This window comes from Physcomitrium patens, chromosome 16 (genome assembly GCF_059467195.1).
Source record: "Physcomitrium patens ecotype Gransden chromosome 16, ASM5946719v1, whole genome shotgun sequence".
NCBI lineage: Eukaryota > Viridiplantae > Streptophyta > Bryopsida > Funariales > Funariaceae > Physcomitrium > Physcomitrium patens.
This window is the reverse complement of record NC_143425.1, coordinates 5,767,274-5,839,362: the sequence shown is the minus strand read 5'-3', so window position 1 is coordinate 5,839,362 and position 72,089 is coordinate 5,767,274. Positions and strand designations below refer to the sequence as shown.

The following is a 72,089-nucleotide window of genomic DNA, read 5'->3' as shown; positions in this document are numbered from 1 at the left end:
TATGTCCTCAGACCCTCTTGTTCATGATATCGAGAATAATTCTTCCAAGTCTCATGATCCTTCTAAGTTCGAGTTCAAGAATAATCTATTATATTTTGAAGGACGCCTATATGTTCCAGAAGGAGAAGCACGTTTACGTGTTCTTCAAGCACGTCATGACTTTCCAGCAGCAGGGCACTTTGGATATAATAAGACTTTAGAACTCATATCAAGAGATTTTTGGTGGCCACAAATGTGAAAGTCAATCAAAGACTTTGTACAATCATGTGATATTTGTTCAAGATCAAAAATTCCTCGTCATCGACCTTACGGACTTCTTCAGCCATTACCTATATCAGAACAACCATGGTCTTCTGTTTCTATGGATTTCATCACAGATCTTCCAAGCTCAAGATCTTATGATTCTATATTTGTGATAGTAGATCGTTTCACCAAGATGGCACACTTTGTGCCATGTACAAAATCTATCACAGGTGAAGAAACAACTAAGCTTTTCATTGATAATATCTATCGCTATCATGGATTACCTAAAGATATCATATCGGATAGGGGAACTCAATTTGTGTCGAGATTCTGGAGGACCCTTTTCAAGATTTTAAAAGTGGACATAAAGCTATCTTCGGCTTTCCATCCTCAAACTGATGGACAAACAGAGCGTGTAAACTAAGTCTTGGAGCAGTATTTAAGGTGTACTATCAACTACCAACAAGATGATTGGATAACCCTTCTGCCATTGGCAGAGTTTGCTTATAATAATACGGTACATTCTTCCACGCAACAAATACCTTTCTTTGTCAATTATGGCTATCATCCATGACTTGATACTTTTGATTTTTCAAAAGTTGATAATCCTGCAGCAGAAGATATGGCAAATCGGTTGTCAGAGTTACATGCAATAATGAAGACACAATTGAAGGAAGCTCAAGAACGACAAAAAATAAACGCAGATCTATATTGTAAGGAGCAACCACAACTCAACGTGGGTGATAAGGTATGGCTACTTCGTCGCAATATCAAGACTACTCGACCTTGTGACAAGTTGGACTATCGTAGGCTTGGCCCCTTTTCTGTTTCTGAATAGATCAACCTAGTTGCATATCGGTTACATCTACTGGAGTCAATGAAGATCGATCTTGTATTCCACGTGTCTCTTCTTAAACCATATAAGACAGTGGATATACAAGGAAGAAGACAAATGCCACCGCCTCCTATAGAAGTAGATAATAATGAAGAATTTGAGGTGGAAGAGATATTAGACTCAAGGCGGTGCCGAAATAAGCTGGAATATCTTGTTCATTGGCGCGGATATGATATTAGTGAACGCACATGAGAGCCATTCAGGAATCTAGCAAATGCATCAGCTAAAGTCAAAGTTTTTCATCAACGACATCTATCGAAACTAAGATGAAAATCTCTCTTATAAAAGAGACAAGATTGAGGTAAGATAACATTCAATTTCCTATCCTTGTTTGTAACTTCTTTGCATTTGTGACGCTAATTAGATGGAGAGCCAACAACCAGCGGATGCAACTCAAGAACCTTCGTTTGCTGACCTGCCGGATGAGACATTACGATTGTCACAACCTTCAAGACGACGCAATCGAGATGAAGATCTTCAAGAACGACATGTTCTTCCTCGAATAGATGGTGAGATACAACGCGTTTGGTATCACGATTTGGGAAGGGACTTCCGATGTTTGGTAATTTTGCTAGAGGTAGGAACAACTCCTGATGGTGTTCCAAATATTCTATTCGAAGAAAGTTACGAAGGCCTCAACAATGATCAAATAACTGGGTGGTCTTCCCGCCCTGGTATGGGACACTACCGATGGTTGAGAGGCCCTATCAATCATCTTCGAAGAGAATAGAGATCAGAGTATGTGGCGAATACAATTCGTCGCATCATAAATTTCCTCAACATATGATGATCGCTCTTCGTGGAACTCATCTCTAAAAGGGGGGTAATGTCACGGCCATAATCATGTAAGCTAATAATTACATATAGAAATAGGTAGAAGTAAGTAAAAGTAGATAAAAGTAAGTTAATTCTATAATATTTAATATAGAAGCTTCCTAGAAACTTCCTAGACGCTACTTTGACCTCATAGGTGTCTTTAATTGACTTTTTGGATTAGAAACGTGGTCAACAAGTTGGCCATGTGCCACACATGTTGTTAGCTTGAAGATCAAGTTAACTATGTGGCCCACACGTAGAAAAACTTGCCTTGTAAGTCAAGGCATGTGTCCTACAAAGTCAACACATATTGGAGGTCCTATAGAACGTCGCCATGTAGCCCCTAGTTAGATAGTATATATAGAGACAAGAGTGAAGGCTTCTTCACTCTTGTCAACTCCTTTCTTGCTTCTAGTCCAGATTCAAGAGTCTTTAGTTTCTTGTCTTGTGGCAATAGCCATTCTAGTTTCTTTTTAATATACCTACTTGTTTATATTTTGACTTATTATATCGAGATAGCCTTTTTGTGTATATTTTCCCTCATTGAGTCTTTGTCCTTGACAGTAATCTCAAATAGACAAAATTGTTTCTTTTGATAAATTAGATTTTATTCTCTTTTTACTTCAATAATAATTCAATAAGTTATTAAAATATATTTTAATAAAATATATGTATGTATATATAAAGTTGTTTTTGTTTTTGTTTTTTGTTTTTTGTTTTGTTTTGTTTTTTTTTTTTTTTATGATTAACAATACAAAAAGTTGTTAGTATCTATTATATCTACATGAATTGATTCAAGGTTTGAACTAATAAAATTCTAAATTACTTTTAAAGATATAGAAATTATAGAAACATAAAAATATTACACGATTGAAATATATGTATATCTACATATACATATTTATATATATTAGACTGAATTTTTATAAAATAAAATATTAATTTTTTACAAAATACCTAAAGCCATTTTTATTGAAAATACAACATAAAATTTTGTTAAGCTTTAGTCAAACAAGGATCTTTGATAAAAATATAAAAATCTTCAGAAATGCAATAAAATATAGATTCTAAGGTTTATATAAGGTTTTAAAAATAATGAATTTATATAAAGAAGTACATATATAGGCATTTATATGCTTTTTTACTACAAAAAATTAAAATTAAAATTAAAATTAAAAATCCCATCTAGTACAACTAATTCTTAATCAACTATTCTTGTTGCTTTGTAGATTATGTATTTATAATTTTCAGAAGAATTTTTGCTAGAAATTAAAAAATTAAAAATAATTTATTTAAATTCATCATATATATATATATATATATATATATATACATATAAAAGTTACGTATTAAAATTACATTTTCATATTTTGATTCAAAATTCTTGACTGAAAAATGTCTAAAATTATTGCATATGTTAATAAACTTTATAAAGTATTTAATTTTACTTGTTATATTTATTTCATTTTATTTTATTTTCTTTTCTTTAAAAAAACTAAAATCTTGCCATACCTTGCAAAACGAATTTGTCATAAAATTTATATTAAACTCTGTTTACAAACACTGCATTTGACCATTTTATTTGAAAATATCATAAAGGGGTCTTTATTCTTAGGAGAAAAGATGGAAGGCCACAATTTTTTGAATCCATTGCTTCGTTAGTGTTAAGAAGCATCACTTAGTTGACTTCACACCTAGAAAAATTAATCCATGGGTCCAAAAAGAAAAGAGATGGAATACATTTTATTTCTTAGATGGCAACTAGTAGTATTATCTCCTAAAATCTGCTTATCTCAAAAGCTCATGAGTACAAAAATTAAAGATTTTTTCAAATTTTATTTAAAACAACCATTAAAAAGTAAAACTTCTACAAAACTTATGCTTCTCAGAATTATTTGAATATAAATAAGCAATGCCGTTTGAAAACTTAAAATAGAAGAATAATTTGGTCAACAGTCAAGCCCAGACTCACTAATTTCTCATGGTGATTGTCTTCTTTCCACAATAGAAAGTGCAACTGAATCCCACAAATGAAGAAAGACAACTGCGACTTGACTAGGTATGTGTTTTCTTTTCTCTTCTTTGCTGTGGTAAAACATTACACCAAATTCTATCCACTTGTAGTCCACGAAGGACAAAGGTGTGCTGCGGTGAAAGGTTACGGCCACTGTTCAGCGTTTTATGATCACACTGCACAGAGCTGCAGAGTTCTGACGTAAGTGCATCTTGGAATCAACAACATTATTCAATTCCAAAAGTAAAAAATAAAATAAAAAACAATAAAGCTGCAGACTTCGTCCTGCCAGCTTCACCTTTGGACCGAGTCTAAGTTGGCATGCCAGCACCGAATAATGCTGGCTTGTGCTATTTTTTCAAAGAGCTCTCAATCATGCATCCCTCCAGTGATTGTGGACATCTTCAGACGCGGACTAAAACTTTGGGGGTCAGGAGCGGATCACATCTAAATTCTGACCGCATCCATTGCATCACTCAGACCTAGCCCATTTGTGCCGGAGTGATGTTGGTGCAGCTTCTTGTTGGTTCTTGCAGCCCATTGCAGATCTCAACGTCCTAAGGCACAATCCATATCTGCTGTAGGAGATAAATCATTTTGCTGCGTTTGTATTCAAGCTATAATATTGTTTTGGGAGGTTTGTTTGTAGTGCAAGCGTATTTGAGACGTATTCGGCGGTACCTTTGCTGAGAGGGAGGAGCAACAGCAGCAGCAGCTAAACGAATGGCGATGTTCAGGACTTTTCTACTGGTTTTCATCTTGTTGTCGCTGTTTGTTGCTTGCAGTTCCCAAACTATTAGCAACACTGCATTGAGTGCAGATTCAACCCTTTGCGGAGTATCAGGTGGTTCATATGCCACGTGCGGTTCGAGCTCTGTATACTCTGCTGGATGCTACACTGGCTGTGCAAGAACATAATGGCGCTTCCACATGGAACTGGGTGGTCTGTAGGTGTTTGGTCTGTAGAGATGCAGGAATGCAAGTTACTAGACCCGAGAGAGACACTTGCGTGATAGTTCTTGAAACTCAAGATGTGATTGTGTAAGCACATGCTGCTGCTCCTCGTCACCTGAGGATGCTGTTATCGCAGTCCTTGGCTACAGGCGATTGTGCCGAAGGTGTGAGCTCCTCTGGAATGCCTAAAGCCAACTTGTTATGTTCAAATAAACATCGGGATGGAACTTGTGATGGAAACGCGGCGTTTGTACTTGGTGCCTTGAACCGATTTCTGAGACGATAATAAACTTTCTCGTTGATTCCCCTGTTTTATCGAGCTTCCACCCTGTCTTGGGATGCGCTGGTTTTATGGGTTGTTGCCATTCGTCTGCCGTTTAGACTTGCAACATGTAGCGCGGACCCAGGGTATGGTCAGCTTCTGGATCGCAACTTACCAATCTGAGATATGGCAGGCTTGATTGGTTCAACGCCAGCATCGTGTTCAGATCGTCCAAAACCCTACTTAGCCGGGGCATAGAAAGCATTCAGTAACGTGTACAGCCGAGTGGGCTGGAACGAACCAGCATCACCGAGTAGATAACGATCTCCCAAGCCCGTCCTTGATTCTTTCTCTTAAGGTTGATGTAATGCTCTTGATCAATATGCAAAAAAGATAGTGATCATAGAAATCGAACAACTGCTTCAACAGGTTGTATCAATGCGCAAACGATGGTCAGTCATGGTCGCGTGTAAGCAGTGGTGCAGGAGTTACAGCATGAATGAGGGCGATGTCATGAAGTGGTCTCAGAAGGGTTCCGTCATGTGATTGCTGGTCGTGGGGACTCGCTCGCTGAAGCTGCGTGAGTGTAGTGACGATGCGTTGTTTCTCGCATGCGCTGATGCAGCGTTGATGGCCGCTTTGAGAATGACACAGAACAGAAATTGGGGTAGCATGGAGGTCCTTCACAGCACGACTTGAGACGCAAAAGGCAACTCATTCCAATAGCTCATGAAACAAAGTACTTCACTCATGCCTTTTCATGCTCTTGAGTCTAATTCGAACACTATCCGGGAGGAAAATTGTATGATACATACAAGGTGTGTGTTTATATGTATACTAGTGGAAACTCGTGCATGTTTATATGTATATCAGTGGAAACTTGTGCAGTTCGGCATGAACTGCACTGCAATCGAAGGCATTGCCATCCATGTATTTTAACGTTCCTTTGTTAACATGTTTGAGAAGGCTTCTTTGTCTTCTATCCCGAGCCGTTACATAGAAAAGACACTTTTACATATGTTTTCTAACCAATTTTTAACTTTGGCAAAAATTTGGTTTTTTGAACGTTTCCTGCCATAGTTTAGGGTTTAGGTTTTAGGATTTACATGAACTCGTTTTTTTATAAAACCTTGTTTTTTAAGAATTGCTATAATATTTTCTGAAAATGGGTATTTGTAATTTAAGAAAATGCTTTTTAAACTAATTTATGTGTTTTTAACTTCATTTTTGCAATATTGGGCACTTTATTTGTTTACTTCATTCTTTATTTGTTTGCTTGTATAACTACCTTTCATAGATCTTGTACCAAATTTTAAATCTTTAGATTTGTTATTTGAAAGTTGATGGAATCCTTCATTTGGATTGTTGTTCATAATGTCTAATTATGTTCTTTTTGTTCTTATTTATTTTCCATAAATATTGTGGTTTGTACCATATTATTGAGTCTTATGATGATTCTTTTAGTTTTATTTTTAATATTATTATTATTTTTTAAATTTAAGAAATCTGGTTGAATTTTGATAGTGGGTATATTTAACTAGGATTAGAGACAATTACACATTAATAATATTTTGTTTCTTTACAAATTGGCATATGCAAATTGTATAGGAATAAATTTGCTTTAAAGACTAGAAATAATATTTCTTATTTAAGGATGAAAACCATGGTTATCTTCAAGTTTTTGACACGTGATCAAATTAGACATTGATAACTTGTAATGTATTAATTAATTTTTGGATGATTTAATTAGATATTGGTAGTTTGTAATGTGTTAATTAATTTTTGGGTGATCTAATTAGACATTGGTAGTTTATAATGTGTTCATTAATTTTTGGATGATCTAATTAGACATTGGTAGTTTGTAATATGTTAATTAATTTTTGGGTGTTGCTTATACTACCACAATTTTTCTTATTGCCACCACAACTTGCCATCTACTATACATCATTATAATATTTGTTAGTGCCACTACAAATTGCCCTAAGTTTGCATTGCATACCTCAATGTACTATATAGAATACTAAAATAAACATCCATAAAGAATGTGCATTTTATCCATTTTGATGTACATCATCAATATTATATATTGTACATTGCAATGTGCAACACAAGTTTAGAGAAGTTTGTGGTGGTATTAGTAAAAACTGTGATGGTATATGAAAGATAGCAAGTTGTGGTGTGAGTGATAAAAATTGTGGTTGCATTAGAAATATTCTAATTTTTGGATCAAATTAGTTTATATTGGTTTTTATCAAGTCGTACAAAAATATTACCTAAATTGGTCTTATCTATGTATTTTGTATCATATATTGCTTTTACATCTTCAAAATATCTATTGGTATAAATGAGATTTTCTTAATTTATTGTAGTAGATACTCTACATTTATTGCTTGTCATATTTGTATAAATGGAATATTTATAATTCTTATATAAGAAAAATCATTGTTGTTGACTAGTTGATATTTGACAAAGAATTTGGAATTTACAAAGAAAGATAAATTACATATAAAATAATAGCTAACACATCATATTAAACAAATTGTTTGAGTGTTTGATAGTAAAAAACTCATCTCAACTTTCAAAGATGTATCATATGGCAAGGTTGTTCTACATCATAGAAATTTTCTATTAGATTTTACATTCATATGGTGATTCATTGATAAATTATAAATCTTCAAGTAATTTTTAGAAACTAATTAAAAATATTAGATACTATAAATAATCAAAGAATTAATAAAAATTAAATAAAGTATAGAAAAGATGGTTTTAAATAAGTTTATTAATTATTTAAAAGATCAAAGATAACTTTTAGAAATTAAAGGATATTTTAATAAAATAATAGATTGTTATACTTTTATAATAATTTATAGACTGATATCTATTTTTGATGTTGATATTATTTCTATTCTTGCATCATTATGTTTGTTAATATAATTGCCACTTGAACTTATTCTCTTATATGTCCTTGGTTAATGGAATTAAAATTTGTAGTAATGGTGCCATGATTATAATCTATATTTATGCAACTTGACAGATGACCAAAAATCACATAAGAATCAAGTTAAATATGTAGTTTTTTTGACATTAAAATGCTATGAAGATATTAAATCTAAGTTAATTTTAGTATTATTAAATAATATTTTAAAAATTGATAGAAGCACAAATTCCAACACAATATGAGCCACACTTAAGATAAAGTTAGTTAAGTATCATAATAAGTATTAGATTTAAATCCAATATGACTTCTTTTGTCATCTTAACTTCAATTTTATTATATCCAAAAGTAAAATAAAATTATAAGAAATTCTAATTATAATCAATAAATAAGAATTAAACATATATTTTTATTTAATATTAAATTAAATATGAATTAATTTGTAAAATATTTAAAAAATAAACATATATAGAAACTAAATTAGAAGAATTTTTTTTGGTTATTTTCTTATTATGAATGTTATTATGTAATAGCTTTAATATATATATATATATATATATATATACAATGCTTTAAATAAATAGAAAATATAAATTTTTTTAAAGATAAGATTATTTTTTGAAATATAATTTATTATTTATATATATAATAAAAAATTCTTTTTTTAGATAAATAAATATATGTATATATATTTATAAGGACTTTATTAAAAATATGTTAAAAATAATAATTAATCACTTTATTTTAAAAATAAAATTTTTGTAGTGTCTATTAAAGAAATAGAACTTTGAAGTCGCAAAATCATGGCAAAGATACAAAGAATTATAGAAGGTCCATACTAATAGAATTAGTGGTTTTTGAAGAATCAAGTCTCAATGGATTTGCACAAATATTCAAGAAGTTTTTAAAAATCCTAAAAATTTCTTGTTACTTATTTAGATTTTTAATTTAATCTTATTTATTAGAAATAAATTATTGTGATTAATTAAATTTAGATTTTTTTAGGAATCAAGATATCTTTATAATAAGAAATATCACAATAATAGTTTGAATGTCATCATGGTTTTAAATGTCTAAGACCATAAAAGCTACAATCTTTCTATTTGGTCCAAATCTAAGGCCTTCAATGTTATCCAATGCCTTCACCTTCATTGTAAAAGATGCAAATGTACTTTTATGTTTAGCGTTGTCATATCACAAGGTGTTTGGCTTGAAATGTACTGGGCACTTAATTGTGGAAGATAAAAGGAAAATTGCAACAATAAGTCCTAACAACTCTAATAGATTCTTAAAAAAATTACAATTAAAGATTAGTAAATAAAATCAAATTTTAATCAAATTCAATCAAAATTTCAAAAGAATTATATAATAAATAAAAATTATTTCTAAAGATTGTTTAAAGAAATCATAAATAAATAATATAGAATTCAAAAATATATTAAAATAAAAATCTTAATAAAATATTAAAATAGAAACCTTAATTAAATCTTAGTCAAAACCTAATCAAATCCTAAATAAATCCTAGTCAAATCCTAACAAATCCTAATTAAATCCTAATCAAACTCTAAACAAATCCTAATCAAATCCTAGTCAAAATCTAAATAAATCCTAACCAAATCTTAAACAAATCTTAACCAAATTCTAAATAAATCCTAGTCAAATCCTAAACAAATCCTAACCAAATTCTAATCAAATCCTAGTCAAATCCTAAACAAATCCTAACCAAATTCTAATCAAATCTTAACCAAATCCTAAACAAACCCTAAAAAAACTCTAACCAAATCCTAAATAAATCCTAGTAATTCCTATAGCAAATATAAATCTCAATAACTAATGAATGAACTATTTATTTTCACTTAAATTTTACAAACTTCTTGAAAATTAAATTGAAAACAAGCACAAAATTTTTGAAGAAGATCAAACTCACCAAAATAAAGATCAACCCTAATGTTTGCTTGGATGTTGCCCAACGTCCTTCTCCAATCTAAATGTTGAATTTCCAGTACCAATATCTCCTTATTGAACTATTTAATTTATCTCAAATTTCTTGCATACTTAAGAAAGCAAGTCTTCTACCTACATACTTAATTTTTATTTCAATCCAACTAATAGATTGCAAGAAAACTTAAAAATCCTCACTAGACCTAAAACTCTATTTTTTGAGACTTTGACTCACTTAAATCTCAATAATCCTTGATCCAACCCTTCAATCAAGCTCAAACTCATAGCATATATTGAACACATATAAATCCACAAACCTTCAAAATTTCACCCATGCATCTACTACCAAATTTATAACATTCTCCAAAACGTATCTCCTCTTTTATTTCACAAATCCAAAGTCATCCAAAACAAACCTTAACTTTGCAAAGCTCTTACAAAGTCAATAAAAATCTAAATCACCCCAAATAAATGCTCATTGAAATCTTACCAATTTTTCTCTCTAATCCTACTCTTTAATCTGCCAAAGAACTCCAAAATCATCATGGAGGTTTGGTTTTGTGCCTTGGGGACTGATTTCAATCCTAGTTCATAACCAATCTTTTTTGGATATTATTATCTAGTTTTTTTAGCTAATTTTTGCTATAATTTTTTCTTAACTTCTTTCTAAATATGCTTATATCATTTAATTTTCAAATCTATTTTTTTTGCCTTATTTATGGCCCTACAAAGTAAGAAGAAGTCAATTTTCTAAAAAGGTAGTATTACTACTAAAAGTTTTACTATCTTCCTATCTTTTATTCATATTTTTTTACTTTATCTTTTAACATGATTCTTCTATAATAAGATCCATATTATCATCTTTTATCATATAGTTGTATTATAACATGACAAAGCTTATTGGTTTTGTAGCAAATAAGTGTCTATTAAAGATTGAACTTTAAGACTAGGTTAACATCAACTTGATTAATCTTATAAGATCCGTCATTTAAATTTTAATGTTAAAAAGATAATACTTTGTCTTGAAATTTGTATTAAAATTTAGTACTAAAGTAGCTTTTATAAAAAGTTTTCTATTACTTGATTCATATTTTTTATACTTATAATTATAATTGTTATAATTTGATTCCCAATTGTCACAGATATACAATTGAAGAAGGTTCAAGAAGGTTCTAGAAGGTTTTAGAAGGTTCAAGAAGGTTCTAAAAGATTTTAGAAGGTTCTAAGAAGGTTCTTATAGATCCTAGAAGATTCTAAAAGGTTTTAATAGGCTCTAAGAAGATTCCAAAAGATTCCAGTAGATTCTAAGAAAGTTCTAGAAGGTCATAGGAGATCCAGGAGGTTCTAGGATGCTTTAGATGATTTAAGAAGTTGCCAAAGAAAGATCTTAGGTTTTTTTTGTTTCCATAAAGCCATGATGACATTCAAACATGTTAAAAATGTTATCATGGTTTAAGCTTCATCAAAACTTCTCAAGAAGCTTCTTAGGACCTAGTATATATAGGAGTTGAGGTTGGATGGATCCTTAGTCTCGACAACTCACTTCTTATAGTTTAGACAAGATCTTCTTGCCTAGTATTTAATTATTATTTTTAATATCGAGCTAACTCCATTTCTTGATCTTGAATCCTTCTCTTGTACATAGCCCCTAATAATTTTACGAGCATCTTGACGATTTTGTTATGATCTATTTGGGTGAATTTTTTTAGTCTTTTCCAAGAATCTACAAGACTACAAAAAATATGTCGGCTTTGTATTGGAAAAGCTACAAAAAATTGGATTATATGTAAAATTGAAAAAGTATGTATTTCATGCACCTCAAGTCGAATTTTTTGGATATATTATTTCCAACAAAGGCCTTTTTATGGATCCAAAGAAGATACAAGCAATCATCGATTGGACAAAGTCAAAAACTATACATGATGTCTAATGATTTCTTGGATTTGTAAACTTCCATAAGATTTTTATTAGGAATTATTCTAAGATTGTTGCTCCAGTTATGCAATTGACATGCAAGGACAAGTTGGGTTGGGACTGCAAAGTAGAGAAAGCTTTTCAAAGCTAAAAAGATGCTTATACAATAGCTCTAATTTTGATACATTCAAATTTCAACATGTCCTATTTTATGGAGATCAATGCCTTAGACTTTGCATTGGAAGCAGTCTTGTTGCAATATGGAAAAGATGACAAACTTTATCTAATTACATTCCATTCTAGAAAATTCTCAGCAAGAAAAATCAACTAAAAAATCCATGATAAAGAGTTCTTTGCCATTGTAGATTCTTTCTAAGAATGGCCTCACTTTCTTGAAGGTACCTTTCAATAGGTGATTGTATATATAAATCACAAGAATCTTGAATACTTTATGTTAGTCCAAGTCTTAAATCACCACCAATTACATTAGAATATATCTTTATCACAATTTGATTTTTGCATCATGTATCAATCCGGGAGCCAACAAGGGTTATCAAATGCATTATCAAGACGTTCTTACCCTGAACCAAAAGAAGGTAAGGCAATATATGATCAATAATGGACAATCTTATTAAAACCTGAAATCTTGATTAATTGAATAAGATGGCACATTTTATACCTTGCAAGAAATTAATTACTGGTGATGAGATAGCAAGCCTCTATATTGACAATGTCTATTATTACCACAAGTTGCCAAATGACATTGTGTCAGATCAAGGATCACAATTTGTGTCAAGGTTTTGAAAGGGACTCTTCAAGATTCTTAAAGTTGACATGAACCTTTCTTCTACCTTCCACCTTCAAATTGTTGGCCAAAAAAAGAAGGTCAAGCAAATTCTTAAGCAATATTTGAGGTGTGCTATCAACTATCAATAAGATGATTGAACTTCCTACTTTGGTGCAACATAAAAACCAATAGGCCATATGATAAGTTGGACTACTAAAAGTTGGAACCATTTGTGATTTAGAAACAAATTAATAATGTAACTTATCACTTGGAATTAGCTTCATTCATGAAAATTCATCTAATCTTTCATGTTTCACTTTTGAAAAGATATAAAGAAATGAACATACTAGGTTGAATACAATTACCACCTCATATGGTTGAAATCAATAATCATATTGAATTTGAGGTAGAAGGGATATTAGATTCAAGGATAAGATATAGAAGGCTTGAATATTTGGTCCATTGGCGCAAATATGATATCAACAATCGCACGTGGGAACCAACTTACAACCTTATAAATGCATAAATGAAGGTTCAAAAGTTCTATCAATGACATCTATCTAGACCAAAAGTAACAAAATGAATAATAGTAGCTTGGTAAGATGGCTTCACTATAAAGATTTTTAATTCTTAGCCTTATAAAGAAGGAAAAGAGGCAATCTCTGAAGAGGTAGTTTTTTCAAATGTTTAGAAAAATATAAGTCAATAGTTTGAGTTCACGACCATAGTCTGTTTATATTCTTTTGATCTTATCTACTTTATGTAATATGGATAGTCAAAAAATAGATACCCTATCAATCATACCATCTCAACTAAGTAGCTCATGAAAACAATCCCAAGATAAAGAGCCACTTGAACTACAAAGATATCAAAGGATATTTAGTAATAGGTCATTGTTAATTGTGTTTGAGGTAAAATCTATCTATGAAGGACATCCAAAAAGAGTGTTTGCAGGAAAATTCCATAAAAAAGATACTGAAGTTCATGCTTAGTGATAAGTAGAAGGCTTGGGGTACTATCAATGCCTATAAGGGCCTATAAATCATTTGCCTCTCAAAAAACAATTAGAATATATAGTGGACACCATGTGATAGATCTTCAACTTCTTGTGCATATATTGACTTGAGCAATATTATTTCTTGGAGACCTCAAAGCTAGAAAAAGAGGTGATGTCATGGACATATAATTGAAGAAGATTTGAGAAGTTTCTAGAAGGTTTTAAAAAGGTTCTTGTAGATCCTAGAAGATTCTAAAAGATTCTAATAGATTCTAAGAAAATTCTAGAATGTCAAAGGAGATCCTAGAAGTTTTTAAGAGGCTTTAGATGATTTAGGAAGTTGCAAAAGAAGGATCTTAGGCTTGCTTTGTTCTCAAGTTTCATGGAAATATTTTCAAGAAGCTTCCTAAGACCTAGTATATATAGGAGTCAAGGCTGAGGGGATCCTCAATCTTGACAAGTCAATTCTTCTGGTTTAGTCAAGATCTTCTTACCTTGTATCCAATTATTGTTCTAATATCGAACTAACTTCATTACTTGGTCTTGAATCCTTGTCTTGTACATGGTCTCTAACACCAATAATTGAAAGATATTAAAATATCCTATTAGATTTATTTTTTAAAACTCGATAATATTTTTTATAAGATATTTTTAGAAGTTTGTTAAATAATTGTCAAAGTAATATAAATAGATAAATATAAAAAATACTTAAAAAATCTTCTATTCCATAGCTATACTTTTAGTTTTAGATGTAAAAATCATTCTTTCATCTATTATCTTACTAATATCCTTCATTAATGAAGAAAAAGATGTATCATTGGAATATAAAGAAATACCTCAATAAAATAGTTTTTGTCTTAAATTAAAAGACAATATTGATGACTAGCTACAAAAATCTAAGTCAAAAACTTAAAAAAAAAGAAATTTGGAAAAAAGTTGAACATATTAGAAGCCCATCTCCCTACATACTCAGCACCTTCAAAGCAAAGCTCTAATTTCCATACAATGTAAGTTCTAGAGATTGTGTTTAAGCTAAATCAAATTACTTTGGTAGCATAAGATTTATAGGAGCAAATTTCATATAATCCATCTTGGATCTCCTCTTGTCATATACCATGCTACCTTTCAATAAGTAAAAATAGCAAAATATTAGCAAAAAAAACTTAGACAAAGAAGTCAGCAACAAGATTTGTAAGCCTCTTTTTTAGAAAGAAGCACCATATTTCATCAAGTCTCTTTGAAGCGTTAGTGTAGGATCTTATCCAATTCTCCTCAATTCTAATAAATGTTGAAAAGTAACTTCTAACTTGGACCAATTATATGTAAGCATACATCAAATCAATAACAATATTATCTTAGTATCCTCTCAAGCAAGGTCCAAAGTACTATGATCACTCTACCTATCAGTATTATTTAAAGAATTAAGAGCATATAGCAAAGCTCTTGGGATTAGCTTCAAACTCATCTTGCATACATCTTTGGACCTGATAGTAAAGCTCTTTTAGCAAAGAATTTTAATTCTATTTTATAGATTAATTAATACTAGAATCTCTATACTAAAAGTATTATTTGCCATGACTTAGCTATTATAGAGATTTTTTATAATAATAGCACTTTTTATTCTGACAAATTATAATATCAATAGACAAAAATAGAAGATTTCAAAGTCAAGGTTTATCCAAAATAAGAAATGATTCTAGAGGAAAAATACATGTTTTTAGTGTAATTGCTTCAATCTCAAAGGTAGTAACTTAAATCCAATTTAAATTGACATTGTACTAGACTTTGGTCCAATTTTCCATTCAATAAATATGATTTTTTCAAATCAATCATCAATAAAAAAATAAAAAATAAAAAAAATATTAAAGAAGAAAATATATTTTCTACTAATATCTTTGAATCAAACTATAAAATAGAAGTATTTCTATTAAAAAAAATTAAAAGTCTATATACTCCACTAAATCCAATTTTATACAAGAATTTAATTAACTTACTTCTATGATTATTGTTCTTAATTCCCTTTATTGTTGTCATTTTTTTTTTTTTTTTTTTTTTTTGTTTTGTTTTGTTTTATTTTGTTTTGTTTTGTTTTGTTTTTTTTTTTCTGACAAGAATCTTAATAAACTTAATACTTAAATGAGCACCAAAATAAATCTTAAAATATATACATATAAATAAGGAAAAAATTAAAATAATATGCCTATTATAGCTATCTTGACAATTAATTAGATCCAATCTGGATTGTTGTCATGGACATATATATTTACCTAGATAAGAAGTACTAGATAGAAGATAAATATAGATAGATTTAATATTATCTTATTGTCAAGCTTCTTAAAAGCTATATAGATACGTATTTGATTTTATACATGTTTATAATTGATTGATAGGTTAGAAACTTGGTCAACAAGTTAACCATTTATTGTACGTATGGATAGCTTGTGTTACAAGTTAATGATGTGATGTGTATATAGAAAAATTAATTTGCAAGTTAAGACATGTGTTTCATAAATTAGACATATATTGGAGGTCCTATAAGATGTTACTACAAAGCTTCTAGTTGGATAGTATATATAGAGGCAAAAATAAAGCCTTCTTTATTCTTCTCAATGCCTTTCTAGTCCTTAGTCTTATTTCAAGACTTTTTAGTCTTCTTATCTTTGGCAATAGCCATCTTAATTCAATATAGTACCATCTTTGAGTAATTTTATAGTCTTTTCAAGTGATATAAGAATATATTGATCTTTTAGTTGTCTTAGACTCATATCCTTGATAATTTGAAAAGAATGTTAACTTTTTGCCTTTGCTTTGTTTTAGAAGTAAGTGGATTATTTCACTTCTATTATTGTATTTTGAAGGTTGTGGAGTATTTACCTTCAAACTTACTTTTAGTCTTTTAACATTGATTTTTTTTCTTAAAGAGAGTAGACTATCTCTCTTTGTAGAAAATTTTATTTGATATTAGAGGTTGCAAATTGCATTCTTTTAATCTTCAAATTTTTTTGAATTGCCTATAAAAGAAAAAATTATGGATACTACTCTTGGAGGAAGTAAGAATAGATTTATAACTATTACAAATCTTTACAAGCTTATTAATACTTTAATAGTAGAAATTTCACATATTTCTAATATTAATCATGGAAGTAATATTTTGGCATCTATAGAAGGGATCAAAAATAAATTTTGAAGTTTATACTAAGAAATTGTATAATTTAGAGAAGCAAATGGATCAAGCTTAAAATTAAATCTAAGAAGTATTTTTATTCCAAATATGAGAGAAAAAAGGATAAATATGCTCTAAAATTTCAATGGAATAAGATCAAAATTTTAAGGATTTTTACAACAAATAAAGCTTTATCTAAGCTTGCATCTTTTTCAATACCTTAATGGATTTACTGAAGTTGGACTCATAAGTGTACTTTTTTCTAGAAGTACTCTTTTTTAATTTGCACCTTTAATAAAAAAAGATTCGTGTCTCTTCTATGATTTGAATTTATTTTTAAAAGTATTTATGTCTATTTTTAGAAAAAATTATCAAAAAAGATAGTAGAGACCAAATTTATATCTTAACAACAAGGATTATGTTGTTGTATTGTGGTTTGGCTACTATGTGAAAATAATGTATATGTATATTTAATGTATAATTTACTATACAATGTGATGAGAACCACGTTGTTAAATTCTAGTTGGTTACAAAATATGGTTAGATTGCTACTTTAAAGAAGTTAGTTCAAAAGAACTATTATTGAAGTTGATTTTATATTGATAATAGTTTTTATATATTTAGAGCCATCTTTATTACATATTAGAGATTCTTGAAATCTTTTTTTATTTCTTTTATTTGGTGTTTAAGACACATTTTATATAAAACTTATTAGAAAAGAGATTAAAAAAAGGTTTTTGTATAAAAAGAGGTAATTAGATCAATCATATGGATGAATGGAGATGGATGATACAAATCTCAATTCCTATTGGCCAATAGTCATGCCCAATAGGCTTCATGGACACTGCCTAAGGCCTTATTAGGAATTAGGATTATTCTTTTGAAGACATTTGAACATCAAAGGTTAAGGTCATCAAGTCTAGGATTTTGGATATGGTTTTGGTAAATTTTTTGTATGATTTGGAGCTTTTGTGAAGGAGATATAGGTGCTCAAAGTCAAGATATTGATTTTGTACTTACTGTCACTTTTTAGAGCATAACATATATAACTAAGTCTTTTGAGGATCAAATTATGTAATTAATTTTTTTATTTAAAGGGCTATATTTTTCATATTAAAAATAAAAGTTTTAAAGTTTATTTAAAGAAGCAACGATTGTTTAAAGACAACACTTTTAAATTAAGGTTTGTTAATAAATCAATTTTATGAGAGATTTGGTTTTACCCTTATCTCAGGTATTTAGATGAATCTTTAGCTAAAATTTTCTACAAATATGTATTACTATATTTTAAAGCTATATACCAAATTTTGTGGCACTTGAATTTTGGATTTTTGAAATATGATAAAAATAGTATTTAGGTGCTTATACAAAATCTTTTAAGTATAAAAAGATTTTATTAATAGAATTTCTTTTGATATTATTGTATTTATTTGTCTTTTATAATAAGAATAAATAATTTATTGAAACTTGGTTAATAAATTAAAGCTAAATTCTCTATAATTAGGTACCTAGTATATTTTCAGATAAAAAATCATGCCATACAACAATGTTCAATCACCATATATATTGCAAAATTTCAAATTCGTACTTATGATGTAGATTGGAATGATAAAGATTTTATTGATTTATCAATTTTAATATAGATTAAAAAATATCATCAAAGATTTATTATTAATGATGCCAAAAATAAGCTCATTATGATAATTTATTGTTCAAAATATTAAATGCAACAATAAACTTTTTAAAAGACTCCAAGATTTGATTGGAGAGGTATAATTCAAGCCATGGCAATAACTTCTAAATTCACATAAGCTTATTTATCAAGACCAAAATCTAATAAAATTATGACGATATAATTCAAGCTTCTTATTAAGCAAAAATGAATTCAATGCCATCAAAAAGATTTATGCTTATATTATAGAAAATCTAAATACATTTCTCAATATTATCTAAAGAAAAAATATAATGATAAAATAAAGAGCACAATTGCCAAAAAGGATGATGTTTTAAAAAACAAATTTTTCTAGCTATAATAAAGACCATGCAGTCCAAATCTTGCATAATATTTAGTAAAGGTCCTATTTTCTCTTTAGATCCTTCATCTTGTTTTATAATAGAAGTTTGTTTAGGATCAAAAAATCATAAAGTCTTTACTTTATTAGATTAAAGGGCCTTAGCTTGTTTCATAAAGAAAGCTTTTTTTTAAAAATAAAAAACATCTTTAGTCAAGAAATATATATATATATATATATATATATATATATATATATATATAAATAGAAGTATAAGTATTTCAAATATGCCTTTTGGACTCAAGAATGTACTTACTACATTTTAACATTTAATTAATAATATCTTTTGTAAGTTTCTTGATGATTTTATTATTTATTATCTAGACGACATTTTATCTATTCTAAGAACATAAAAGAGCATTAATTTCATGTTTTTTATGTGCTACAAAAACTTAAAGATGTAGGATTATATGCCAAGATAGAAAAATATATATTTTACATTACTTAAGTTGACTTTTTAAAATATATCATTTCAAAATAATGATCTTTTTTAAGCAAGCTAAATCAAATATATCCTATAACCTTCTTATTTATGATATTAAAAATAATTCTTTTAAGTCTCATGTGATATTTGTTTAAAATCAAAAACTTCTCATCATTAATCTTATAGATTTTTTCAGCCATTACCTATTCTAGAACAATCATAGTCTTTTGTTTCTATGGATTTTATTATGGATCTTTCTATCTCAGATTTGTATGATTTTATATTTATAATAATAAATTATTACATCAAGATGGCATATTTTGTATCATATAAAAAATTTATTATTGATAAAAAAATAATTAAGTTTTTTTTTGATAATATCTATTACTATCGTAGATTATTCAAAGATATTATATTAGATAAGGAGATTCAATTTATATCAAGATTTTAAAAAATTCTTTTTAAAGTTTTAAAGATAGAAATTAAGCTATCTTTGGCTTTTTATTTTCAAACCAATGGACAAATGGAGTGTGTAAAGCAAGTTTTGAAGTAATATTTGAGGTGTACTATTAATTACTAATAAGATGATTGAACAATTATTTTATCATTGGCAAACTTTGCTTATAATAATATGATATATTTTTCTATATAGTAAATATCTATTTTTACTAATTATGATTATTATCAATGACTCGATATTGTTGACTTCTCAAAATTTGATAATTTTATAATAGATGATTTTACAAATCATTTATTGGAATTATATACAATAATAAAAGTATAACTAAAAAAACTCAAGAACAACAAAAAACCAATGTAGATGCCTATTATAAAAAATAACCTCAATTCCATGTTAGGGATAAGATATAGTTACTTTGTTGCAATATCAAGATTAGCCCTCTTGTAAAAAATTTAATTATTATAGGCTTATACCATTTTATATTTGGAATAAATTAGTTTAATTTTTTATTGATTATATCTGCCAAAGTCTATGAAAATTCATCTTCTATTTTACATGTCTTTTTTTGAGTCATATAATATAGTAAATATCTTGGAAAGAAGACAAATGCTACCTCCTCTTATAAAAGTGGACAATAATCAAGAGTTTGAGTTAGAAGGAATTTTAGACTTAAGGCGATGCCAAAATAGGTTAGAATATATTGTTAGATATGCATAAAAAGTCAATGTATCTACATAGGACTACCTAGCATATGATGTTATTGCAATGGAAGAACTACCAAAATTCTTGAACATTGCTTATGCTTCTATAATGGTGCAAGGATTGTGTGGAGATAATTTATTTAAGCATGGTTTACATTAGGACTCATCACTTTTTTATTGTATAGAGAGATCCTCTAAGAATTATAAAAATATGAAATTCTTGTTTATTATTATTGTTGTGAGAAATTTTTCACAAGCATAATCAAAGTTTTCTAAAAACCAGGTTTTGATGAGGATGTTGATAATCCTTTTTTGTAGTACTCAAAAATATTTAGCAAGTGTGGTTACAACCCAAAAACATTCCTAAATTGTTGTAGCAGAAAGCCCCTCACATCTCAAAGTTCCATCTCTCTTCAAATACTAGACCAGCAACATATTTAAAAATTAATTGTGTAATATCAGCTTTGCAGCCCTCTACTCACATAAAAAGTGGAGGACCCAATCCAGGATTTTTGTCTATATTCTGCCTTAGATGCTACAATTCCCTAATTCAAGCATGTTTGTATCCTACACTATTTTCCATATTTATTTAGAATGAATTTTTTAACCTGGGAATTAGAATTGAACATTGCCTCTATTTGCAAGATAGTGGCAACTTCAACTTAATTGAAGACTCATCTTCATGCCTCTTTAAATTAGGATTTTTTTCAAAAAAATCCTAATTTCTTTAGAAATTTTAGTAAGATGCCCTAAAATAAGGTTCCAACAATATTCATTCACATGATTGGAGAAAAGGCCCCATGATAAAATCCATGGAGATGAATACCAATCTACAGTCACAATAGTCATATTGAGGTGTGCACATCAAATTCACCATGGTGAAGGAGTTGTATATCCTTTAAAAAACTTTTGTGAAGACAAAGTTCGGCCTCGCACTAAATCCACAAGATGAAAATATTGACCAATTTCTATCAACTCGGTGCTTATTTTGTGAGAAGGTTGGCCATGAAAAGGTCAATTTCACAAGGCATAAGCGGAAGTAAATAATAAATGTGAAAACATTTTTAATTCCTTTCCATGTAGACAACATCACAATGCATATAAAGTCGCACCAAACCAAAGCATGGATAGAATACAATGTTGTGTCAAATGCCTCAAAGAAGTAATTCTTTAACCAAGTGAATTTTAAAAACACCCTTGTAGCTTATTTGGAGGTTGAGAAGACACTCATGTTTACAATCAATCGTGACATTGTAGATATAGTTATTGATGACATGTTATTCATTACAAACAACAAGGAATTTACACTGACTCATGAATAAGCATTGTGAATTTTTAAGTTATTTGAAGATGCAAAAAATGACCAAGTTGAGTTCAATAGAGAGTAAGATCTGAAGCGCAAAGCATATAAGATGGACATTAATTCTTTGTAGCTATTATATTTCATGATTGGTTTATCTCTTATAGAACCTCATTCTAAATAATAGCATGTCTTGTAGATGTTACAAAGACCATGTTGCATATAGATTACTTTAGTGGATGTAGTGACAACCATGTGGCTTTGTTTATGAAGGTGGTTTGTATTATAAGCTTAAAAAAAAAACACCAAGTTCTTCTACATGTAGTAGATGTTTTTGCTTGCTCTTGATATCAGCTCAAAATAAGGCACTTCTTATCTTGATTTCCAAGACTAATTTGAGCATCAATCAAAGTTGCATAACCTCCACTTTCTTGCCATCATTTTTTTTTTATCACAAGACAATCAAAGTAATCTTTTCTATAGCTACAATTTTTTTGGATATTATTGCTCTAAAATAGAAGATACAATTAGTTGGAATTAGCTCATATGGCAAGAAAATGATGATTAGACATACTTTTGGCATCATGACAAGGTTGGTTGAAGTGGCTAGTGATAGAATTATTCAAGTGTGGTGTGCTCTGCATCAACTTGACTTTGTAGTTCAAACCAAGTACGTTAAGCTATATGATGACCAATTCATCAACATCTTAATGAGCTTCGTCTCTTATCTTTGCTTATAATATAATTTTATTGAAAGAATAGGTTGTACATGGCTGAAATCCATTGACATATAATGGTCATTTATTAAAAAATTAAGTGAATTTTTATGGCAAAGGCATGTAGTGATTTGCAAGTATCTTAGTAGAAGTTGCTTGCATGTATTCCTCCTTCTTCTTGGTAGATGCTACTATTCATATTCAATAATGTTGTGGAAGTAATCCATCCACCAACACTTCTGAGAGCCACATACCATGGCTTATAATGCTTCAAATTTGGTCATCTGTGAATCTTGATATGTGGCTCTCAGAAGTGTAAAGGCTTTTATTCAAGATCAAGATATCTTTGTGATGAGTCTCATGGCTTTGCTTCCAGCAACTGAGGCCAAAGCCATGGTTTGTAATATAGTGACCTTATTTACTAGGCTTGTTGACAAAATTGCATTGATTATTACTTGGGATGTGATTGCAACAATGATGTCAATAATAAGGACATTTTAATAGTAGTACTCTACAATTTATATGTACTATGGATGCCGCTATTGTGCATTTCTATTTGGTGGCATAAGCTATAGTTAGAATTGGTTGGATGGAACTATCAATCCATCAAGGTTATTGAGAATGACTACCAAGCCATGGTGCATGCCTACTGCAAGGAGATGACTTTCAAAGATTCCATTGATAAGAGCTCTAATTTGCAATCAAAATTTTACATTGGATAGTTTCATTGCAATGACAAATTTCCACAACTTCAAAAAATTTGTGGCAGACTAGCCTCTATTTTTTCTAACAAAAGTCAAAATCCAACTTCTCTTTGATCTAAAAATTAGATTCAAAGCTTGACAATGCAAAGCTTGACAAAAGGGCATTAAATCTTGGTATTAACTCATTGCAATAATACACATCTGGTTATAACATCAACCACCTGCCATTGGTTATACTAGTTGGCCCAATATGAAGAAGTATATGGTATGTCCAAAATGGAAAAAAAGAAAAAGGAAAAAAGAAAATAGATACTTCTATAAAAGCAACAAAATTCTAGGTGTGTATGATCTTGTAGATTAACTGTGATTACTTTACATTTTTTTATGGTTACAATTCCTAATTCTATCATAATTGTTATAAGCCTTCAGTTCATCCAATTACATCTAGATTAGAAAAATAGTAGTTAAATTTTGGAGAGTGGTTCTTGATTTAATCCACAAAAATGCTTTCAATTGTGATTTTTTTATTTTATTTTATTTTATTTATTTTGTTGTTGTTGTTGTAGTAGTAGTAAAGGAGAGTTTTATGTAATAAAGTAAGATACAATGTTGCTAAGGATGTGGTTTCTATTTGCCATTTTGGCAAAGATTATCTCTCTTCAAGCTACATAGCAAATACTGTGTGTATTGATGAGTTCTTGTGAGAAAACTAAACGGCATTTTATGGCGCACCAAAGGTGCCATAAAGTTGCTACTCCAAATATGCCTAAGATAGGTGAAAAGGGATTGATATTGGGGTGATAAATTCTATCTTTGTCACATGTACCCGGGGATATACTTGTGAGCAATTCCCTCCATGCACAAATTGGGAGGCAGTTCAGCGCCCTCCACACTAGATCATATACCTTCCAAATGGAGAGAGCTAACTTACATCCTCTGATGCAATGTTCTAGGGTCTCTTTGACCTCGCAGTTGCAATAAAGTTAAGTGGCGGAGAAGTGCATGCTACCCTTTCTTATTAATAAATGTCTGATTTGTTTAATTTAAATCTAGCACTTGACCTACTTTAGCAATAATTACAATAAAAGATCCTACTATACTTAACCAAATTTCATTTCGGAACCCAATATTGACTTAATTCTAAAGTTTGGTTAAATCAACCTCATATCAATATCAACTCTAATCTATAATCTAAAATTAATGTGTTATTATCATCTCAATATAATATATGGTATAAGTCTAATTATACATAGATACATAAAATTATGTATTTGATATCAATTCTTATTTTTATTTTAATCAAACAGTATTTTTAATTTTATTTTTTTAGTTTTTTTTAAAAAAATTAATTGATATTAAAAATTAGATAATCTTGTATTTATATTTGAGCAACTAAAATAGATTTTTTAAATTAAAATACATAGTTTCTTTATTTTTAAAAATTAATATTATATAAACTAAGAATTAATCAATTACATTCTATTATGTTAAAATAAATCTATAAATAAATAAAAATAAAGATATAGAATATAGATATATATATATATATATATATATATATATATATATATATATATATATATATATCATAATTATTATATGTTAAATTAAAAAAAAATCTTTAAATTATTACGCATCTTTATCATGTGAAAAAGTTATAGCTTAGCTTAAATTTTGAACCAAAATTGTGATAAAATGCTTGTTAAATATTATCTATAAATATTATATTTGATCATCTTGTTTTAATATATAATTTGAAGGTTTTTATATTTAAAGAAAAATATGAAGAGTCACAATTTTAAAATATTTTTTTTGGGTGGAATTGAGAAGCCTCATTTAGTTCATTTTTACTTTAAAAAATAAATTTAAAGGTCCTATAAAAAAAATATGATAAAATATATTTTTTTTACATTTTTACATAGTATAAATGGTGTTGTCTACCAAAACTTAAAATTGGCCTACCTTAAGAGATTATTTTATAACAATTTAAGAAGATTTTTTAAAATTATCTCAATATAACTACAAAAAGATTAAAAAAAAAAAAAATCTTTTTATTTATTGTGATTTTTAGAATTAAGGTATGAATTGGCATATATAAACTTATTATACAAAAAAAAAAGTTGGTCTATTTTATGGCCTCTTCATACTTTAAACTATCTAAAAAAGCCAACATTTCTTTGTTAAATTTTTTTGTTTATTCAGTGAAAGTATATTGAAAGACTTTATACCATAGTCTTTCAAAATGGGTTTTAAGATATAAAAGCCCCTTTAAACACTAGAGCAAAGTCACTACCATTGTTTCCAATGTATAAGGCCATCTTCCAAAAATAATCTCCAACCTCTAATTCAACCACTCCTAATCCCTTAATTTAATCATATGCAAAGTCATTTCTACAAATAAAACTACTAGAGATTGGTCATCCCCAATTAGTCCATAGTTCACAATTTAACAAGGAGATATTCACTAACTTCTTGTGGTCATTGTCCATTTTTCTATCATAGAAAGTACAACTAGATCTATATAACAAGAAAGTTTAGGTATGTAACAAAGAGACAAAGAAACTTTCTCAATTGCTAAAATCAAAAAAATTGTTAACCAACCAAAAAAAACCTTGAATAACTTTGCAAAAAGAACTCCAATTTACTATCTGTAAACAGCTTCACCGTGCACAACCGCATGGGTTCCAGCTAATAACATAGAAAATGAAGAAAGAATGTTGACAAATGTGACTTGCCTGGGTGGGTGTGTGTTTTTCATTGTCTTTCTTCACAGTGGTTGGAATTTACACAAGTTTCTAGCCGCTAGAAGCCGATGACGCACATATTGAATGCTATCCATAGCTGGTGTGCTGCGGAGAAAGGAGACACCCACTGCAGTGTAGTGCAGCGTTGCTGTAGTCGAGAATGGAAAGGAGTGCTGGAAGGGAGTGAGGAGCAGCAGCAGCACAAATGGCGACGTTCAGGACTTTTCTACTGGTTCGCATTTTCTTGCCGCTGTTTGTTGCAATCAGTGTCGGAGGGATTACCTAAGGTGCACTGAGTGCAGATGAAGTTGCTTGCAAGAAAAAGGGTCAACCTTATAGCTACTGCTCTTGGTCCACGATCTCATGGTCCCCAGGTTGCTACGTTATCTGTGCAAAATTACTAGGAGAATGAAGAGAATGGCGCTTTCAACATGGATGAAAGTGGCGTGAGAGTGTTGGTGTGTAGAGATGCAGGAATGCAATTTACTAGACCCAAGAGAGATACTTTATACGTGATTGTTCTCTTAGTTGGTTTTGTAAGCACATGGTTCTCGTCACCTGAGGGTGCTGTTATCGAAGTCCTTGGGCTACAGGCGATTGTGGCGAAGGTGTGAGCTCCTCTGGAGTTCCTTAAAGAAATGGAAGTTTGCAAGTAGAGGATTTTTGTAGTTGGGAAGTGTGCTGAGGTATAAAAAATCTTCAATTTGATTTGTAGTGCCCTTTAATGATTCTTGTTTCGTTATAATTCAAATATGTTTCTTATTTTCAAAACAAAGTATTATGTTTTTGATTTGTCATCTATAGGCTTTGTGAGTTGCAAAAGTGAAAAAGATAGTCCAAATAGATTTGCAATTCTCTAAGTCTTTGAGTTGAATAAACATCATTTAAGTGCATTCATGCGTAATACAATCTCTTTAGAATTATGATAAAAATCTACTTTGTATTAACTATTTCATGCTTTGTAAAAGCACAAGGTAATGAATAATGTAGGTTAATTTTTTATTATAATTATAATTATTATTATTTTATATATAGAATAAATTATAACAATTTGTTCTATTGTTTAAATGAATAGTAATATTTTTATATAATTTAAGATCCTAATGTTTGGATTTGCTACGATACTTGATAAATTAGAGTTGAGATGTGTTATCTTTAAAAATTATCCTAAAAATGATTTTGAAAAGAAATATTAGAAGGCCTATATTTTATATCATTTTTTAGATAATTTTTGATTGATATAGAGATATTGATTAATATCTACTCAAAAAATATGTTCCATCCAAACTTTTTATTTGTAAGCTAATAAAGCTAATACATGTCTCTTGCAAGGTTACATCAAAAGACATCATATACATAAGTATTGAAATTGTAAGTATTGTAAATAGGTGTACCAAAAAATTGATAAATTAAAGAATGCCATAATTATGTGGCAACATGTTGAAGCATTCAATACCACTTAATAGAATAATTTTAAGTAACAAACAAAAAAGAAGCATAAATATATCCAAAATTAGTTTAGAAGTAGAGATAATATGTAAAAAGATATTGTATAATAGACTTATTTTATATAATATATTATTTATTTAGAAAATTAATTGTATGTGCTAAATAATTTTGAGTAGAAATAGGAAAAATTAAAATTAACCATGGAAAATAGTAGCTAAGTTTTTAAAAATCTAACTTAAATTTTATTATTAAAGATGGATTATTTTACCTTGTAATTGATTAAGCTTATTAAAAGTTTTCATATTTTATAATTAATAGATTTATTTTAAATTTAGAATCCTCGATGGCATGACCAATAGGATAAATTGATTAGAAATAGTCTCAAATATTTGTACCTTTGTTTGGTTATCAAATCTAAATTTTTATGTGAATGAAAAATAATGAAAAAATTAAATGTTATGCAAAATCCTTCAAAATTTCCACTTCCTCACAGAATATAAAATTAGTATTATATCCTTTCATACCTTCCTTCGTTGCTTAATAGATAAACTCTTTTGTTCTCACTAACATTTTCTTGCCGGCCATTCTAGGTAGGATTTATATAAACTGCCATTCTTAATGTTTTATCTTCAAAGAATATTGGTTTCAGTGAACGTGTCTAAGAATCCATGCTAAGGTTTTGCAAATTTTGTGTCCATTTTTCTCAATCATTCCCAAGAGTGAAATCATATGGCCTACATCTCTTTGCTTCTCCTGTCTCCAGTATTACATTGGTTGTGACTCTGGATTTAAAGGCAGCAGGCTCTAACTCTCGTGCAAAGTCATAGTTGTCAATAAAGACCTGGATCACTTAACATTGTCAGTAAGAACGTCAAAATTTATTTCTCAGTAATCAGAATTCGTGATCTAAGTCATTAAACAAATCACTCAACTTCTTGGAAACAAATATCGTTGAAGATCAAATGACAGAAAATTATACGAACACCAAAGAGAATACGGCAATCTGCAAATGCCGAACCATGTTAGGTTGCTAGCAAATACGTTAGACTGTTGGTCATAGGCTACTAACAGTTTTCCAGCCATCTGGATCAAGACAAGAATAAATTTTCGTCGGAATGCCTGGTAGGGGACCAGGGGGACGGATTGTTCGGGCATGCTGCAACTCAGCAGCATATGCCGTCTCGTAAACATCATCCGTGCTTATCCCCATCTACAATTCATATTGGTTTCGGTTAGACTTTTACTTACATATTCGGTAGATTGATGAAGATATAGAGCAATCTCGTTCAGACGAAATCTATTGCGTAGGACAGATTTCAAATAGCCATCTCCTACGTATTCTGAGAGGCACATGGCAGCACTAAAATCGCATGAAACATTGAACACAACTGGAGAAAGTAAAAACGGGTCAACCAGCGTCAGAAATTGAACGATCTATCATCTCAAGTGAAAAGCAATGACACATTTAAAGAGGAAATGTTGATAAGTTGCTGCTGGGGCGCATAAACCAAATGATGAATGCACCTGCACATATCCAGTTCCCTTGGTGTACTCTTTGACGCCGTAGTTACACTCCAGTTCAATGACAGTTGCTTTTGTGTCATCCAAGTTATAGCCCAAGTATGCGAATGTTTTCTGGAACCAGAAGAGAAACCACGAAGTTGTAAAGTGAAGTTTTCTTTCTAAACTGAAGATGAAGACACGAGTTTCAAATTATGCTGTACATGACCTCATTGTAACAATACGGTCTGTTCTTTCTGGTTACTTAAGTGAGAAAGTTACCTGTGATGAAGGATAATCGTTTCTCGAAAGCAGGAACATTCCATAAGCCTAGAAGGATCTTTCACCAAAAGGGTCAGAAAGTCAGAATTAACAATTTAAAGCACAGCTAAGCGAAGAGCACAAACTTCATCTGGAGAAACTGCGCAACAGAATTTCATTGAGCATATTTTCTGCTCTGCGAACGAAATTGGATGCAGGAAAATACTCTCATAGATAATCTTTTCCTACGACTGGTGTGAGTGATTTTGAGTAAATTATAAGGCTACGGGGTTACATCTTGGTAAAAAAGAATTGATCTGTCGATGTCGGCGACCTTGTAACTCGCTTGCCAAAGGCGTTCACGCATACCTTTCCTCTGTATGAGTTTGAAGGGGTAACCGTCCGGGTCTTTTATGTAAGCATAGACATCTTTATTAAGATCTACTGAAGTAGTAGCTGGAGCCAAAAATCCTTTCTCTCTCATCTCGTTCAGAGTTTTTTGAACCTGCACAGTGGTCATTGGTAGTAAGAGCTTTGCGGAGAGAAATTTATCTTGTGTATAATCATGCCAAATTGTATATCTTCAAGTGATGACCAATTCTGTAATACATGGCATAATCTAACAGCACCTCCCAATCACACAAGACAGACTTGGTGATGGCGTTGTAAGACTTTGTTGCTCTAGTGCGTAACACATCCTGGACAAGAATGTTTGAGAAATTAAAGTGCAAGCCAAGTTATGATATTTCTAGATAACGTGTCTTTTGGCAACATCCACAATTAATTCACGCAAAAGCTAGAGCAAGAGCTCAATAGATCTCTATTCTGTTGACAGACAAGACCAATCTGCCTTCTGATAGCTTAATTCGAATTGCGACATTTAATACTTAATTATTTGTCTTTGTCGAGAATTCTAGCGTTGTGAGCACTCACGTCTGGTACAGCAATCCCAAAATGCCCGAGATCAGTCCCGATTTCATATTTGAGCACACCATAATCTACAACAGTCATAATTGACTTGGGAATTGTTAAGGGCACCAAAATAACGAAGAATCACACAAGTCACAGGCTCAGAATTTGTTTGGCAATTGAAAGTAAAAACAATCATCTATCTGGCTAATTCAGAGCAATATTCCAGCACCTCAAGACATTAGTTTTCATTTAATGCTTAAGTTCAACTTCTCTTGAAATAATAATGAAAATAATCGTTAACTCACTGTAAGTCAACTCCACAGCTAAATGGTTGTCCTCTCTTCCGTATCCCATGAAAACAGTCAGATACTTGTCTTCTGGAGCATCGATTTTACGTAAAATGTGCATACCTAAGCATTTTTGATAGTACCTGTAAAATGCATGTTGTCCCATACTAGATTTATTTTGGCTCAGAGGAATGGGGAAATTTTACCCCAAATATACTTGTCCAACAGTATAGGTTCTTCTCTATTCATACTTTCCTTCAAATCGTAACCAATTCTCACGCTCAAGTACAACAATGGTAAGACGAGCACGATTCTCTCTGACGACAAACACCAAAGCCCGATATCTTGATTATCAGTGATGATCAGAATTATCAGATTGCAAAAGAAAAGTCTAAGATGCAGTTGTCCACCAGACGTCTTATCCTATTGTTGCGAAAGTGATAAGAAGGAAAATTATCAGTAGAGGCAACTCACTTTATGGACTCCTCAATGTTGCCAACACGATACACAACATGGAGCATACGTCGTATATCTTTCCTGGGCCACTTTTTGAGCCTTCTTGTTCGCGGCGACACTTTAATACGCGGGGATGCCATTTTCGGGCTGTACGTCGAACCTTCTGGTGACCCATACATGTCCCTCGAGCGAGGAGATGGAGGTAAAGGCTCATTGGGACCGTATTTAGACATGATGGGACTCGAATCTGACTCTGCAATTCCACAAGTTAGCAACGTATAAGTCTACAAATGTTTGTCCACCAAATACGTAAATGCTGCGCGTACCTTTGCATCATGAAATAGAATATAATGAGTTCCTGAGTTCAAATTCTTGACTAATCTAATCTTTTGGTTTTATCAGTGCTACTTCATTTCGATATAATCTGTCACATGTACAACCAGAAACACTTTAATATGCCCCCTTAGGAATATAAACAACTGTGATTATAGCTAGTGCTTCTATAATGTCATCATTATTCTGTAGTCCGTGGTTGCGGTCGTTGGACTAGAACAAATCCTCATGTAATCATCGTAATTTAACAGCTGATGATTACAAAACTACGTTCTGATTGCACTGAACCTGCAGATTACAAGGCTGAGAGAATACAATGTCTACAATTGTATGATCTTGATGCCATTCAATGGTGCTTGATGGGAAGGGGAATCTCAATACTGATAAAGAGAAATCATCTTTTACAACAGAATGTTGTAACCTAGCAGGCGAGCCACACCAGAAATCCAAGGGTAAGAAATGTGACTTAGTTTTTAGTCGTCATTAAAGGTGCGTATTAATTTATATTTCAAATTGAGCGTAGACAGCCCCGTGGGACGTGACAGAAACAAATTTCTCTGGCTGTTCCTAAAACGTCATCAACACTCACACAAAAATTTTGTAGTCACTCAAATGCAATTAATCATATCATACTCCCTCATTTTTAGAGAAATTCAAGGACGTGACTCGAACAACCCAACAGATTCATTGCTAGAGGAGGGCGTGATCACCTATATTTCTCAACCCCTATGAACTACCAACCTCACAGGACAAAAGCCGCCGAGCTTCGAGAGATGAATCAATCGTTACTTCTCGCCCATATCCTGCTTCAGCAACAATCCGTCCTCGCCCTTCTCCTCTTTGTTATCGTGGACATCTCACGTATCCCATCCTATCATGGAACTCCTCCCTTGCGTTACAAATGATAATCTGCTGTAAATTTCTGCAAGTTTCGGGAATTGCATTAACATCTGTCAGCTTGAAGACGCACAATATTGATCGTTCTCAAGTCTTGGAAACCTAGAAAGTTCCTTGATGCGGCACGACTTCCATGTACACACAGGGTTACCTGAGGTCAGTTATTTAGCCACCAAGGGTTGGAGATAGGTCACCGAAAACCTACGAGGGAACACGGGCATGGGAACTTGCATGGAGAGCATGAGCAAACTTGACGGAGGGCTTACTTCGAGAAACTTTTGTTGCGGTTTTGTTAATTGTTGATTGCTTGCGAAGCTAATCACTCGAAACGATGGGCGACCAAGACCCTGTAATTTTGACCAGCTATGGGTGTCACAAAGGAGGCGTCAACTCTCTCCATTTCCGGCCGCATATGAAGCATGTGGTGTCTGGTGGAGCCGATTCTGTTGTTTTGCTGTGGAGCTTACATTGTCGGCCAAACCTGCGTCATCCTGTAGTCAGACCATATCGCTTCCTAGGGCATCAGGTCATCATTCTTCCACAACGTGCAATATTTATTGTCTTTGACAGATGCTCATGTTGGAGTCAGTATCGTGTAAGCTGCTTTTGTAAAAACAAACTACAGAATATTTTCAGAATATGTCCTGTTGGAGGTCTAGGGGATATGGTGTCTGCCTTTGAGGATCTCAAGTTCGGATGCACTGTACCGTGCGTTTTGTCTGTTCTTTTCCGGAATGTTGCTCTTCTAAGCCTCTCAAGGTTGTATGTATTGTGAAGGCATTCCTTGCTTACTTAACTTTAGAACATAGCCAGATTAGCTATTTTAAAGTGAAATGCCTGCTCTCAATTGGTTTGTCCGATTTATTGGATCTTCATGATTTAATGACTGCAACTGCACTTTTCAGCGTTTTTAAGTTAACTAAGTGATTTAAACTATTCGTGATTTGGGCTTTCAGGTTAGCCTGGATCCCTCTGATTTTTTTGTTATGAATAATGATTGTTTCTTCCTTTTATAAATAAGGTTTTGAGAACTTCTCCTTCGAGAAGATTGGAACTGACACAGGCTGCAGAAATGCACCGTCTATCTCCGATCGAACTGGATATCCACCAATGGTTAGGTTTAGAAATGAAAGAGCTTTGTGGTTCACAGACGACAACCGTTCTGTTCTGTAAACTACAGGACTGCTCCAACATTGATCTGTTATTATATTGGTTTTTTATTTCTTACTCCTTTGACATAATGGTCTTAGACCACGCATTAATCACTTTACAATGTTGGATAAAATTGGTCACAGCTGCAATTTAAGATTATTACATACAACCTCAACACCTAATTATGGAATTAAAAGGTTTGAAAAGAACAAAAATGTGCCTCGAACAATTTCTTCTTCGACAGATGCAATGATATCTAATCCTGGTGCCGTAGACACATGCCACGATTGAAATTGCGAGAGATTTTTTCACTGCTGGAGCCATGAGACCAGCCTGGTATCTAAGCAAAGAATGATTTCTCAGCTTCAGCTTCTGACTTGGCTGATTGTGATAATTTATTATTAAGAGTCTATATGAGTGTTATTTCTTATTTAAAGATTTTGACCATTTTTGTTCTAAACAACACTGATCACACTCATTTCCTGTTTTCTATCGAAGTCCTGAAATTCACAATGTGTTCTCATGGGTTTGCTTAGCCTGGGTGGCTGACAGGGGCCAGTCTACTCAGTGGCTGTTTCGCCGTTAGATAATTTGGTGGCATCGGGGTCCAAAGACAAGACCGTGCGACTTTGGCTCCCTACTGTGTGTGTGCATTCTTCTCTGCGTTCATTCTGAGAAGACTGTTTATTTGAAGAAGATTGGATAACATATGAATATAATTACAGAAAATATTTGATATATTACTGCGTTAAAATAATTGATGTTTACAATGATTTGGGTGGATTTTTTGAAACTGTTGCATTTAGATTCCTCTTCATCAGAACGTCTGGTGTAGCTTAGTTGCACCATGTGTGGGAGAGAAATGCTAAAAGAATGGGCTCTGCAGTCCTGGTATTCAAAATAAACAAAGCAAAGTTAGGATGCTCAGTACATGATAGAAATTGTTGTTTTTCCAGGGAAGCTAAGTCAAGTGTTATCAAGGCACATGGGGGTGCAGTTCGCACAGTCGCATTCAGCCACGATGGTCAATGTCTGCTCAGTGGATCAGACGATAAAACTATAAAGGTGGTTCTTAAGTGCTTATTTCTAATACGCAGTGTTTTACCATGCTTTGTCAATCGGCAAGTTAATACCACGTTCTAATTATTAAATACTTTACCTCAAGTTGATTGCTGGGGTGAGATTATGAGCAGATATGGATGGTACAAGGGCAAAAATTCTTGTCGACACTGATTGGCCACATAAATTGGGTACGATCTGCAGAATTCAGTCCCGACAACAGGTTACTTTTTTGCTCTGTTCTTGAATATTCTTTCCTCTCGCAACAGTGTCTTCAGTCAGTAAAGATGTAACTCTGCGATGATGATATTTATTTAACAAGAAAAATATAGGAATGTTTGATTCTCGCGTATCTTGTGTCTTTGAAGTGCCGATGTATCTTCTGTGATTGGGTGCAGGAGAATTGTCTCTGGTAGTGATGACAGGACTGTTCGACTGTGGGATTTGGAGCGGCATGAGTGTATTCAGCAATTTAATGATGGCATGGGGTATTTCGAATCTGCCACAATTTCATTTGTGTATTTTCTATGCATGTTTCATGTCTCTCACAGTACAGAGGTCTATTAGAAATTCAATGGACCAACGTGCCAGATGACGGTTGACATTGAGGGGGAGTTTATGGAAAAGGATTGAACGAATTTCGCGAATTGCAGGTTAATTAACTCTGTTCGATTTCATCCCAACGGCTGCCTACTTGGTACAGGTGGTTCCGACAACTGTGTTCAGGTGTTTCAATGTCTACCATCCATGTCTTCTAACCTTCAACACCAGTATCATGCGCAGTTTACTCAGATTTGCACCGCCAACTACCTCCATGGATTATTTATAACTTTCGACTTCAACAATCCGTTCTTGAGATTCACAATCAAATCTCAAGAACGGCTTTATGATTGCAAATATGTCGCAAATATCAAACCTTCTTTTGCCGAAGTTTACTTCTACTCGATTTACGAATGGATTGGTGGACTGCTGTACGTACGATCACATCGGCTAACATCGATACAATTGTGCTGTCTGATGTCTCTCGCTTGAAGGGATTGTCTACATTGAGTGACATCCAGTGGTGTGAGCTTGATGGGTAATAATTGCTGAGGGTGCAAGATATGGGATGTTCGAAGCAAAATGCTGGTGCAGCATTACGCTGCTAATGGAGGGATCGTAAATTCTGTCTGTTTCCATCCTTCGGGCAACTTTCTTCTTTCCACTTGTGAAGACTCAACAATCCGTGTAAGTATCATAGAACTGGCAATTTGTTCCGAAGTTGTGGACGATAATGATTTCCTTCGAGGGTCATACGATTTTATGTTTCCTTTGAAAGCAAGCAAACTTTATTGAGGTTAATGGCTATTGCATAGGTTTGGGACTTGCGTGAAGGTCAAATACTTTACAGTTTGCAAGGACACGAGGGTGCTACTTTGTGTGCGGAGTTTTCGCCAACAGGAGAGTATTTCGCGTCAGGAAGTGCAGATGAGCATGTACGTATTGCTATTTGCGTTCAACTCATGTGTTTGTTTACAACCAAATCAATCTTACAACATGTGTCAGTTTGCCTGGTTATTCCAGACATCTTCATGTAAACTAATTTTCAAAAGTTTGAGACCAGGTGATGCTTTGGCGAACCAATTTCGACGACTCAATATGTCTTCCAGAAGGTACATTAGGAGATTAATATTGCACCTCTACTCTCCTGCATCAAACCTTTTCCGCGACGCTATAATATCTGAAGTGGGAGTTAATTTGTAGTGATTTTCATTGAGCAGGAAGTAGGTGGGATGAGATATTCGGTTCTGGGCGGATATTATAGCTTTACTCGTGAACCTTCTTGGCACGTCGGTTTCGTAGGTTGTCATACAATACAAGCTCTGGAAAGTATATGGACATCAACATTCCTGGTCCAAAAGTTTTAGTCTTCCCATTTAACTGTGGTGATGGGTCAGTGTCAACAAGCTAACAACTTGGCTGTCTCAGAGGGAATTCTGGGTCCAATCCACGAGGAGGGTTCTCATTTAGCCAATTGTATGGCTTGTCAATGTGCGTGCAAGTCCTCGAAAGACTTGGCAGACAAAATTCTTGGTGGTGATTCACGCACTAACATTCCTAGTCCGGTAGTGAAGCAATCTTCGGGAGACAAGGTAGGCATAGTGCAAATCTCATGTATGTAGCTCGTGAGGCACCAATGGTGTAATTAAATTTGGTCCACAACACTCTAAGGAAAATGTTTCTGAATGAAAGCACCTGTGTAAATGTGGTAATAGAAAACATTTGCAAATCACACAGAAATGCTTGCACTCTAACAGAACAGTGAACGGTACTTTAAGGTCCCACAACAATCGCTGAATCCATAGGACCTTTTCAATTGAAATCTTCGAAATTATTCACATGTGGATACCACTTAGTCAATCTCGTTTCCTACTAAATGATTATCTGTTTCATTGTGCAGATGCCAAAGGTTATCGACCCATGTTTGAGCCCGTGTTCAGTTCCATCCCCGTGCAGAAGTCCACCCCGTCGTAGTTCACTTTGTCAAAGCAGTCTCTCAAAGCAGCGTCAAGCACAGTCCTCTCAAATGTCCCCCAAAAACACCTGCCAGGTTGTGTTTGGAACGAGGAAGGAGAATGAGAACTCTTCGCGGCCACTCTCTAGAGAAGGTTTTAATGATCCTTCGACCATCGAAAACTGTCGTTGCAGCAGGAACTCAGAATTTTCGACATCGAACATAGAAAGTTTTGGAAAAACGTTAGAGGTACTTGTCGTTACTCCCAGGGTGGCAACTTCCTCTTTACACAGCAGGATGTCGGCATCTTAAGCCTCTTTTTAGGGTTTAATATCAATTCCCTAAAATCTGCAAACCAGTATTTTCTACTCCAATTTATGATCCATCATTGGTCGTAAATTTTTACTTTGTTAGCGAAACCATTACAAATACTAGATGAGCTTTTGCCCTATGATTATCTTGCCATAATTGAATTGTAATCTAAGGTATTATAGTTTTCTTGTATGATTTGTGGTTTGTATCTTCATAAAAACACTTAATGGCAACTTTGTTACCAAGATTTTTTGTGTGATTTTATAAGTTGTAACAATGAATTTAGTACAAATATCAAAGGAAAAATATTCAAGTGTTGTGATTGAGGAAGTTTACGGCCCCACGTCGTTACTTACACTGCTTTTTCTGCATATATGAAAAATTTGATTGAGTTGACCTCCCAAACTAATGACTTGTAACGTGATTTGAATTTAAGTTGCAACTTTTAAGTGAACTTGATGCGTTTGTAATCATGGAATCTCGGATGGGTTAATCTAGCATCCTTCTCTTTCCTCGTTTTACAAATGTGCAGCACATAGTTGGTCAACTCGAAGTCCTCACACGAACAGTTTCCTTACTTGAAGAGCGCCTGTCTCACACGGAGAATAAGGTTAGTCAAATCCCTCTCCTTTCACTCATTTAAAAATAGAATAACACACACCAGGATTTTTTATTTGCTTTTGTTATGTTTGAAATCTGTGCAGATGATAAATTGTGAGGCATACGAGAAAAGACAAAGACCAAGGACTGCAGGGGATTAATCGTGGCAATTGATGCGAAGCATTTTACACTGACTTTTTGCAGTTTTTATGAGTCTTACCTGCGGTCTTGGCTAGTCTTGTTAGCTAAGATGTTCTCCCTTGTGAGGAAATTTTATTCTATTTAAAGACGTTGAAAGTAAGCAGTTCAGTGGCTAATCCTGTTGTATAATAGTAAGATTTAATGTTGATCAATTATGCAGACTAAGGATGTTTTCATCATTCCGTGTTTAAGGCTCAGCTCCATGTTCTTTGGCGCCATCAATTTGCAATGTCTGCTTCCAGCAGCCCCCTCACAAAATTGGTGGCCTTCGACCAGCTGTAGCTGTGCAACCGTGTCGCACGCTAATTTCTGTTTAATACTAGCAATTTTTTTTTAAGAGGGTACAAATGTATTTTGATATTTTTGCTTGATTGTTTATCGAAAGGTCACGCAAAGACGAGGAGACGCAACCTTACAGTCTTCGTCTTTTACGATTTTTTGGTGATTCTTCTTGTCGAAGTGCACGAAGAAATCCTTGCAGACCCAAGCAATGGTCAGGTTCAGAGAAGCAATTAGCTTGAATTTAAATCAATGCATGCTCTAGGTTGTAGCGATTCCTGATACGAGATAGACCATCCATAAAATTGAAGACTTTGATCAACCTTCTGTTTGCTAAGTGATGGAGTGTTGTTGCAGCCGTGTAAAGTGTCCCTAGTGTGAGCGATTTTGATTCTTGTATGTCGAAATATTCAAATATTTAAATGCTTGCGAACCAGTTCAAAACAACGTAGGGTGGAACTCGTGCAGGCTTGTGAAGGCGTGCAAAGGATGCGCAGTTCGAATTATGTTCCTCCTGAAATCCTTCAAAGGCTCCGATATTTGGATTGTCATTTGTGATGGTAAAAAAGGGTAAAGATATGATGATCATGCGAGCCATTCAGCCTGGTTCTGAGTTTACGAGTTTCTAAAAATCTTTGGATAGAAACCGTAATTTTTTCAGTAACGACTGCCGAATGGTTCGTGACATCAAAGAGTCAACATCCGGAAATCGATATCTACAAGTTGTTCTCGATTTATGGAGACAAGACATCTTGAATGTCATCTAGTTCAAGCTTCCAACATCAGTAACTTACTCAAGACCACGGATTTAAAGGGAGAGTTATTCTAATCAAGCTCCCGCTACAAAGGTTTCCATCTTTCTGCTAAAGTAGTTCAAATTTCACTAGAAATTGCTGCAGAAGCTGACTGTACTTCTCTCTGAGACCTACCAGAGACTGACCTTTAGGTGAACCAAAAAACAGTAAAGAATGTTGACGGCTGAAGAGCAGCGTCCTCCAGCGGACGAGGAGATATACACGCATGTCGCAGCGGAAATTAAACCCGCGTATAGGTTCCAGCTGACAGTCCGGGAGTTCGATTTCGGCAGATTTCGGAACCGCAAACCTCGACCGCAGCCCAAACCAAACGAACGGACTTATGCGAATTTTCAAGAGCTGGACTACCTCAGAAAGAACGTGGCGGATAAGATTGCAGATCCATTCTGGATGGGATGCAGGCTGAACCAGTTCAGTGAGGATTCAATCGATAGAGATGACATGCGAGACCTCATCTTATCGAGGCTCCCCGTTGGTAAACTGTACGATGTAGGATGTGTACCAGAGTATTTCCCCTATCTGTTCAATGCGCAGTTGAACCCGTTTTTAGAGACCCACCTTACGCACAACAAAGAGTATTTTCCAAGCGCGTTCTGCATTCGGGAGGAGGAGCTCACGCCGTATGGGACCTCCCACGACATCGCACCGCGAACGCTGTGGGCGTTTCAGACAGCGAAGAAAAAATGGGTGAGCTTCCCGACACTGGACTATCTCCCCCCAAGGGTGAGCCAGATGCTGGCAGGAGAGGGCGGATTGGTGCTTCTCTGCGGAGATCCACCTCCGTGGGTCGATCCGCAGGCTCCTGAGATTAAGACTGAATCAGAAGCAGTGCAAGCCGAAAAGAACGACGAGAAGAATGAAGAAGCAGAGACCGGGCCTGAGGAAGACGAGGGGGAGGAAGGTGAGGAGGAGGAAGGGGAGGAGGAAGTAGAAGAGAAACAACCAGATCCTCCGAAGCTACCGCCCCCTGAACCTAGAATCGACCCTAACGGTCAGAAACTGATCGTTGTCTGCAACCCCGTCGCACGCACGTTCAGAATCCTCCCCGACATGCACTGCCATCTAGAGAATCTCGTGGGGCACATCGACGTGACTCCCACGTCGGACCATTACGTCGTTTACATCGTGGGCTACCACCCCTCGATTAGCCAGTGCACCCAACAGAAAGGACTCCGCGTAGGCATCTTCAAATCCATCATGGGAAAGTGGCGCATCTTCAGCCTTCCCGAGGGAAGATTATACCAACCAGGAATCTCGAACTACAACCGCGCTCTTCCGCTTATCACGAAAAACATCGACACAACCTCGATTTTCCTGTCGGGGACTGTCATCACGTCACAAGCTAACATACACCAGCCCGTCATCCTCAGCTTCAAGAAAAAGACACGCTCCTGGGTGGCTTACTCGTGGCCACCAGCCTCCGAAGTTGAGCATCCCCAGATGGTCGAGTGCGACCAGAAGCTCTACATCTGCGCGCGAGGAGTGACCTCGAAATCCACCATGACCATCTGGACCTTTCTCTTCCACGAATTTAGCAACCCAGAGTGCAAACAAGTGACCAAAATGCCCGGTCCGCTCTTCACGAAACTGTTTCCTTATTGGTACCGACTGCGGTCTGATTACGACGTCGTCTCCAGCTCTTGCACCATTTCGTTTGCGTGCCGCGACAGACCCACTGTGATTGCATGCTACGATGTTAAGAGGGATTCTTGGTATGAGCTCCCACTCTACCAAGGCTACATCCATGGTCTCACCTTCCTCGGCAACTGGCGCTTCGAGCCCGCGGCGCACGCACAAGTGTGATCCATAGCCTTATCAGAGATGAGTTCGGCCGACAACTTTCCATAGTTGTTTGCTTTCCACAGTGGATACTTCCGCGTAGACATTGGCAAACGTGTTTTGGTGAAGATGGGTTGAGGTTGTAACATATTTTTGCGATGCAATTGTTGAAGTAACTTGAGGGAATTCAATCAATAAACCACGTCGGAAGCTGTGTGAAATGTTTTGAATGTGTCTGATGTCTTGTTCTTTGTTATCTCAAGAAAATGATAAAAGAGAGAAGTTGGCATGGTGCCAGTTGTGTAAAAAGTGGCCTAATATGAGGGTTTGCAAAGTATACATGTTTTGAAGAAATTTGAGTGCCTGTTGTTGACGTTATTAGTATATGTGAATATTTAGAAATCACATATAGTTTTTAAAAATGAAATTAAAAATAAAAATAGAAATTATTGTCTTTAAATTTGATTTCTTAATTTTCATAATGTCTTTATATTCACTCATACATTTATTAACACAAATCTCAACATCAAAATTACATAATTAAAAGTATTTTTTCTAAAAATATAATAGAATATTTTTTTGCATGTAGGTAATGTAATTTTAGAATTTTTAACTTTTTACATTTCTTAAAATATAAAAATGAAAGAGATTAACTTATAATAATTTTTTATTATAATATATTTTTACTAAAAAATATATTTTTTGGCTTATATACTCATATAAATATATATATATATATATATATACCCTAATTTTGTTGATATATGTTTACTCATTTGGTTTTATAAATCACAAAAATTAATTCTTTGAATTGAATTGTTTATATTATTAATCTGTTTTTCTCTGAATGTAAGTTTTGTGATATAATTTTTTTTTAACTGTATCAATGCACAGGATACTGATGGCTGAAACTACGTTGTGAGAAAATTGCAACAAATTCTCTTAAGACGTAATAAAAACTAAGTCAATCTTGTACATTTTTAAACCTCTAATTATTGAAAGCTAATGTAAACAAGATTGGGTTACAAAATTTATTTCCTTTACTCTTATTTATTTCTTTATTTGTGTATACTAAAGAAAAACATTCATGCACACGTTACACAATCGATGTATATAAAATAAAATAAATATAAATATAAATATGAATATATTTATTTATTTAATTCATAATAGGTAATTTTGAAATAAATGATCATACTAAATTACTTATTACTATTGATATCAAGGTATTTATCTTAATGTACAAATTTACACATAAAAATATATTGTAGAAAAATAGAATCATTGCTCATATTAATGATTTCATAAAATCATATTAATGATTTTAGAAATAATGATAAAAAATATCTTGTGCTATAAAAATGTAAATGCACAGTCATACTTTTTTATTATCATAGAAGTAATTTCTAATATTGAATTCTAAGAGTTAGTGAATTTCAAAAGACACGACTTTTAAAATGATAATGCAAATTTTGTTTATCTTTAAGAATGGCAATACATAGTGAACTTGGTGTCATTTCTGCCTAAGAAAAAAAAAGATATAAGAAAATCTTTCTGGATACTTAAGATAATAACAAAACAATAGAACTTGTAAAAAAAATCAATCTTCTTTCTTAAAAAATAATAAAAAGCCTGTAAAAATCCCAAGAAAACAGATTTCCTTATCAATTTGTGTATTTATGTGTATATATATATATATATATATATATATATATCAAATTTTAATTTTTCTTTAAATTAATCAGATTACAATGAAAAAAAGATTACCATCTCAAAGAAGAGTCTTATTGAATCTGAAAGTTACATATTTGATCAAGAAGAACTTTCAAGTTTAGGAGCAATGATATCCTTTAATTTCTTCATATTTCAATAGACCAAAAAATTTAAAATCTTTTAGAAGTTTAACTGTACTTTTCTATTTAAATAAAATAAAAGAATTTTGTGTGATATTTTGAGTATTTGAATAAATACACAAATAATAAAGGCGTCAATTATGGTCTCAAAAATAATGAAACCTAAGATAGTCATTTCTTTCAGGTAGAACAAATTTATAGATGAAAATTTGTTCCCAAAAAAAATCATAAAAATAAAAATAAAATAAAAAATGAACTTTCCAGATCTTTCATATGTTCAATACGAGTTCATAATCAATAAACTAAGTTTTCTAAAAGAACTAAAACTCAGTAAAAGCAGAAAAAAAATTCTTGCACACACTTGAAATTCTACAACAACAATGATAATATTTTTTCAATAATTCATCCTTTGTATTAAAAAAAAAAAAAAAAAAAAAAAAAAAACAATTAAGTACAACAGCTCATAATACCAATCAACATTTGAACTATTTTCTGGATGTAGACAAGTCAAAAGAATCATGAACTACATGAAAGAATGAAAACTAAGTCATATGGCTTCAAGAACAAAAAAACTTGTGAGGTTTTTAGATTCTGACAAATCAAATACACCAATGAAAAAGCCAGACAATGAAAGTCCTGAAACAATTTCAGTTTCTGAAGACACTGATTTGGATACTTTAGAATCATCTTCACCACCACAATTTTCTGAAGAATATGGTGCATACATATATAGAACTGTAAAAAAAGTGCAAGAGAAGCAACTTGTGATAAAATTTCTTAATGGCATTGTTCCACTTCCATTGCCTATTGTGCCACCACCTCCACCTTTTGTCTACACCACCACCATGTTCTCTTTCACAACTCAAATCAAATACCCCGGTTCAACCTAAGAGTGACTTAGAGTGGATGAAGCAATTTTGAAAGTCATCAAAAAAAGACCCAAACAAAAAAATGGCACTTGATTGCATTCTATGGAAGCTACCAATTGCAAAACTCTTTGCCGTTGGTTGCGTTTGGTCATCTCGCCACAAACTCTACAATGCACACAAAAATAGAGCTTTAATAAAAGGGGGTTTTGTGAAGCACAACATAGAATATTATCCCACCATATTTAATGTGGATACACGACAAGTGTGGGCCTTGCATCACCCAAGCAATGTGTGGAAACAAATGCCACATTTAAACTTTCTTCCATATGGTGTGAACAAAATGTTGTGTGGAAATGGAGGATTAATTCTTTTGCATGGTGGAGTCCAACCATACTCCTTGAGAACAATAGAAAAGCATTCTTTTAAGACTAATAGGGATCCAACTTCTATCAAATCCAATCATTGGACATCAAAGTATCCACCTCAACCAATGCTAGTTTTAGTGAATCATATTGTACGAAACTACTTGGTGTTGCCACCATTGGAAATGGTCTTGACCCACGTGCTTGCACATATCACCGTATCCGCTCTATCGGATTCATATATTATTCATCTTGTTGGATGGAAAAAGACCCACAATGACACAATGGGTGTTTTGAAGGTTGGAGTCTACAATTCCATTGGAAAAGAATGGCATTTTCATCCGGATCTTGCATCTAACAACCCGCTTACAAAATCCTTTCAACCCGATTTTGTATTTGCTTTGAGCTTGAGAAGTTTGTGTAGGATGCTCCCAATGGTATATTGTAGTGATGGTCCTTTGATTTTTGTAGTGGGAAAGATTGAAGCCGTTGGTGATGAATTTAATGAAGAAAAAAAACTTGTGCCTGCTGTAATGAGGTACATCTTTCAAACAAGATCTTGGGAGAGCGATTTTTGGCCATTGGCTGAAACAATGGAAGCACCCCAAATTGTTGAGTGCAAGTCCAATGTATATTTTGTGAGTAGAACTTTGGCTCGTCCAAGAACTTTGCATATATACAAGCTTGTTGATTATGATCTAAACCAAACCAAGTTTTTCAAAGGATGCATGGATCTTATCAAAGTGTCAACAATGAATCATGATATGTATAGTAAATGTTTTCTTGACTTTAATAGTGTTGAGATTAGTACACAATATTGTTGCATAGGAGTAATGGAATGCATTTGGATTATGTGTCATACTCTACCTGTGATAGTATATTATAACGTAGAAAGACACTTCTGGGAATATATACCATCTATTCCTTTGTTTGAACCTGGAAAGACAGTAATTGGCAATTGGATGTATCAACCCTCAATCCATGCACAAGTGTTATGATATATAAATCCGATTTTGATTCTAAATTTATTTTTTAAAAATAATTCCCTCATTATCTTGAGTTTCAGTCATATGATTTCTAAATCATTATCAAGGAAATTAAATTCTAGGCTCTAATATGAGGTATCAGTTTATTTGTAGATTTAGAATTCTACCAAATTTAATATAAATTTAATATAAATTTACTATATGTAGAATTCATAGATAAACTTATGAATTACATAAAAAAAATTAAAAAATATACCTTTTTATTAATTTTAATTTTTTATATATCATACTTACATGAAAATTTTATATATCAAATCTACACAAAACTTTATCTAAAATTACATAAATTTTTTTTTTTTGGACATAATTATGTTTTTTTTTCTTTCAATTTTTTGATAGATGCTTGAAATTATATATATATTAAATTTATTTTTACATTTTTGTATTGGAAAAAAATTACAATCATTTTGATGTAGGTTCATTCCATTTATCGGGTCCTATAGGGTCATCTCCAAGTGGGTCCCAATGTGGTCCGCGATATTCTTTTGTCCAAAGTGCTTTAAAATTTGGCTCCCAAATGCAACTTGCCATGGAATTTCTCCCCAAATTGGGTGAAAAACACTTTGTTTCTTCTGTCAATTTCCAACCACATTGGCGATCCATATTAATCCAAGAGCACTTGTCTACATCAAAAAGCACACCACTTCCACAACTTGGAACATAAAAACATATAAGTGAAAAACCACTACGACATTGAAAAGCAGGTTCTGTATTGTGTTGAATACACATGTAACAATTTCCAAACAAATAATCATATTGTTGCTTTGGCATGATTCCAATCCTTTTAAAAGAAAACTTTGCAAAACCTCTCCTATACTCTACAAGTTTAACTTCAAATCTTCCTTGAGGCACTTCCTTGTTTTTAGCCGTTGCTCGAGACACTAAATAGAGGCTACCATTGCACTCCATTAGAAGACAATTTTCAATTTTCTTATGATACAATTCCTGACAAAATGCAAATCCAGTGATTTCTTTTGTTTCAAAATCAAAGCATGAAATCACTGGGATCCATTTGATTGGAGGTAAGTCAAGTGCATCATTTTGCACTTCAATTTTCTTCCCATGATCTGCCCATTCAGAGACCCAGAAGAGTTTTTTATCAACCAATGCTAGGTCATTACTCTGGTTATTACATAGATTTCTTACATAGAGCCGACTATAGGTACCAATCCAATTTTTTACATTAGAGTTATAAATAGCAACAACAACTTCATCTCTACAAGGCAAAGAATTTGAGTTTGGAAGCTTCTGTATATCTTTGGCTAAAAAACTGGTTTCTGAAAAACTTGTTTCTGAAAGAACATTATAACCAACAAAATATATATTATACATAGTACTACTCTCTTCATCTTGTTCTAGATTGGGCTTTACTTCCATCCGTGCTATTTTGTTTTGCAATTGTTTATGAGGAAATGGATGTACATACTCAAATCTCTTTAAAAGTGGGTTACAAACACAAGTGATTGTTTGAGGTGGGTACTCATCTAGGTTCCATCCATCTTGCATGGATAGACCATTCTCACCTTGAATTCTTTGCCGTGGTTGCCATCTACCATCTACTACAAGGTAACCTTTCTCACCCGCAATAATAGTATCAACACCACAAGGAAGAAAATTCAAAGAAGGTAAATGAATCTATGGACTTGTTTTGTATCCATACTTAGCCATGAAATCTACATCAATCCTATCTTCCTTTGTCATTGACGAAACATTTGGGATATCTTCACTTGATTTGTCACATTCATTTTGAGGTTCTAATGGCGGTAATGTAGATGGTGGTGAAGAGGAACTAATAGGCAATGTTGGTATTGGTAAGTCTAAATCCATCATTCGGCAACAACATGGTTTGGTGTCAATTAGTTGTGGCTTGTGTAGAGATGGACCTATTCTACCACATGGGTCTTGTGAAGCAACCAACATATGAACCTTCTTTTTTGACTTTTGCCAAGCTAAATGGGTTGTATCTAGTTCTTTTTGGTTTAGGTTTAAATCTTGTTGAACATTTCCACAATATCCAATACAACTATGCATGTTGCATTCTTGGAAATTAAATATTGGAAACATTGTGATGAACTTGTTGTTATTCCAAGGATCACCTTGAGAAGATGGATACCAATCCATTAAAAAATGATCCCTTGAACGGAATTTTCTCCATGCCAAATCAAGTTCTAATCCATGAAGTTGGGGAAGAAATCGTCCAACGTCATCAAAATGAGTGGTTTTCCAACCCACTGGACAATTATTGTGAAAAATTGGTTCTGTGAAACCAGGTCCAGTTTTTGGAAGCTTGAAAATATTGTCACCCCAATCTAAGTCCTTGATTTCTGAGAGATTAAAATCAAAATTTAACTTTGATCCCTTGTATTCCATTCTGAATGGATCTCTCTTATGGTATAGGGTAAGTTATATTTTTTTAATAATAATTTGATAAATAAAATGATAGAGATACTTCTATTCTTTTTACAGTGGATTACATCATATTTTCTTGAATATTTCGAAATATTCCATATTTTAAAATATACAAATAGGTGATTTAACTTTAATGTTCAAACATATTTCATGTTAAAAAGGTACTGAAAATTAATCATCACGCATGATCTTTCATGTCAATCAATCTTTGAAAACTATTTGATTCATCTGCTTCTCTTGTGGCATATATCAATCAGGTACTATCTTTTTTTGTTAAGTTTTAGATTATTTTTTGAAGATGAAATTTTTTATAGCTATCACATGGCTTTTCATAGTAACTTTTCAATCGAATGGTTTTACATCTATTGTTAAGTGAAAATTCATATTTCTCAATTCTAATAATAATAATAATGATTAATCTTTTCATACATGTATGTTATTAGACATTCTTGCATTTTTATTGAAAATTTCTAAACTGAAAGTTTTGTATTATTTTTAGGATCATTAATTTCTGCATTAAAATTTTCAATTATTAAATACTGAAGTATTATTTAATCAAAGTACAAAATAATAATGTTTTTGAAGATACATTGTTACATTTCGTTTCATAATCAATAAACACTAATATTCCCTTTTTTAAAATTACAAATAAAATCTAATTTTAAAAATTTGATTAATTTTACAGTTGTTTATTTGTTCTATTTTCATATCCAACATAATTTTAATTGATATAATAAATTTTATTTTTTAAGATCTAATTTTCTTGATGAAAATATTATTTTCATATATTTATAAAGAAACACTCTTAAATGTTCGATTTTAATATCATACTGTCTTAAGATACATAAATCTTGGAAGTTTTATGCTTAATTTTTTTTCACTAGATCATATTCAATGATAAAATGTTGATCAATTTAGTTATTGATTTCAATTTCACTGCCTGAATGGATATTTAAAGCCATTCAATTTGAACTTATAATCCTAAGAAAAAACGTACTGATTTTTTCAAATTTAATCTTGTTATACATTTAAATTCAGCTTGCTTTAACTATCTTTGTACATGGAAATCGTAAAGTTCTAGTAACATGAGAAGACTTCAAAATCTTTAAATTAAAAGAATATTATTTATTTCAAACTACATAATAATTTTAAATTATGTGCCACAAATCCATTTTGTTTTTACATTATAATTTTTTTTATAGAAAACCTATTTTTTAAAAAAAAATCATTGAAAATAAACATAAAATTTATGTAAAATTAGTGAAAAATTATTCTGAATGTACCATATTCTTTATATTTCGAATGAATATCTAAGTTTTTTCTCAGTGCTTTACAATTTATGAACGTCTCTTAGCTTCAGCCTCTATTTTGAAATATTTTGTAGAATTTTAAACAAGAGTTGATATCACATATCATGGGTGTTCGAAAATATTAATTACTTTAACACAAGAATAATAATTGAAACAGATTTCTTTTTAAATATTTTTTGAGTTTTTAGTTGACTTGTAATATAGTTGACTTTAAAACAATCATCATTTCAGGCTACGCTGTAAAGATTTAAATAAATCGACTATTTCAGTTACATCATATTGGTTTATAAAATTATAAAATTGAATAAATAAAAATAAATAGATAAAAAGAAAGAAATGATTAAATGGAAAATTAATGAAAAATTAAAAATAAATTTAACATTTTAAGAATAAGACTTCAGAATGATGAACAAGACTTGTATCATTTTATTTAAAATAAATCACATTTTTTTAATTGATGTATATGTACATATAAAAGAAAGAATAAACTTTATTTGATGAAAAAAATTATGTTTCTTAAGAAGTAATAAAAGATATTAAATAAACACATTTTCTGTATAATATCCAAAATTTAATTTAAGGTCATTTAATCTTAAATTAGAAAAAATAAAAAACATATATCTTATATTATAATTTATTTTTTATTTTTTTATTCTTTAACAATCAGTGTATATGTATGTATATATATATATATATATATATATAATAATAATAATAATTCTTTGCATCATTTTAATAAAACTTACTACTAATTATTTCTACAAACTTTACTACTATTATCTTGCCAATGCAACGTTCATTTCAGAGATATTTGATATTTTAGTGTATTGAAATAGCTAAATTTTAATTACTAAGAAATTCTCAATCAATAATTGGTTTAACCATTTTAAATCTTTATTAATTTTTTTTAAAAAATTATGTATTTTTTTAAAAAATTATGTATTTTTTTAAAAAATTATGTATTTTTTTAAAAAATTAAAAAATTAAAAAATTCTAATTGGTGTAATGTATAAAGGTTTTTTCAATGATCAGTTTTTTTTTTTTTTTTTTTTTTTTTTTTTTTTGTAAATTAAAAAAAATTGGTTTAATTTTTAAATTTAAATTTTTATTCTACAGTGATATAATATTATATTATTTATCTATTTTAATGATGTAGAAATTTTTATTATTTAAATAAAGTTTAAGAATTTAATGCACTTTTATAATTAAATTTGAAAAATCACAATGCTCATATATATATATATATATATGAATTTATATTTTAAAGTAGTAAAATATCAATTCTTTATTTGAAATTTAGTATAATCACTTCAATTTCTTAAAATCCAGAAAAGAGCTTATGTGAAGTGACATTTAATTGTTGTTTTCTATTCCACCATGTTTCTTATGAAGCTAGAAGTTCCATGGTGTCCAAACGTGCAAAAGCTCTTTGCTTCCTGATTGCAAAACAATGGTTATAGACACTCTTCCAGAGACCAGAGACTATGGATTCATCTGTCACCTATTATTTTCAAATATGAATGAGCAAATGAATGAATGTTATGACAATCAATTATGCTCATGACAATCCATGGATTTTGAAGAAATGGTGTATGTGTCATTACAAGAAATAATGCTCCACTTATGTGGATTGTGCATTTGTTTAAGATTTAGTTAGGATTCACAATTTGATTATGATTTGATTAAGATTTGATTAGAATTCATTTTAGGTTTTTATTTTTTATATTTCTTTATGATTTTTTTTTATCATGTACACTTTTTTAAGATTAATTTATAAATTCTTTATATTTTTTTTGTAATTTCTTTAAGACTTCTTTTGAATTTGATTAAATTTTGATTAGCATAACTAAGATTTAATTAGAATTTATTTATGATTCTATTAGAGTTGTTAGGACTTTCTTATTACAAATTCTATTTTATCTTTCACAACCAAGTGCTTAGTGCATTATCAAGTAAATTTCATGGAATACAATTTCACTAATGTTTAGCACAAATCGTAGGCATTTAGCCACTTTTCTAATATGAAAATAGCTTGGTGAGGTCAGACATGTCTTTGCTCATGTAGGGCCACTATGTAGCATTGAACTTAGTGATTGCCTACTGCTAGCAGCATCATGTATAGGGCCCAACAAGGTCATTGATAGCTATTAGAATTGGCACTATGTAGCCTTCTTTTACATGCTCTCAAAGGCTCTAATTTCAATCTCATTTTTTTTTTTCAAAATGTCTATTGGTACTAATAGATAGATATTATATCTAGGTTATACTAGCTTATGTACTATATCACTATGCCATCTATCGAGATAGCATCCAAATTAGTGCCAACTAGTGGTAATATTTTAAATAAACCAATCATTCAAACTTCACTACTTTGGATCAAAGATTTATAAGAGATTTAGTTCAAAGAATCACTATAAGTGTTGACATTAAATATATTCACTTAAAGTAAGGTAATGCATAACAACTCAATCTAGGACTACTCAAGACTGGATAACATGACTAGGTATAGCCCAACCTATGTAAGACAGATAGGAGCGGTTTTTATTAATTGTCCCTTGATGATGGACTTTTTCTAATATATTTCCAAATATTTGGCAAAACAATGTCAATTTTGGAGATGTTTTGCCAAAACAAAAATTTAAGAGGCAATGCAATGTTACTTCTACAATAGCTAGTCCATTCTTCACCATTGCTTCTATTTTTAACTTATATAGTGGGATATTTCTACAAGTTTGGCATCCTATTTATGACCAATTTTGACATTCTTTTGTCAAAAATAGGTTCATTGCTTGTTGAGTTTACAATGTTTTTTATCACAAAAAAAAATATTGTAAGATAGAGTGGATACATTCTAATTTAGGTGGCAATTGTTGCTTCGTTGGAATAGAATTTAAGTTTAATAGAAGCTAGTTGAATTCCAATTATCTCATCTTCATATTAGCATCTATATATAGCATGTAATTAGATGAAGTTTAATAGCATAATTAAGTGCCACACTTCTTTATTGTGAAAAAGGAGGATTCTTAGTTTTGTAACCCACCTTTGATTGGAATTGGGTTGGTCTATCTATCAAATTTGAATCAAAGAAAATCTTCACGTAATACATTTACATAAATTTTATTTTTGGACCAAATTGTGTTAAAACACTTAGAATCCTCTTGATTTCTATTTTCCTATACATGTATATTTTTCTTGCATTTTTACACTTACTACATATATGTTGAAATGCTTAAAAATGGATCCATCTTTGTGCAAAAAAGCACAAATCTGCAAGAAATGGATGAGAATGTTACCACCTCCATCTTTAGAAACCACAATGCCACATTAGTAAACTGTGTTTTCAAACTACACCAAATGAAGTGGTGCCAAAAGTATTATGAATTAAATGAATTCAATAAGAAACATTTACCTCTAATAAAGACTTCAAGTTCAATGTTTTGAATGAAATTTACTGACAACAAAGATCAACTTCTTGTACTCTCTTCATTTCCATGCTCTTTGAATGCAAATGCTTTCATCAATCATAGCACCACATATTGAAAGTTTGGGCTCAGCGGGCTTTGGCTTAGCGATCATCTACAAGATGACACAAACTCCAAACATGAAATGACAATTGCATTAAAATTAGACAGCTTTGGCTTTCAGGCACTTCGAAAAAGCTTTGGAAACCGCTGAGCCTCTCTTGCTCCTGAAATCAAACAGTGTCCAGTATCCCCTCGCCTTTGCCTTAAAGATCTCTCGTAACCCACGTTTGCTAGTGATCGTTACACTTCAAATTCTACTCAAAGAAAGCACCGAGAGAATATGGTAGCTGTGGTGAGAAAGCCCCCTTCTTCATGCTGAAAATAAACTTCAAGACATTAATGCAGAGGTTTCAGGTGAGAGCTCCGACACAAGAAACGATTGAACAACCAAGGTGCAGCTGCAGTAACAATAAGAAGCGATTGAACGACACCTCAGCAGTCAAACCAACTTTGTTTCAATTACTCCAACCAGCGGGATCAAAATAGAATGAAGGGCTAACATTTTTTGATACTTCTGGAAGATTTAAGAGTCAGCTAGAAAGCAGGGGGGGGACCTCATAACCATGCTCAAGTGATTAGAAATGATTTTAAATTTCAGAGTAAGTTCTTTGATAGGAACGTTTGTAGGTGAAGAATGTGTAACAACCTTCTCATTGGTGATATTACGAGGAGGAATGCGAGAAGATGTTGCATTTCTTGCTGTGCAAATTGGCGATTTAGAGGATGAGTGCTCTACGTCCGAATGATTCATAATGGGATTTGAAGGGGCCCCTGGCAGTTTCATTGTGTTTGTAATGTTTGAGTGCATCTTTCTCTCCGAATTGATCTGCTGCTGCACGCCGACGATTCTACTTATCATAGGCATGCCTGAACTATTTGGCAGATGCATTTTAGCTGGAGTTCGTGAAGCAGGTGTTTATCACATGAAAATTATTAGTAAATCTGAGTGCATGCTTTGTTCCCACCCAAAAACGAAGAGAATAATTCCACGCACAATGACTTGTGCCTACTAGTGCACTTGTGAATAGTTGGAAACATACTAAGCATCGGTCAAAGCAGAGCCGATCGTGGTGAGCAGAGGACATTACAAGGAATCGACTCCATCCTTCTAAGATCCTACGTCTTGAGGTCTTTAAGGTCTCAAAGCCACGAATTATATAAAACAAATACCAATCAATATTATAAACTTTTCAGCTAAACTCTCAACTCATTCCGTTGCTTATTCCATGTGCTTAAAATTCTGAATGCCTACCACCAGGTGCACACTATAGTTCAACCGCTTCAAGATTGACCGTACGGCAGAATTTGCTCCTGTCAGAATTCGACTAGGATTTCAATTGTAAAAATACTGCATAGTTCAGGAAGATTATTCTCCATCCACCGTCCCACTACCCTTACATCCTCACCGAATGCAATGTAAGTCCACATTATTTTATTACCCCTGAAACCGTAGAACATCACACCACGAACAACAGCTTCCTACAATTTGGTCTCGATTGAAAGGATAGAATTATGCGAAGAATTACAGAATTTCAATTAGTGTTCGTAATCTTCAGCAGCAGCTATGACGTAATAAATGCTAAGCGTAATGATCTCAGATAACTATGGTGGGAATCAAAGGTCTCTAAACTTCAACCGACAACAAAGAATAGCCCGCATTCGCAAGCTCAGATTTTTTTCGACCACACACTTGAGAATTGCGGAATAGCAGCATTCTCATCCTGGGACACATGAGGTCTAATCCGCTACACCATTCTACTCATCCAATTCCTTTAATCGATCTTTTGAAGAGCACAAACTCTCTAGCTATCTCCAACTCTGCAACTTCTTTCATACGACGTTCAAGGAAGGAAGATAAAATAAAAGTGTTTAATAAATGTACAACGGTAGGCTGTTCACTAACAACAAATTCACTACCGAATGTGCTTTAATAGTGAACAGCCTACAGTTGTGCTTTAATACCGAATGAGATAATTAAAAGTGTTTTAATATATGTTAAGTGTTATATTTCTGAATTAAACATATATTAAAACACTTTTAATAATTCAAAGAATTCATTAGAGTAAAAAAAAAATTGCATGTAGAAATATTTTTATATCTAAAAGTAAATAGAAATTGTTTATCACATGTATACTTTCATTTTTCAAGTTCTTGTCCTTAGTATATTGTTGTATTATGTATACTCTTGCTTAAGAATGCACCGGGCATGTAAATATGGAAGGTGAATAAAAACACAACAACAATTGTACCAAGTCTAATAGAATCATAAATAAACTTTAAGTAATCTTTAATAATCCTAATCAAACTTTAACCAATCTAAGTGAATTTTAAAAAAGTTACAAAAGAAACAAAAAGAAGTCATAAATTAATTTCAAAGAAATATAATAAAAAAATCCTAAAGAAATATAAAAATATAATCTAAAAAAAATTAAATTTTAAAAATATTATAAATAAAAAATTTATGGAAATAATAAGAAATCTAAAAAAATATTAAAAATAAAAATCTTAAATAAATCTTAAATAAATCTTAATCAAATATTAATTTAATATTAATTAAAATCCTAATGAATTTTAACCAAAATTTAGATAAAATTTTAATTAAATCTTAATTAAAATCCTAATTAAAATCCTAATATATGTTAATCAAATCTTAAGTCAAATACTAATTAAATTTTAATTAAAATTCTAATGAATCCTAACAAAATTCTATGTTAAATCCTAATTAAATCCTAATAAAAATTCTAATGAATCTTAACAAAATTCTATGTTAAATCCTAATTAAATCCTAATAAAAATCCTAATGAATCTTAACTAAATTATAGGTCAAATCTTAATGAAATCCTAATGAAATCCTAAATTATATATAAAATTCTAATCAAATCTTAAATCCTAACTAAACTTTAATGAAATCCTAGAAAAATCTTAAATCTTAGATCAAATCTAATAAAACCTTAATAAAATATTAAATCCTAAATTAACTCTAATAAAATTATAAAAAAATCCTAAATCCTAAATCCTAAATAACTAATAATTGAAATTATTATTTAGGATTTAGGATTGAAAATTCAATAACTAATAATTGAATTTTTGATTTAAATTTAAAATTTAAAAATTTTGTAAAAACTAAGTTAGAAATAAGCACAAATAAATTGAAGAAGATTGCACATATCAAATAGACAAAAATCCCTAAACTCCACTCATGTACATGTTGGCTTCTTTTTCCAACATTGATGTTGATATTTTAGAGTCACAATTTCTTAATTTTACTATTCAATTGATTTTAAACCTTCAAAAAATATTGAAAGTCAAATTAGCTATTGTTGAAAAAAATTGTATATTAATCCAACTAGTAGATTGACAAATACCTTAGAAATCTTCACCAGTCCTATAAATCCCAATTTTCATGACCACAACTTATAAAAAATCTTATACCATTCAATCTAACTATTCAATTGCCTTCAAATTTCTCACATACATTTAAAACAAGCACAATAACAAAAAACCAAATTTTCATCTATAAATATGTCACAAAATTTACAAAATTCTTAAACTTGTAAATTTATTTTATTTTTCAAAATCTAAATCCACTAAGTAGATTACTTATCTTTGAAAATCTCTCAAAGCTTCAATATTAATCCAAATGATATAAAATCAATTTCTAAAAATCTCAAGTTTAATATCAAAATCTATTCTTTAATATGCCAAAGAGTCCTTAGAGTTGTCATAGATGTGCAATTTTGTGCCTTAAGGTTTGATTTTGATACAAATTTACAATTAGTCTACTTTAGATATCAATTTTTGATAATTTGAGGTAATTTTTATTTTAAAATATTTTTAAATATCTCTTAAATTTACTTATATTATTTACTTATTTTATTTACTTTTATTTGAGGTATTTATGTCTCTAAAAAATAAATAGAAGTTCCTTCTATAAAACGCAGTATTAAGACTAAAATTATTACTATCTTCCTATCATTTATCCTTATTTTTTTACTATATCTTTCTATTAGGCTCTTTTATAATAATATCTATATTTTTATTTTTCACCATACAATTGTATTATTACACGAGTACATTTACATTCACAAATTAAAATGGATTATTTACAAAATACATATATGTTTATTTTATCTTATATTATATATAATAATTATGCATTTAAAGTATAAAAATAAGAAAAAATGCTCAATTTTAGACTTCCAATATAGTGACTTCATATTTAAAATATATATATATATATATATATATATATATAAAACCACATATAAATGACTATCTAAAATAGTTACTTGTTAGATGCATTCTAGTCTCGATATGCTCGACTTGCCAAAATTCTTACTTGTAAATAGATCCAACATAACTTTATACCAGACAAGATTTTTTCTACTAAATACAACTCTACAAGACAATTTATGCTTAGCTAAAATGCTTACTTGTAAAAAAATAAAATAAATAAAAATACATCTATATAAATTCATGTTCAATCAAATTAATTATTTTCTATATGAGGCTCATTATACAAATTGCCAAAAAAATTATTAATACAAAACAATTCAATAAAAATATTAAAATATATATTGATATAAAAAAAATAAACAAAATTTCTAAACAATATGTATCATTTTCATTTATAAAACCTTGTAGTATTGTAAGAGATTGCACAGATAATTGCATTGGACAATAACCCACTTATCAACTAGGTTCATAATCTTGAGTGAAATATTTCATAATACCACAACATCACACTTCAACATCTTCAACATATCCAACATATCAAATATAAGTCAACAAAATAAGAGTTGAGCAATGAACAATTTAAGATGAAAAGCACGCAAGAGTAGATGTATGAAACAAAGAAGGTCAAAGAATTTGATATGAAGTGGGAGTAAAAATAGTCCATACAAACTAACTAACAAATAAAAGGGCCATAGCTTAGAAGTGAGGCCACGTGATAAGATGTAGTGGTGAGTTAGTTGTATGACAAATAAAGAAGATACAAGCAATGGAATTTATACAAAAAGAAAGTTGTGGTATTTGTGTTGTTAATGGTGATGGGGCCATTTAGATCCTAAGAAGGATCTAAGAGTAGTCAAATAACTATCATTGTAATATAGTGGTAAATATTCTTACTTAGCACGTAGGTAATTTGGGTCTAATTCTTAGTAATGGTGTGGTATCTATCATTCACTAATACATCAATGAGTCTAGTGATAGAATAGTATCTTGCCATAATATAGATCTAGAATGAATTCTTGACTAGTGCATGTTTCTTATCTCTTTATCTTTTTTACTTTGTTTTCTTTGCCTACTTATTCATCTACTATAACGTTGCTTTGACTTGAGTTTCAATAAAAACTGAAATTCCCACCAAGTTAAGATTACTCACTTAAAAACAAATTCAAAAAAACTTGAAATAATTTCTTCAAACCTTTGAGTCATCTGAAACAAAAGAAAAATTCTTTTTTAGATTCAAATTCTGGATACTACCGATTGTAATTGAGAATTACATCACAATTCTATAATGCATCACAATCCTAAGTAGCACCATGCCTCAATCTCTAAGCTGGACAAGCTGCTACATCTAAGCTTATGCCTTTGCATTGTACTTTGAAACTGCCTTTAGCCACCACTCAAGGAGGTCGCTTTAAAAATCAACTCTCACTTTCAAATTGACTCTCAATATCCTAAACTAAATCTAAATTGGAATTTAAATTTCTAAGGCAAGTGACTCTCAAGTCCCTCTAAAAATCATTGGTACTTACATTTAATAATTAACTTATTTTACATCTTGTTTTGTGCCCCTGCACAAAATTTATCTTAAAGTGAGAAAGGTGGCCCTTTCAACTTCTCCTATGCCACCTTGTTGTAGATTCTTCTTGAACATTGAAAAGTCTTTGGCTTACATTTACCTCTAATTAAGTGTAAGAATTGATTCCTTTTGATCTTTATACCTTGCTCTATTTTGAAGAATCAATGTCTTTATTGATACAAAATTAGCCATTTGAGATGTAAGATTTTTTTAGGAATTTATTCCTAGTAAATGTTTGTACTATACATCTTTCTTTCAAGTAGCTTGAAGGTTCTTTTCTACCTAGTTCCATATTGTATCTTTTCTTCTCTAAAGAATTAGAGTTTTTTTTTATTATTTTTTTGAACTGGGACATTATTCCTTTCTTGCATTTTTTTTTGATGCAATCACTTTTTCTAACCTTTAACTTCTTTAAGTTCTTTCAATTCTTACATTTGAAAGTCTACACTTCCAAATATGAATTATAAGGACTTGCATCCCTATTTAAACTTTATCACAGCCATTGAACTCTTTAACTAAGATCCGCCTTATCTCAGTATCCTTTTCTATGCTATAGAAGTAAATTAAAATCACTAAATAAAAAATCCATTTATAAAAGGCCAACCAATTAGGCTTGATTTCTCAAAATCTTATATCCGTCTCATACAAGCTTATTAAGGTTTTCTTCTATAAAGTCTCTTTGGATTAGAATCCTTTCAAATCTTTTATCTCTTAAAAACTTGTATATTATAGTCTTTTGGAACTTATGTCCTAAAACTTTTTTTAAGTTATATATCCTTCATCTTTATACTTTGTTCATTTTAGTGTTAACTAAAAGATTTTTTATATATTTGGTTCAACTCTAACTTATTCTTTTTGGTATCACATAAGATTTTGTGATCTTCTTCTACTTTGGAGTGAAGATGTCATCATCTTTTTGGTCACCCTCATTTGTCTCTCATATTATAAATTCAATTTAATGATTCTTTATTTGCTTTCTTGTGGTCCTTTGTCTTTTATAATCATCCATTTATTTTATTAAAAGCTATGACTAATCCTTCCATATGTCTCAAGTTCTTTTTATTAATCCATTAGAACTCATGTAGATGATAACCTTTGAAAGTACTTAAGTATTGAATCTCTCTAATATCCATCTATTTTTGTCAAATATTATTTCTACTTAATCCGTAGTTTGGTTTCAAACCTCCTCTTGAGGTGGAACTTCTATCTTCTCTTTGTAAAAGCCTTATATATCCTCTACAAACTTATTAAAGATAATTATATAGAAAATTAGATGCCACTTCAATCTTTTTGGTATATCTAATATATAAACATTCTTATATGATATTCTTTCAATCTCATAAAGACTTGCCTATTTTTGAATCTATTTGGAAGTGAAATTTACTAGACAAATGAGATTATTTATATTAAGCCATACTTTGTCTCTCTTCTTATAATGCATATTCTTCCTATATTTATTGGTTTATTTCTTATATCTACTTTTAGATAATTCTAATCTAGCTTTAAATTTTTTTATTATAGCCTCTTTTTTGGCCACTCACCTTACTCTTTCTATTGAGTAAAAACCTAAAATGGTTTTATCATTCTACCTAACTCTTATTAAGTCAATTGATTTAAGTGAATCAAAGCAATAAGCCATTTAAAAAGGTGTTTTTTCTAAGGATTCACTTTGAGTAGTATTATAACTAAATTCAGCTATGGACAATGACTTGATCCAATTCCTATGGTCACTTGGCACATAGTGCTTTAAATACATTGAAAGGATTCTATTGATTCTTTCAGTTTGGCCATCTTATTGTAGATACCAAATAATGATAAATATTATATTGGATCTCAATTTCTTCATAATATGTTGCTAAAATAGAATTAAGAATCTCACATCTTTAATACTTATAATTGAATTTGGCACTCTACACAAAGAGATCCATCCATCAAAGAAGAAACTTTTGATCATTCTAAAGGCAATTTTTAACTCTTCTTTTGAATTCTTTGAAAACATTGTTATTAATATAAATCTAATAATCTTGCTAAATCTATCTATAATGACTAATATGGATTTAACTTCACCACACTTTGATAAGCTAGTTATGAAGTCCATTGAAATATATATATATATATATATATATATATATTAGAGATGGAATAGGTAATAGTTCCAAAAGCCTTACTTTTGCTTATATAAAGTGGTTGTTTCTTAGATATACAAAGAAACTTCTTACATATTGTTCTACATTTTTTCTTATAAAAAGCCAATATTAAGACTTTGTTATATCTTTTAATATATTCTTAACATCTTTATGTCCACCACATAGAGAATTATATACTTTATACATTACTTTCTTTTTTCATTTGCCTTATGATATATAGAGTCTAGTTTCTTTAAACCAAATAAGTCCATCCTTTATAGAAGAGACTCGTATAAGTCTTCTTTATTTTCTTGTAGTTTTAATTTGAAAAAATACTTTATTTATTTCAAGTGCATCTTCATCATTTTCATAGTCTTTATTAATGCCTTTCATAAATGGAGAATCATTACAATATACTATTGTTTTTAGTAATATTGAGTCATAGAATTTTTCTCCTATGAATTCTTTTCTTCTACCTAGTGTATTCAATACTAAGTTGTCTTTGCTTGATTTGCAAATGAGTTCAATATCTATTGAAACTATTGCATCACACCACCTCAATTTTTTAAGAGAAGCTTATATTTTTGAAGTAAAGTACTTAAGAAAAAATATTGTCAATATACACTTTGATTCTCTTACCTTCTAAGTAGTATTTCCAAGTTTTTAAGCAATACACCATTGCAAATAATTTCTTTTCATGTATTAGCTACCTCAATTGGCTTCTCTTTAACTTCTTACTTTCAAAAGCTATAGATTTTTTTTCCTACATTAAGACTCCATCAATTGCAAAGTCACTTGCATCAGTATAGATTTCAAATTCTTTAACAAATTTAATACTAATTTGATAGATCTAAAAAGGATCTAACTCTCTTTTGAGTTATTGGTACTTTTCAAGTTTTGATTGCTTCAATTTTCTTAGAATCTAGCATATGTCCTTCTCCATTGATAACATATCCTAAGAATTCCAAATCTTTCAAGAAAAAGATTTTTTTTTTTCTTTTTTATCATAGAGTTGGTTTTTTCTAAGCTTCTTTAAGACTATCTCTAATTATAGCTTATTCTCTTTTTTATTCTTAAAAAAGACTAGAATGTCATTAATTTAAACTACCACAAATTGATTATTTTCTTTATAAAAGATAGAATTTATTAAAATAGTTAAGATAGCTAGAATATTATATAATCCAAAAGGCATGAATACAAACTCATAAGAACCATACTTGATTCTACATACAATCTTTTCTATGTCCTCTTAAATAATCCTTATTTGATAGTAACCATTCTTAAGATTAATCCTACTAAAATACTTACTACTACTTAACCTATCTAACAAGTCATCAACTCTTAAAACTTAGTACTTGTTTTTGATAGTGATCTTATTCAAAGTTTTATAATTAATATATATCCTCAGCTTGCCATCTTTTTAACTCACAAAAAGAATTGAAGTTCCAAATACGAATTTACTTTGTTTAATGTAGCTTTTTTTAAATAACTCATTAAATTATTTCTTAAGTTTTTTTTAACTCCATTTAGTGCAATATATAAGCATCTTTACTTGATGGTTGTGTTTTTTGATCTAAATCTATCTTATGATTCACCAATCTATTAGGTGGAAGTTTCTTTAGTAATTCATTTGTCAAAACATCTCCAAACTCTAACATAAGATTTTTTTTATAAATTTTAAAAAATGTAGAGTGGTCTTTTTTAATTTCTTTTTATTATTAGGAAAATCATGTATACATTCATCATCAAAATCAGAATCACTACTTTTTAAGTATAAGAAAAATTGTTCTCATTCTAATTTACCTTGAAAGACTATAGAGATTCTAGATTCATATAATATAAATAGATTTGTGAATGGTAAGTTTATTACTTTCTCATTCTTTCCAACCATAACTACTCTTAATTTAGGCTTCAATTAAAATTCCATTCTATAAAAGTCTAAAAATGTATTCTTTAATACTACATCTATTTTACTTAGGCTATATATTGTGAAGTCTTTTTGGAACCTTTAATTTCTATACTTAAACTTCACATCTTTTACAACCAAATTAATTGTCTTTCCACCTTGGATAAAAGATATCTTCACTTCCTTAGTTGTTTAAGCCAATTCCAATTTCTTGGTACAAGTTGGATTCATGAATGAGTTGGTTGTTTCTATGTCAATTAACATTAAAACCTTAGTATTACTAATCTTAAAACTTAAATAGATGAGTTTCTTATGTAAACTTCTTAAGGTGAGTTTTCCTTCAAAACCTCCATCTCTTATCAAGACTCTCTTATTAAGACTCATAACTTGAAGCCTTTCAACTTCATGAATCCTAAATAAAAAAGAAGTATTAGAAATTTTACTTATTTTATTAGGTACTTCTTCATTCTTGCAATCATTGAAATAGTGTTTTTTTTTTTTTGATACTTAAAACAAGTCAAATTCGATGACCTTGCTTTTGCCTTCTTAGAACTACTTCTTTGGCTTTTCTTATTTCTAGGCATAGAGAATTTGAGATTATTTTCTTCAAATCTTCTTGTTGAAAAAAGAAATTTCTTATTACTATAGAAGGAATTAGCTCCCCCTTAAGAGTTGTATTTTCTTCCTAAGTCTTAATCATAGTACTTTATTTACTACGGCCAATTCCTTGTTCTTTTATTTCTAACTAAGAGGCCAAGGTAAAGGCATCATTTATGTTGGTGGAAATGGTTTTTTTTTTTTTTTCAATATTTTTTTTTAGTTGCCACACTTAATCTATTATAAAAGAAGAGTAGGAAAAAATTCTCATAATCCAATTAGGTGTAAGAAAATTGGTTTTGAAAATCTCCAATATATTTAAAGAGTGAAGTCTTTTCTGCTTCTTATCTTAGCTTCAGAAGTTGCAAACCTTCTATAAAGTTTTGCCACTTGCTTTCAAACCTCTCAATAAGTCCATTACATACTTCAATTCATATAGTTTCTTTGGCATAATTAAGATTGGCTTAGATTTTTCCATCAAACCAATCTAAAGCACTTTTCTTAAGTAGAATAAATAAGGTCCTTATCTTATCCATGCCTTTTAATATCATTTACTAAGTGTCAATATTCCACTTCCTTGAGAAACCTCCTTGTAGTTTTCTTGTGCTTTGTGCCTCTCCTCTTTTTAGGTTGATCTATTTTGGTTCTATAAGAGCTTGACTTGCCTTTCTAGCTTTTGAATAAAGTCTCTTTTCTCACATTTTTTTTCATTAAAGAGCCTATAAAAAGTTGATTCATTTCTATCTTCTTTTCAAACTCTTTGTTTTTCTCTTTCATTAATAACTTCACCATCTCCTTAATTTCATCAAAGAAAAATAACGTTTTATTTTTCAACCCTTAAACTTCCCATTGAGCTCTTTGAAGTTTTGGAAATACTTTGCCTTTGGAACCTTGGATTCTTACCCTCTTTATTACTTTCTTCCTCTTCACTTTGAAGAAATTAAATTTTTCTCAAACTCTCTATGGGTTCTTCTTGCTCTTGTTGAGTCTCTTGTCTTCCTTCTTCTATAAGAATAGAAACCTCTTCTTTAAGCAAGATCTTCTTCTTCACCAACCTTCTTTTTGATTTAGCTCCTTAATCCACTTATATTTCTTCTACATTAGCTTTAAAGATCTCTTTATTCTTCAATTGTTGGTAAGAAGGCCTTGTAGTTTTTTTCACCATTTTGCTTTAGTTTCACTTATCTTAAGCAAAATTCTTAATTAAAAAATTTTCTTCCAAAGTCTTCTCTTTATTTCTGATCTTGTAGACTTTGATACCACCTGTGACATTGCCTTAACTTGACTTTTCAATCAAACCTAAAATTCCTATCAAAGCAAGATTATTCACTTAAAAACAAGTTCAAAACAATCCAAAACAGATCTTTCAGATCCTCGAGTCATCCGGAACAAAAAATAATTCTATTCCAAAACTGGGTTTTGGATACTATCAAGCTTTGACCTAGAGTTGCACTGCATCTGATGCCTAAGTTGGATGTGCTCCCATCCTTAGGCTTGTGCCTTCATATTATGTGTTGACATTGCCCTTGATTGCTACTTAAAGGGGTTCGCTTTAGAAGTTAACTCTCACTTTCAAGTTGTCTCCTAATACTCTAAAGTAAATTTAAATTGAAGTTTAAATCCCTAAAATAAGTGAACTTTGCATCCCTTTGAAAAATACTCAAGACTTACATTTGATAATTAACTTATTTTGCACCCTGCTGTCGTATTGCATGTTGTTTTGCTGAGGAATGCATCAGACACTTAGCTATGAAAGGTGAGATTATGTTTCACAAGTAGCCAAAAAAGCCTAATAGGTTTCACCCATACGAGAAGAATATAATCTGAATTTTAATTCAAAAGTGCTTAAAAAACTCTTCTTAGTAGTCTTAACCATACATAAATCCTAATTTCCTTGTTACTTTCATATTTAAGCAATTTAGATTTTTCTTGTAAATCCCAATTCTAATCAGTGAGCTTTAACAAGGTATAACATCCAATCCGACCGTCCACTTGGTGTGTAATTTTGCATACAATTGTAAATGCAAGTCTTCTAAATGCTCAAGAATTTTTAGCTCAATCCAACGTACAAATTGTGAGAAAATCTCCAAACATTGCACCAATGTCACTTGGCCGCCAACTTGAAAAAAGAAGCAAAAATCCCAGCAATGATTTCTCCTTCTCCAATAGTGAACTTTGTCTCAAAATTGGCGTGTAGCTTGATCTTTAAGTCTTCCAACGCCATGCTAATTTTCACCTTAATCCGATGAATAGATCTTTAGATATCATAGAAACCTTACCCAACCTCAAACTGCCACCTTTTGAAACCCTCTTGTGCTAAAAACTAGATATCTCCAAACCACGCCGTTAGATTTTTACAAAATTTTATATGAACTTAGCACACCCAATAATCCAAACAATATCAAATTTTCAACCGTAGATGTCATGCCAATTGCACGAACTAGCCAAAATTGCTAGCTCTAATTATATTATATAAAACCCAAATCACTGATACAAACCCTGACTTTGAACAACAATTGCTAAGTCCTCCAAAACCCTCTCAAAACAATTCTTATGTCTTTGGAATGAAATTCAAGCTAGCTTTCGAACCATAACCTCCGATCTTCAAATGAAACCCTATTTTGCCCTAGGCCGTCGTTTTAGTGCCTAGAGGTCTGATTTCGACCTTGTCTCACAAATGGTCGACCCCCAAGTATCAATCCATCCTATCTTAAGGATTTTTTTGCTCAACCCTATTTTCAACTTAACCTTAGTACCAATTATACTAATTATTTACTTCTTCTAATCTGATTTCATCAATTTATGGTCTTTCTAAGATAGTAGAAGAGTCTCTATAACCTAGAAGGTAAAATTACTAACTAACCTTCAACCTACTAATTATTAAGATAAGAAAATAACCTAAGAGGCTTTTATAAAAGCCATGTTTAGATACCTCAAATTATAATTAAAACACAATAATTAGATATTAATTAGAAATTCAATTTTGATTATAATTTCACTATATAGTCGTATGACATCACGACACTGCCTTATGCCTTCATATAAGGATTTCCTTAAGATGAAGAAAGTGACCCTCTCAACTTCTCCTATGCTACCTTACCATGGATTCCTTCTAGACATCAAGAAGTCCTTGGCTCACATTTACCTCTACAGCAAGTGCAAGGGTCAATTCTTTTTGACTCTTACACCAATATCCAAGGTCCTCATAAATGAAGATTTTATCACCTTGTCTTTCCACCATATAAATTTCACTGTCCTAACCCCATTTCTTCATGTTCCTACATATTCTAATCATGTTTGTAATAATCCTACACTCTTGCACACACCCACCTTCTATTACAAACATCTTACAACCCCTTCATTTTCATCATCCTCTTGTATCTATCATTTCTTGTTTGTGAAACAAAAATTGTATAAAATGTATTTTCTATTGCCTCAACACACCTAAATACATGTATTCATCACATTCAAAAATATATATTAAATTGCCTCAACACACCTAAATACATATATTCATCACATTCAAAAATATATATTCATACTTACCACTATACAAACAAGCACAAAATTGCTTCCTTTCTCAAATGGTTTGAATTACAAATATTCACCCATTGTTATCGATTTACACATTTGTTTGTATGCAATTGTCGAAAATAATCATTTTGCAGTGATTGAGCGTGGATGAATGTTATGGACATGTTTGTGTGATTGTTGCATGTAATGACAGAATGTGAATGGGTCCAATTTAAAACAACAGTGAAGTGGGCCCACTGACTTGAGAAAATAGGTAAAAAGGTCAAAAGATGTTTTTTTTCAAAGTTCAAAGTCAAAATTTATTCTCTCACATTGGAACCTATTCACACCGCCAATCTGGCCCCACCCGACGTGGATATATGTCTGCGGCGGCGCTCATTCAAAGGTACTGGCTCGCAAGTTTGCCTTCACGCACAATGTAGTTCTGCTCGGGGAAAGCCTCGTGCTTCAACCAGCGGTCGATCATGTCCTTCGTCCCGGCTGCGAACCGTTTCTGCAAGAGGAGGAGGAATTTATGAGTAGGATTTTTCTGGAATTATAGATATGAAGCCTCTGATAATGCTTGCAATGCAGGAAATTAAGACTGATACTGTAATCCTAATGGTGGGGAGCTTTCATCACCTGGGCGTCGAGGGTCGTGCCGGAGATATGGGGGGTCATGGCGTGGTTCGGCATGTAACGCCAAGGATGGTCCTTTCCTGCCGGCTGAGCGTTCCATACATCTCCTCCATATCCTGCCAATTTCGGTTACCACGGCTTAGCGATCGATCCAGCAACCAGAGCCATTCGTGATTGGTGTTCATGTTCCTGGTAAGCAAGCCTAGGATTCTAGGTTAGCGACATGCAGGGGATGAGCGGAAGTTTTCGGAAGTTGTCGAGTTACCTCCGAGGTGTCCTGACTCGCATGCTTCTTTCACTGCCTCCGTATCTGCAATGGCTCCTCGCGCGTTGTTCACCAGATAAGCTCCCTTCTTCATCTTCGCAATACGCTCCTTGTTGAACAGACCCCTGTTGACGTTTTCCATCACCGAAATGCGAAGCTCGTCAGAGTGGGAGGGGTTGTTAACGCGTGTACAATATTACATTCGTAACGTTCTGTCTAGTGCCGGAAATGGCTAGGATATGAAGGATTCAGCGTGACAGGTAATCGATCACGGACCGTGTTTGATCCGTCAAGGGCGTGTTCACGACGACGACATCGCACTTTGATAACATGGTGTCCAGGTCCGTCTCTCGCTTGCAACCCAGCTCTTTTTCACGTTCGGCGCCGAGCGAGTTCCTGTCGTAGTAGAGCATCTCCTTAAGCCCGAAACCCTATTCACATGCAAAATCATACTTGCAAGTCTGAATCAAACAATCACTTGGAAGTTGGGATCTTAAGTCTCCACATTGCAGATCAAACTTAAGAAAATTTCTCTGCCATATACATGCACGTAAGGGTTGCTAACCTTGAGCCGTTTCATGAGCTCTTGACCGATACGGCCACCACCAACTGTGCCCACGGTCCTGTCAATCAGGTCATATGCATGGTGGACGACAGCGGCCACATTCCAACCACCTTCGGAGACCTGCTTCCATCCTGGTGCAAAGTTTCGGACCAGAACCAGTATACGCAGCACTTCATCCTCCGCAACTGACGTCACGTTGCTTCCTGAAATTTATATATCAAGGACCCAATCGCATTACAAATAGTCCCGCCGTGATACGCAATCTTTTGGTTTTGCTTTATGCTATTCCTTGAGGTTTTATGGGAATCCAAGCACATACCTGTGACCTCTGACACCGTAAGGCCCTTTTCAGCAGCAGCATGAAGGTCAATGTGGTCGGATCCCACACCAGCAGTCACCAAGAGCTCGAGGTTCTTGGCTTTGGCGAGCCTCTCCTTCGTCATGTACGCAGGGTGGAAGGGCGTAGTGATCAAAATGTGTGCGTCAGCTAACTCTTTATCCAGTTCTGCACAATTAGATGCCTCATAAGAAAATATTCGACGGATACAAAGTAATCATGCAAATCACTACACGACAGCTGCTCTAACAGACATGGCCGGAGCATGTCCTCCATAGCCATCGTCTTCGCCTCAAATAATCAAGAGAATCTTGGAGAGGGAAACGTACCAGAGTCAGGGCCATCCTTGTCGGAAGTAACAACGTACTTGTGGCCTTTTGATTCCAACCACTCGCGAATTCCCAAAGCGTTTTCGACACATCCCAGAAACTCAGGATTCTTCGCATACTCGTGTGCAGCGAAAAAGACACCCAATATCTTCTTAGACTCTCCTCCCTGCTTTATCTCAACAACAATACGCACTTAATTGGGAAAAAATTCCAGCAACTGTATATGCTTCATTTGCAGGTGAAGATTGAATCATAGAGCTAAGTGATAACCAACATAGTATGCGTGAGACGTGGGGATCCAGGCGTTCTAACACTCTGGATTTTGAATGGACAGTCAAGAATCTGTTGAAGGTGAGAGAAGCAGGGCAGTTACCGCTGCGCTGCTATAGCTGAATCGAGAGAACTGTAGATGCCTTTGAAGGATTTGGCTGTCCGCTGCAGAGGCACCAGTAAGTCCATGCTGCCTAGATAAGGCCCTCGAACCTGTTAATTTACAACCCGGAGCGGCGTTACCATCTCCCACAAGTGCAGCACAAACAAGATGGAGTAGAGAATTCGCAGAGCTAATTCCATAAATCAGTCACATTCCTGCAAACTCTGAGAAGTTAGGAAGAACAATTTGCTAGGTGCGAGTACTATGAACATTTATCAACATCGGATTGTAAAACTCTAACTCTATAAAGTGCGCTATCATGGCTAAACCATGACTTGGATATATATAGAATTAATGTTACACAGTGAATACGAACGAGGAGACGAAATACAATATCTCTCTCTAATTCTCGATGATCACGAGGCAGCAAGCAACTACACGGAGATGGACATCTGAGGACGATGGACAGTTGTTCGGATGTGGTCCGAGGCTGTATCAATCTGCTGGCGTCCCGGGTCTGGACATAAGTTCATACTCCTGTAACAACGAGCAATAACTCAAGACAACATCAATCAACCGATCGTTAAAGTGAATCTCCGGCCCAAGAAAAACCGTGAGTACCCACCTGCGAGCAACACCCCTCCAATTCTCCTTGACGCCATGAATTCTCCGCCACACCACTTCTCTCTAAAATCTCTGCTCCAGCAGTGCACCAACCTTCAAACTTACCTAATTGTGTACAGAATCGGCTTCCATAGACAAATATACAACGGATCAGAGTCGTCGCACACTTTGGCTAGAGCGTGTACCAATTGAGATGGTGTAACCAAGTGTGCAGAGAGGCTCGATCGACACTTAGAAGGGTACTGAATTTAGGATCCGTGTTGCCTCTGCTTTTATGCTGGGAATCGATCATAAATTTGGTCGAGAAGAGGATCTTCCAAATTCCGATCTTCGTCCCAAGGGATCTTCCAAATTCCCTAGGGACGGAGATCGGGGTATCCGTGCATGTGGACACATCGACAAGAGAAAACCACGTGGTCATCGGAGAACACACTTGCCCCGAGTGGGTTTGTGAATAGGCTCAAGGAATTATTAATTTAATCAATTTTTGCGATTGATTGCATCACCGCTTTACAGGACTGATGGCAGGTACACGATGACGAGTCAACAGGTCGAATAGAGAGGATAAGGAATGAAAAGCATTCCGAAATTCTCATCACCGCAAGGACACTACGCATGCGCGACAAGAGGCGTCATCGGCATGCTTGAAACTAAAATTCTTACGTCCTCGAAACTGGAGAAATGGAAAAGAGCGAGGTACCATCCCTTCTAACTCTAACCATCTCTAGAAGTGCTTTCAGACCCGAAAGGGGTTTTGAGTCCCTATGCAACGTCACTGCAAAGACATCATCAAGATCGACTGAATTTCACGGCTTCTTTGAGTGTGGCATCACCATAGATCTGTAACCGTCATGTACAAATCAGACAGCACTATGGTACCATCACTGTGAGCTTTATTAATCTCGAAGCTACCACTCCATGACAGGGAATCGTCACCTTTCTTCAATTCCAAAATTTGGTACCAAGATTCTCGAGGTCCGAAGATGCAGTATGCAGTCTTCGGGTTCGGGCTTGCGGGTTGCAGGTCTCAGATTCAAGCTCAGAATGGTCTTCCATTCAATTCTGCATTTGATTCTGGACTGAACAGAAATTTCGAGGATCTGTACTGGCTGCCCAGCACACTTGAAACGTGAACAGTCAGTCAATTTCCTTGACCAATTCCTGGAGTTTAAATCAACAGGAGCATATGACATGAGATGCAATGGGATCACTTGCCTTCGCACACAAGAATTTTGCGCTGCGGAGGGGAGTTGTGTAAGAGATGAGAGGGATAGCAAAAAGCTTCGTAATCGCTTCTTTGCGAGATGAATGATAGGATATGCTTGGTTGTGAAGTAAAAAGAGAGATGAATCCAATGCTCCGGTTAAATCCTTGGCTTCTCAAAAAAGCGTGAGGCTATTGTTCTCCAGAGGTGAAATTACTAGAATACCTCTCGAACAATGCATTCTGATATATAATTTTGGATGGTCATACATCAGAAATGATCCATCAATGCTGGAAGGTAATAAAGTGTCAAGTCCTTCAATCCTGACAAAATGTTCGATGGCCAAATCTCTGTGACCTGGCAGTTCGGCGGAGCTTCCGAAATGAAAATCTTATAATAGCACCCTGGAATTGTGGTGGAGCTCCACAATGGCATGATCCTCTATTATTGAATGGTTGATACACTCGTGGAATGCTGCGACATTCGTTTGAGAGCTGCAGTGAGGCACTGCTACTTCATCACTGGGGTTGTCAGTCGAGGTTAGGATAAAGGAGTTTAATTCGGTTTCGTTGACAGGTTGATGCCACGCGAGGTTACAGATTGGAACTCACGGGGGATCCTTCAAGCAGTGCTGCTATGATGCTGTGCTATACCTCGATGATCAGAATCTAGTGGGTGAGAGCTGGTGGCAGGACCCGTCGAGGAACATTATCCTGGTTAGCCAGAATTATCACAAAGTCTTCGATCTCAATTTTGACTCTGAACTCTCTGTTTCCTCCGCTTGATACTCGCTGTAGGACGCAGTACTTGTGACCTTCAAATGCAAATGGACTCTACATCCAAATGCTTCCGTCACACAAACTCTGTTTCAGTGTCGCAATGCACTTCGCCAGAAACTCCGGCTGTCAAAGATGAAAACCTGCGGTCATCAACGACGAAACGCATACGAATAACATCTAAAAATATCTCTGCCGAAATAATTCACTCTCGCCGAGTTTGATTCACAGCCTCGAGACCGGAATCGAAAAATATATTAAAAAATAATAATATCAAAAAGAATCTGTTCATGACCTTCATGAGTCGTCCTCTAAACTGCACGTCGATAGACACTACAACGATTAGTTAAAGTTTTTGCCTCGAGAAGACGAAGATCTGCAGTGTGTTTTTTTCTGCGCATTCTGAAGGGGAAGTTGAAAACTGAAGCACCGAACACTCAGCAATAACAACTAGATTATCCCTTCACCGGAAGTTATTATAGCAAGCACGACGATGCCCGGTTTAAAGACAAGTTATCAACAGTATCCCATTCCAAAAATTATCTTAAATTATTTATAATAATAATAATTATAATAAAAACATAAGTTCTCCGATTGTCGTAACGATCCGGCGGTCGCATGTTACCACGAGAGTTTCATGTTCCTCGTAGATTGACATTATCGCTCAGATCTCGCAATAAGACTCACCCACGCCATTCTTGTTTTCAGGGAGGCGATGGTCGCCGTGAACCCTAAAACACGTCTCCGATGTGTTGTTGACTGCAATTTCGCGACATTCATGAATCGGCGTGTTTCTGCAAAAATATGTTGCAAATTCTCAAAAGA

The 72,089-nt window shown here is 32.5% G+C and overlaps 5 protein-coding genes and 1 long non-coding RNA gene across 13 annotated transcripts; 3 read left to right on the top strand and 3 right to left on the bottom strand.

The window, feature by feature from the left end:
* Positions 1–27,837: 27,837 nt before the first annotated feature.
* Positions 27,838–32,262, bottom strand: LOC112293133 (lactoylglutathione lyase). Of its 8 annotated transcripts, none has more exons than XM_024542255.3 (10): positions 31,951–32,234; positions 31,529–31,661; positions 30,926–31,160; positions 30,470–30,594; positions 30,186–30,250; positions 29,548–29,757; positions 29,274–29,321; positions 29,016–29,126; positions 28,561–28,701; positions 27,838–28,332 (listed from the first exon to the last, which is right to left on the bottom strand). In XM_024542255.3, the coding sequence occupies exons 3-10, from the start codon at positions 31,138–31,140 to the stop codon at positions 28,195–28,197; spliced, it is 1,053 nt and encodes a 350-aa protein (XP_024398023.1). In that variant the 5' UTR covers positions 31,141–31,160; positions 31,529–31,661; positions 31,951–32,234; the 3' UTR covers positions 27,838–28,194. The 8 variants fall into 8 exon arrangements, 7 of the variants coding, with proteins under 7 accessions (XP_024398023.1, XP_024398024.1, XP_073395952.1 ...); XM_024542256.3 differs by having other exon boundaries at positions 31,556–31,661; positions 31,951–31,987; XM_073539851.2 differs by having other exon boundaries at positions 30,926–31,331; positions 31,556–31,661; positions 31,951–31,983.
* Positions 32,263–32,468: 206 nt separating this feature from the next.
* Positions 32,469–38,134, top strand: LOC112293132 (uncharacterized). The gene is made up of 13 exons (XM_024542254.3): positions 32,469–32,663; positions 33,842–33,933; positions 34,246–34,354; positions 34,483–34,571; positions 34,747–34,836; positions 35,002–35,074; positions 35,450–35,575; positions 35,704–35,823; positions 35,952–36,000; positions 36,317–36,480; positions 36,789–37,091; positions 37,687–37,764; positions 37,859–38,134. Exons 1-13 carry the CDS (start codon positions 32,469–32,471, stop codon positions 37,913–37,915), a joined length of 1,545 nt encoding a protein of 514 aa, XP_024398022.1. The 3' UTR covers positions 37,916–38,134.
* A 1,068-nt stretch (positions 38,135–39,202) lies between these two features.
* On the top strand, positions 39,203–43,128 carry LOC112293131 (uncharacterized). The gene is made up of 2 exons (XM_090256792.1): positions 39,203–41,777; positions 42,574–43,128. The coding sequence occupies exon 1, from the start codon at positions 39,203–39,205 to the stop codon at positions 40,850–40,852; it is 1,650 nt and encodes a 549-aa protein (XP_090112918.1). The 3' UTR covers positions 40,853–41,777; positions 42,574–43,128.
* LOC141046378 (uncharacterized) lies at positions 43,090–48,818 on the bottom strand. Its single transcript, XR_012219286.2, has 2 exons — positions 45,155–48,818; positions 43,090–44,848 (listed from the first exon to the last, which is right to left on the bottom strand). It is a non-coding gene; the product is annotated as an uncharacterized LOC141046378 (long non-coding RNA).
* A 17,605-nt stretch (positions 48,819–66,423) lies between these two features.
* Positions 66,424–69,516, bottom strand: LOC112293912 (formate dehydrogenase 1, mitochondrial). The gene is made up of 9 exons (XM_024543882.3): positions 69,286–69,516; positions 68,661–68,770; positions 68,288–68,453; positions 67,941–68,126; positions 67,622–67,824; positions 67,333–67,487; positions 67,057–67,181; positions 66,795–66,907; positions 66,424–66,666 (listed from the first exon to the last, which is right to left on the bottom strand). Exons 1-9 carry the CDS (start codon positions 69,320–69,322, stop codon positions 66,553–66,555), a joined length of 1,209 nt encoding a protein of 402 aa, XP_024399650.1. The 5' UTR covers positions 69,323–69,516; the 3' UTR covers positions 66,424–66,552.
* Positions 69,517–69,747: 231 nt separating this feature from the next.
* Positions 69,748–70,546, top strand: LOC141046369 (uncharacterized). The gene is made up of 2 exons (XM_073539847.2): positions 69,748–69,980; positions 70,210–70,546. The coding sequence occupies exons 1-2, from the start codon at positions 69,856–69,858 to the stop codon at positions 70,415–70,417; spliced, it is 333 nt and encodes a 110-aa protein (XP_073395948.1). The 5' UTR covers positions 69,748–69,855; the 3' UTR covers positions 70,418–70,546.
* The last annotated feature ends 1,543 nt before the right edge of the window (positions 70,547–72,089 follow it).

Excerpts from the sequence above, each read along its gene's own strand:
- LOC141046369 (XM_073539847.2), top strand. The coding sequence starts at position 69,856 with ATGAAAAGCATTCCGAAATTCTCATCACCGCAAGGACACTACGCATGC. Across the intron at positions 69,981-70,209 it reads GAGAAATGGAAAAGAGCGAG|GGAATCGTCACCTTTCTTCA; the intron begins GTACCATCCCTT and ends ACTCCATGACAG.
- LOC112293133 (XM_024542259.3), bottom strand. The coding sequence starts at position 31,140 with ATGTCTAAATACGGTCCCAATGAGCCTTTACCTCCATCTCCTCGCTCG. Across the intron at positions 30,251-30,469 it reads AGCTGTGGAGTTGACTTACA|ATTATGGTGTGCTCAAATAT; the intron begins GTGAGTTAACGA and ends TGACTGTTGTAG. Across the intron at positions 28,333-28,560 it reads ATCCAGATGGCTGGAAAACT|GTCTTTATTGACAACTATGA; the intron begins GTTAGTAGCCTA and ends TAAGTGATCCAG.
- LOC112293131 (XM_090256792.1), top strand. The coding sequence starts at position 39,203 with ATGTTGACGGCTGAAGAGCAGCGTCCTCCAGCGGACGAGGAGATATAC.
- LOC112293132 (XM_024542254.3), top strand. The coding sequence starts at position 32,469 with ATGGGCGACCAAGACCCTGTAATTTTGACCAGCTATGGGTGTCACAAA. Across the intron at positions 35,075-35,449 it reads GTTCCGACAACTGTGTTCAG|ATATGGGATGTTCGAAGCAA; the intron begins GTGTTTCAATGT and ends TGAGGGTGCAAG. Across the intron at positions 35,824-35,951 it reads CAGGAAGTGCAGATGAGCAT|GTGATGCTTTGGCGAACCAA; the intron begins GTACGTATTGCT and ends GTTTGAGACCAG.
- LOC112293912 (XM_024543882.3), bottom strand. The coding sequence starts at position 69,322 with ATGGCGTCAAGGAGAATTGGAGGGGTGTTGCTCGCAG. Across the intron at positions 66,908-67,056 it reads CGAGTCAGGACACCTCGGAG|GATATGGAGGAGATGTATGG; the intron begins GTAACTCGACAA and ends CGAAATTGGCAG. Across the intron at positions 66,667-66,794 it reads GCACGACCCTCGACGCCCAG|AAACGGTTCGCAGCCGGGAC; the intron begins GTGATGAAAGCT and ends CTCCTCTTGCAG.